General features: G+C 40.2%; 1 protein-coding gene across 2 annotated transcripts; it reads right to left on the bottom strand.

Moving 5' to 3' along the window:
• Positions 1-22,098: 22,098 nt before the first annotated feature.
• Positions 22,099-71,845, bottom strand: Fam81a (family with sequence similarity 81 member A). Of its 2 annotated transcripts, none has more exons than XM_076848608.2 (9): positions 71,747-71,845; positions 54,189-54,285; positions 52,727-53,000; positions 40,246-40,364; positions 34,211-34,340; positions 32,465-32,571; positions 30,598-30,733; positions 28,711-28,906; positions 22,099-24,421 (listed from the first exon to the last, which is right to left on the bottom strand). In XM_076848608.2, exons 2-9 carry the CDS (start codon positions 54,206-54,208, stop codon positions 24,297-24,299), a joined length of 1,107 nt encoding a protein of 368 aa, XP_076704723.1. In that variant the 5' UTR covers positions 54,209-54,285; positions 71,747-71,845; the 3' UTR covers positions 22,099-24,296. The 2 variants fall into 2 exon arrangements, with proteins under 2 accessions (XP_076704723.1, XP_076704722.1); XM_076848607.2 differs by having other exon boundaries at positions 54,218-54,285.
• Between the last annotated feature and the right edge of the window lie 244 nt (positions 71,846-72,089).

The following is a 72,089-nucleotide window of genomic DNA, read 5'->3' as shown; positions in this document are numbered from 1 at the left end:
CCTCAGTGTCAGCCCTCAGGAGGGAAATGGAGGAACAGTCACATCACCAGTGAACACGGAATCAGTACAGGTATTAGAATAAATACAGATAGAAAGAGGATAAAAGAGGCAAGCTTAACTATTTACTCTTACTTACAATAAATTCATTAGCAGAACACAGAGATTGAGAAGACACTCAACATTCTGCTGTGTAGATGGAGTTGGGTTGGAAATGTTACAGCTCCTCTGATAATGCCACTGGGCTCTCTCTCTCTCTAGCTTCAGGATGGCTTTCAGGCTCACAACTGCATTCACCTAGCTCTTGACTGAACACGAGATTATATTTGTCCTGACCAAAAAAAAAAAAATTTTTTTTTTTGGTTTGACCCTGGGATTGAACCTAGGGGCACTCATCCACTGAGCTATATCCCCAGCCCTTTTCTATATTTTATTTAGAGACAGAGTCTCACTAAATTGCTGAGGCTGGCTTTGAACTCGTGATCCTCCTTCCTCCACCTCCCAAGCAGCTGGGATTACAGGCATGTGCCACCATGCTCTGCTTTTACCAAGGATTTGAAGTCCCTAAGATATGAACAATGGGAGTAACTGAGGTTTTATAGGAGTCATTAATAAGTGTCTTCTTATTGCTGCCTTACAATTATACATAATGGTGGGATTCATTGTCACATATTTGTACATGAACACAGTATAGTTTTATCAATTTCGTTCCCCTAAGGAGTGCCTTTCTTACTAGGATAGTAGAGTCAATAGGTCGGTGCTGGGCAGGACCCCCCACACTCATGTGTATCATAAGAAAAGGAACCATTAAACACCCTCAACAAACCAAATAGGACAAGCTTTTCACTTTACCTCACTGTGTACACAGCACCTGTAGTCAGACAGATCTCTGTGGGAAAGTTTTTTTGTACTAGTTGGAATCTGATCTTCTCTAAAGAGGAATGGAATCGACTCTTGGAGAAGAGATATTTCACTGTGCTTTGGGGGAAAAGACAAGTCATGCCCTTTCACCTTCTCATCATTTAATTCCTTCCACTTTGGCCTCTTCTATCATCTCTCCTTCTCCTGCTCCTGCAGATCTCAGATGTACTTCTCACCCATTTCTATTTTTATTTCAGTTTGCACTATCACAACACAGGACATCTGTAAGTTAAGTTAAAGAGTGTTAGTTAAAATAGAGTGTGAGTGAGAAAGAGGAAAGAAAAGAAAGGGAAAGAAAGATTTCTATTTCTTCTAGATGTTTCCCATTCTTGGAGTCCTTGGGCAAGTTAGTAGTCATTCATTTCATTTATTTATTTACTTTCATACCAGCTTATCTTAAAATGGGGATTTAATTGGAATACTCATAAAATATACTAAGGTAACAAAAATTAGAAGACAGATGAGACAAAGGAACAAAAGACAAAAATAGAATCAGGAATGTGGCTAATAAAAAATGCATGCCAAGTCTTATACCCTTAAGAAAGAAGGCCACAAATTCATCTCTGAAGTTTCTAGTGAAACAAAACTATAAGCACCATGAGTGTCTCCGATTCAAATAAATAAATTAAAAAAAAAAAAAAAACTGGGAAACACATTCTTGACCTGATATCTACATGAGAAAGAAATCTCTTCTTCAGGTGGAATGCAATGAACGATGTCTCAGTGATGCCTGTAGAATGGCAAAGTGATAGGTTTCTCAGAACTACTTCTGTAAGATCCCTCAAGGACACCATGAGCGTTTCTCCATAGAGCCATTTATTGTTGACAATTCCAGGGAAGTACGGACCCCAGATACTGTCATCTTGCCTGCTATCCACCGACGCACACTGGCAGCCCACAGAAGGACTTTGTTTAACTGTGATTGTTATTACTGTTGTTTTAAGGAGTGCTCTTAGGAGACACACATATGCCTCAGCACCCCACCTTCTACTGATTTTAGTCCAAGCACTTCATACAGGTATATTGTGTAAATAGTCCCTAAAGGCATCGCCTTGCTGAACACGTGGGCTGTTCACCTACTCATTAAACGGATTTTCTTGAGAACTTTTATTGCCTGATACCGTTCTTCACAAAGGAACAAATAGCATCTTACTTTGAGACACTTAAATTCTAGTGGAAAGGAACAGCAAGAGATAATTAAATAAAATTGTATGGTATATCTGATGGTATTACAGAAAATTAATCCAGAAGGTATAAAGAAGTGCCAAAAGGAGGAAATGTTAGAGTTTTAGTAGAAGGTGATGTTTGAGAAATGACCTGAAAAACATGAGGAAACTGTGTGGATATCTGAGAAACAGCAAGTACAAAGTCCCTAAGGTAGAGAGTGGCCTCCCTTGTTGGAAGAAAAGCACACGAGATAATGTGGCCAGAGCAAAGAGCAATGGGAGTCCATTAGAATGGCAAACATCAAGAATATAAATAACAATAATTACTGGCAAGGATGTAGGGGAAGTTACATTTAGGCACAGTTGGTTGGACTGCAAATTAATACAACCACCCTGGAAAGCAGTATGGAGATTCCTCAAAAGACAAGAAATGGAACCACCATGTGACCCAGCTATTCCACTCCTTGGTATTTTATGCAAAATCAGCAAACGATATTGATAGAGGTGCATCAATGTTTATAGCAGTGCAATTCACAATAGCCAAATTTCAGAATCAGCCTAAGTGCCCATCAATAAATGAATGGATAAGGAAAACATGGTAAGTATGCACAATGGAGTTCTACTCAGCCACAAAGAAGAATGAAATCATGGCACTTGCTGGTAAATGGGTGGAACTAGAGAACATCATGCCAAGTGAAATAAGCCAGACTCAGAAAGTCAAGGGTCCAGTGTTTTCTCTCATATATGGAAGCTAACCCCCCCCACAAAAAAAGGAATTAAAAAAGGCAATCTCACAAAAATAGAAGGGAGATCATTACAGCAGAAGTAGGGGATCAAGGGGAAGGGGGGAAGGAGAAGAGAGGGCAAAACTGAGAAATGAACTTGACCAAATTATACTAGTTGCATGTATGAATATACCACAGTATTCCAATTTCATATATAACTATAATACAGCATTTTTAAAAATACATAAATACAAGGAAGACCAACAGAGTAGAGGAAAGGGGTCAGGGGGAGGAAAGAAGAGAGGGAGGGAGTAGTACTGGGGGTTGAAATGGAGAAAACTTTGTTACATACATTTATGAATATATCCAAAATGGATCCACCTATTACAAATAACTATAATGTGCTAAAAAATGAAAAAGTACCTCTTTCAGAAGATAAATATAAAACAAATACAAACTTGGGAGGTTTGTAAAATTTTACTGGGAGAGGATACATGTAGTTGAAGAGAGCCAAAGGGACACACATGTGACTCTTCAGTCTTTAATCACAGTGCTTCTTATTCTTGCTTTCAAAACTCGGTCTTATTTATTTCTTTTGGAATCTATTTCAAAGTTTATTTTATTGTAATAACTATTAATATATTTTGTTTTTAAAGAAGCAATTAAAGGAATAACCTAAGTTGTTTTTTAAAAAAACTAAAAAGCAGTGGGAGTGGGCTGGGAATGTGGCTCAAGTGGTAATGCGCTCGCCTGGCATGCGACGGGTGCTGGATTCAATCCTCAGCACCACATAAAAATAAAATAAAGATGTTGTGTGCACCGAAAACTAAAAAATAAATATTAAAAAATTCTCTCTCTCTCTCTCTCTCTCTCTCTCTCTCTCTCTCTCTCTCTCTCTTTCTCTCTCTCTCTCTTAAAAAAAAAAAATTTAAAAAAAAAAGCAGTGGGAGTAAAGAAGCGCCACGGGACAAAAAAAAAAAAAAAAAAAATGGTAGAGGGCGGAGCAGATCACACTGGACCTGGTAGATTGTTTCAGGTACTGCAGAGGACACCATTGGAGGGTTTTGAGTGGAGAAATGGCCTCCATTATTTTAGGTATTAAAAGGACTGCTCTGGCTGCTGGGTGCAGTGTGAGGTCTGTGTGGCCATCATCTGTGCAGTGTGGCCATCATCTACTAATTTAGGATGATGGCCACAGTACATGAATATTCTTTTTTTTTTTTTCCTTTGGTACTGGGCATTGAATCCAGGGGTGCTTTGCCACTGAGCTATATCCCCAGTGCTTTTTATTTTGAGACAGAGTTGTGCTGTTGTTAAATCTCTGAGGCTGTCCTCAAACTTGTGGTCCTCCTACTTTAGCCTCCCAAGTCCCTGGGATTACAAGCATGCACCATCAGGCCTGGCTGAAGTCACTGATTTTTTTTTTTTTTTTGTACCAGGTATTGAACCCAGGGGTGCTTAACCACTGGGCCATATCCTCAGCCCCTTTTTAAAAAATATTTTATTTAGACACAGTTGCTTAGGGCCTCACCAAGTTGCTAAGTGGCTTTGAACTTGCGATTCTACTGTCTCAGCTTCCAGAGCTATGCCACCACACCCAGCCTGACTACTCTTTAAGAAGTTCTCTATAATCATGTTTTCTTGCAGATTTTGTGTTGGTGCTACTAGAAAATAGCAGTTGTGGAGGCAGCTCAGAGAGTGTCCTAGGGTTGAATTGTCCACAGAGCTGAGAGGATGAGCTGAGGGAGCTACCGAGTCCAGAGACCATGGAAACAACACACTCCCCTATGCAGAATGGAGCAGAGAAATCAGGTTCATAGTGCTCTAAAACATGGAAAGAGGATGAAGAACATCTCTGGGGTGGGGCTGCGGCGCCAGTTGCTGAAGGTATACACATAGCAAATATAAAAAAAAACTTTTATCTCAGTTTTTCCATTTCAGTTACTCATGGAACACATGGTTCTGAGCAAAGTTATTTCCTCATGAGCCCTCCAAGACAAACTAGCACCTGAAATCAAAAACTGGTTTCCTGAGATTATGATAATCAGCTTAAAAGAGATTAAAGGATAAGGAACTGTGAACGTGGTAAGGGCTTGGAGAATAATAGCTCTTTTCTTCTGTCCTGAAGCCAAATGTCTCCAAGTGTGCCAGCTGTTAAGGCAGCTGTATAGGAAGTGCCCCCCACAGGTGACAGGTGACCCAGGTTTCTGGGCACAGTGTGGAATGGAAGAGAGCCTCAACTCTGCTGCTCCCTGGGTGGCTAACCTGGGACAAGTCACTCCTCCTCCGAGGGACATACTCATCTCTAAAATGGGAGTTTTCTGAGGATTGGAGGAGATTAATAATGTAAGAAACACAACCAAGTTTACCATAGGAACTCCCTTATTCATAGTGGTTGCTTTGGCTTTGGGGCACAGAGATTAACTGGGACAAGGCCACATCAAGTCCCTCTCCATCTCCAGCACAATTGACTGCTTTGTTTTCTGACTCCTCTCTCCCCAGGGCTGGTTATGAAAGTCTGAATCACTTCTGAGAGCAAGGCCCATGAATCCCACTCCATGACTTCATCAGTTTGTGTCTAAGGCCGGTCAGGTGGGTCCCTGGCCCATTCCTCCTCTGACCAACACTCCTCCATGCACTGCCTTTTCCCACATATACCCCAACCAAGGAGAAAGCAGGCAGGCAGAAAAAGCTCCCAAGAGAGGTGTGGCCCCTCTGAGTTCTCAGGAAAACCCAGATGCCTGGAAACTTGAGTTTTTCTCTCTGAGTTTTTCTCTCTGCCAAATTGAAAAAAAAAAGTGCAGATTGCCTGAAAAGTTTCATGTTTCAAGTAAAATAGGAAATGGAAAATTCCTTTATGGAAGAAAAGGACTTTCCTGGGTATTTAATACACAAAATGAATCATTTTAGCCTGAAAGAATGTGACTTGCCTAATGTCTAGGAGCAAGGGGAATGAGGTCATCTCCTCCAGTGCAAAGAGACTCTACATGCTGGCCTCACTGTGCCAGCTGCAAAGAGGCTGTGGAGCCAACTGACAGAGAGAAGATGCAGAGGCACAGAGAGGAGCTGAGTCACAAGATGGACCCAAGAAGAAAGATGTGTTCATCATTTCTAGCAATCAGAAAAATGCAAATCAAAACTACTCTAAGATATCATCTCACTCCAGTCAGAGTGGCAGTTACCAAGAATACAAATAATTATAAGTGTTGGTGAGGATGTGGGTATAAGGTACACTCATGCATTGCTGGTGGGACTGCAAATTGATGCAACCACTCTGGAAAGCCATATGGAGATTCCTCAGAAAACTTGGAATGGAACCACCATTTGACCCAGCTCTCCCACTCCCCAGTTTATACCCAAAGACTTAAAAATCAGCATACTGCAGTGACGCAGCCACATCAATGTTTATAGCAGTTCAATTCACAATAGCTAAACTATGGAACCAACCTAGATGCCCTTCAACAGATGAATGGATAAAGAAAATGTGGTACATATAGACAATGTTATATTACTTATCCTTAAAGAAGAATGAAGTTATGGCATTTGTAGATAAATAGATGAAACTGGAGAATATCTAAGCTAAGTGAAATAAGTCAATCCCAAAAAATCAAAGGCCCAGTGTTTTCTCTGATAAGTGGATACTGATCCATAGTGAGGGAGTGAGTAGGGAAAAGTGAAGGAACTTTGGATTGTGCAGAGAGGAGTGAGGGGAGGTGCGTGGCTGTAGGAACGGGATGGACAGTGGAATGAGATGGACATTATTACCCTATACATATGTATGATTACACTACTGGAGTGACTCAGCACCATGTACAGCCGAGGATTGAGAAGTTATGCCCCATTTGTGTACAATATGTCAAAATGCATTCTATCGTCATGTATAACTAATTAGATCAAATTAAAAAAAAAAAGTCATGCTATTGACGTGTGAGCCCAGATCTCTCCTTGAAGTCTCGTCACAATGAACCTGTATTGCTTGAAATACTTTACTCTAATCCTTCCACCCCAGGAAGTCATGGCACTTCTGCTCACCTTCTCTATTCAGGTTTCTGTTCAAGGCACCATCACAGGCCACAGAACCAGAGCCCTCTGTTTGGTGCAGGAGAAAAGCTCTACCAAAGTTCTTGGCCTCCTGTCTCCTCCCTTGTCATTCATTACCTAAGATTCAGAATGCAGCAGGACAGGTAAGGGCCTTTGGGGTCACTTCTGCTAGATCTAGGGGTGTGCAGTCTCCTCCCACATACCTTTGAGTAAGGTACTTTGCTCTCCTCCTTGGACATCTCCCATGAGGTTGGTCTTCGCTGTTTCAGTCCTAAACACTGTACTTTCCGTGACCTCACACCCAATTCAAGCACATCTTACCTCATCCCTAATAGCACAGGCTGCATCTCCAGGTGACCTTCCAGCCTGTGCTTGAGAATTCAGAATAAGGAGGAAGCATAAAAGCCATAGAATCCTTGCAATGCAATCAGCAAATTTGGTCCTTTAGTACCGAGTATAGGTCTCACAGCACCAGGGAGGCCATCGCCACCACTGTGGGTGGGGTATGACAAGAAATCCTCCTGCCCTTCTGGTCCCCCCTGGGGTTGTTTGGACCTTAATGTCCCTCAAAGGTGTTGTGTTAAAGGCTTGGACCTTAGCTGATGGGGCTATTGGGAGGTGGTGGAACCTCTAGGAGGTGGGGCCTAGTGAGAGACAGCTAGGTCACTGCCGTGCACCCTTGAGGGATATTAGAACCTTGGCCTCCCCTCTCTTTTGGCTTCCCAGCCGCCATGTGGTGACTAGTTTCCTCTGCCATGTGCTCCCACCATGATGTACTCCCTTGCCATAGGCAATCGTTCCAAGTGACCACAGGTGGAAATCTCTGAAACTGGGAGCCAAAAGAAACCTTTCCTTCTTTAGGTTGATTTTTCAGAAATGTTATCACAGTGACGGAAAGCTGATCGACACCTTAGAAGCTACAAAGTCAGTCCCTCTTCCTTCCCCTCCTAGGGCTGAGGGATATTTGCATGCCTCCTTTGCTCTTTCTTCCCTCTGCTGAGCTGACCATCTTCAATCCTTCTATCCAGGCTCAGATGCTTCATTTTCAAGTCCTCTCACAGTCCTACTCCCTCTTCCTTAAAGGTGCCCTAAGCTCACAGTGCTTCTCACACTTCAAGGGGCACAAAGCCACCCAGCCTCTCGTTAGTGTTCATTTCTGGATCCCACAGGTCTGGGCTGGAGCCTATGCGTCTGAGTTTCTGATAAGCTCCCAGGGGATGTTGATGCCACTGGTCCACCACTCAAAGTAGTGACTTTCACTGGGGTCGCCTTTCCACCTGGAATCACCTGGAGTTTATTAGAAACAGGACTGTTGCACCCTAAAGCATATCTCCTGCATCAAATCTTGAATTTTTTTTTTAGTTGTAGTTGGATACATATCATTATTTTAATTATTTTTATGTGGTGCTGAGGATTGAACTCAGTGCCTCACACATTTTAGGCAAGCGCTCTACCACTGAGCCACAACCCCAGCCCCAATCTTGAATTTTAATAAGATTCTCAGATGCATAGGATGCCCCTTGAAGTTGGAAAAACTGGAGCAGGGGGTGGCAACAGGGACTGCCCATTAGAATAACCTAGGGCTCTAGGCGTGCTGGTGCACACCCATAATCCCAGTGGCTCAGGAGGCTGAGGCAGGAGAATTGCAAGTTCAAAGTCAGTCTCAGCAATTTAGCAAGGCCCTAAGCAACTCAGCAAGACCCTGTCTCTAAATACAGAATGGGACTGGGGATGTAGCTCAGTAGTTAAGTGCCCCTGGGTTCAATCCCCAGTGCCAAAAAATAAAACAAAACCCTCAGGAAACTGGAAAACAATTTCAATGTCCAGCAGCACCCCAGACACATCAGGATGTATGAGAAAGGCATCAACAGTTTTAAAAAACCCCTCCCCCAGTGATTTCAATGAGCTGAGTCTTAACATGCAGGCTTTACATTTGAGGGCACTGCCTTAAAGATAGTGACCTCTGACAGGCAGCTCTATGACCCTGAGAGCCATAGCCAAGTAGGAATGACGCATGGCAATTTCCTTGTCAGCCTACCCAATGTTGCTTAGAGGGAGGACTCTCCATTGTGGAAATGGGCTTGCCTTGGACCCAGGTCATTTGCAGTGACATTGCATGAATGTTTGAGAAAGGTGACCCTGCTCAAGGACCAGGGTGGATCCGGGTTTAGGGTGGATCCTGCTGGGAATAGGGAGTATCCTGCTGCCTCAGGCGACCGCTCCTCTTGGGATTCAGAGAGTATTTGGTATGCAGAGCCCGGTGGAATGTGTGGATTTTCCCCAGAACGTGCGTGTAGAGGGTCAGTGAAGAGTTCAGGAATAAAGAGTTGCTGTTTGAATCTACAAGGCTGTGTGGTGGCTCGGTTATTTTGTGCCCAGACAGACTGCGGCAAGTCATGGTCACAAGTCCCTTTCACTCTGGCATTGACCCACGCTGCTGGCTCCTCAGACAGGTCAGAATAGTAGTTGGGAGCTCTCTTCTGGAGTTCAGCAGAGCTGGATTTGAATCCTAATTCCTACATCTATTAGCTGCACCCTCTCAGAAAACATAGATTTCTCTATGCCTCAGTTCCCTGTGTGTAAAATGGAGGCAATGTATCTCTCTCTCCAAGTCTTCGGGGAGGGTTGAATTAAATGAGGAGAAACACAGGCAGTGTTTAGAATAGCGCCAGCCCTATGGAAGTGCTCAATGATGGTTAGTTACCGCTCATTAATATTGATGCTAAAGCTCCACGGGGTGTGGGTGGCTGCTGTCTGTGCTCTTGCTGAGCCACAAGGTCTCACTATCAGCTAAGGTTTACAAGCAATTCTTGTATAACCAGTCCTGGCTGACGATTCTAATACAATCTACAAGGTGGCCAAGTCATAGAAGGACCACTGAGAGTGGATTTTGTGATAATAACTAGTGTTCTATATAGTTTAATGTCACTTGCTGATTCACTAATTCTTCAAATAGAAACAATATCACCCGTTCTTGTTTCAGTGTATTTTCAGTAAAACAATCCCACCCTCATCCAAGGTTTTGTTTTCCCTGTCAGTTACTCAAAGTCAACCAGGTCTGAAAATATTAAGTGGAAAATTCCAGAAATAAACAAGTCTTAAGTTTGAAATCAATTTTATTCCAGTATGTTGTTGTAGTTGTTCCATTTTATTATTAGTTATTGCTGGTGATCTCTTACCATGTCTAACTTATAAATTAAACTTTATCGTATATTTGCACAGGAAAAACAACATAGTGTATGTGGGGCTCAGGCATTCTGTTAGGAGTCTTGGAATGTATCCCTCATGAGTTAATAATCATCTATTTGACAATGCTCATTAATTATCTATCTATCTCTTCTAGGTATTAGAATAGGATTTGTATTCTGAGAGGAATTCAGGGTACAGACAGGGAACTTCTTACCATCAAGGAACATTTTCAATGAGGGAAACCCAAGAATAAAGAACTGCCTGGCGGGTGCAGTGGCACAAGCCTATAATCCCAGCGACTAGGGAGGCTGAGGCAGGAGGATTGTGAGTACAAAGCCAGCCTCAGCAATGGCGAGGTGCTTAGCAACTCAGTAAGACCTATGTCCCAATAAAATACAAATAGGGCTGGGGAAGGGGCTCTGTGGTTGAGTGCCTCTGAGTTCAATCCCTGGTACCAAAAAAAAAAGAAAGAAAGAAAGAAAAAAGAAAAAAAAGAACAGTCTGGAGGCTTTCTTCAAAGAGCCAGCCACATAACTCCTTGCAGTGGACTCAGAGAACAACAAGGCAGTCTGAGAAAGGCATCTTAGGAGCAGGGTAGAGGACAGTGAGGTGAGAGGGATTTCTCAGGCTGGAACGAGGGAGTGTCACACAAGGATGCTCTTTTCTCATCCTCCCCCTTACTTTCTGCAGCTCTCAAATTTGGGAAAGGCAGACTTAAGAGGACCTGGCCACGTGGCAAGGTTCCCACACAGGCCTTCCCTCCTGGGAGCTTTGAGAATATCACAGGTATAGTAGGAAACCTGGCAGGCCTGGGGTCAAAGGAGCTGGGTACCCAAACTTGGTTTACCCATTCAATGGCCTGAACTAGATTTCCTTGAGATTTCTTTTTCCTATTTGTGAAATGGGAATGATAATATCTTACGCACTTGGCTGTTATCCAAATTAAATGAGATGCATACTTGAGAGTGTCTGACACAAAGAAGACGTCCCTCTAAAATTAGTAACTTTGCTTTCTTCCTCTGAGAATGAGGTTAAATAATACTATCACAGTGTTATAAAAGCTACTTATTTTAGGTAGAAGTGTTTTGTGAACTACAAAGTTCTGCACACATATCAGATCATCCTTATTTAAGATATTTAAAGGAGGGGCAGTGGACAGTAGGTTCTTAAAATTTTAGCTGATTGCTCCCTCTAGTGACAGATTCTGGGTGCATTTTAGAAAAAGCTGAGATGAAGTTCAACTGAAATGATTTCTGCTTATTGAGTCTTACAAACTAGGTAAGTCTACACTCTCTAGCTTTCAGAACACATGCATATGGGGGGGATATGGGGGCATTTCACCACCTGCATATGGTGGAATGAGATGGACATCATTCCCCTAGGTACATGTATGACTGCATATATGGTGCTTCTCTACATCTTGTACAACCAGAGAAAGAAAAAGTTGTGCTGCAGTTGTGTACAATAATCAAAATGCATTCTGATGTCATATATACCTAGTTAAAGTAAATTAATTAATTTTTTAAAAGAACACATGCATAAGAGAGACCTGTGAGAAAATTTATTTTTCATATCGCCCAGAAATAACGTGTAGATTGGGTGCAGTGGCACACACCTGTAATCCCAGCAGCTCAGGAGGCTGAGGCTGGAGGAGCATGAGTTCAAGGTGAACCTCAGCAACTTAGTGAGGCTGTAAATAACTCAGTGAGATGCTGTCTCTAAATAAAATATTTAAAAGGGGGCTGTGGCTCAGTGGTTAAGCGGCCCTGGGTTCAATTCCTGGTACCAAAAAAAAAAAAAAAAAAAAAGAAAAGAAAGAAAGAAAAGAAAAAGAAAGAAAAGAGGCAATGTGGATGTACACAAAAGCACTTTGCATGGATAAGTGCTCACTGAGGGATTTAGCGGTCCTTAAGATTTTTACCTTATTTTTTAGAAGATTAGTTAGTAAATTGTCTAGGTTAATTCATTTTATTTTATTCAAAGACCCTAACCCATTAATCAAAGATTTTAATCCATCCGGAACTACTGATTATAGCTTCTAATGAGTATGGGACAAAAAGTTTCAATACAAAGAGCCATCATGTGAGACGTTTAGGACACGTGAGATCTTAGTTGAGCTTCAAGTCTTTCAGTGGTGTATGTCTGACTTCTGTTAGACATTTCAAGATATTTGGGGAAATGTGGCCTCACCTTCAAGTAGATCAGTGTAGGGAGAGGACACGCGCATGCACACTCGTGTGTGTGTGTGTGTGTGTGTGTGTGTGTATGTGAAAAACAAGGATGATAGTTTTGAAATATATCGATTTGCTTGTGTTATTTGCCTTTTCTTTCCCAATTCAGTGAACACATTTGTTTGCCCAAAAGGAAACTAGGATTGCTATGGCAGGAATGCAAGGAGGAGACAGTCCACATTCAGTTGTGAAACCAGAACAGATATCCTGAAAGCACAGAAATCCATCAGGCTGAAACACCAGACTTCATAGGGTGGGGCGGAAGCTCAGTGGTAGAGCACTTGCCTAGCAACTGAGTCGCTCAGTTCTGTCCCCAGTCCTACAACAAAACAAAACAAAAATCAGGCTTTGTCATGAGAAAATTTTCTAAATTCCTTCATCTGTCAAGAACACAAACTCAGAGTTTAAACCAGTTCATACCCCCATGCCCATGAAAGAACACGCTCCCAGTGTGAAGGGGCCCAGGTCATCCTCACCCCAGGAAGGAGGAGGAGCAGAAGGCCATTCCAGAAAGGAAGCACAAACAGAATCCCAACTCTCTTCCACCACTGGAGAAGTGGGGAGGAGAGAGGATAATGGAAGAACATGTACCCCCTCTCCTTTCTCTTGAGGTGACTGAGGTAGAGAAACTGGCCCAAATGCCCAGATAGGCCTGAGGTAGTGAGGTGGGATGTGAGGAGTGGAAAGGCTGCAGATGTATTGGGTGTGCATTTGATAATCTGTGCATGGAGCTGTGATGTGGAAATCATTTCCCCTCAGGATTTTTGAGGCCTCATTTTATTTTATTTTATTTTATTTTATTTTTGTGTGTGTGTGTTTATGTTTCCACCTCCTTAACCTAGAGGTCGGGGTGCATATCATCACTAAGGGTGAGATTCCAGACATGGTGTATTTCCCCATCTGATGCAAACTGATGAGAATACTTAGTGCAGCCATTAGATGTAATTCTAGCTTGCAGGAGGAGCGAATTGCAAGATAACACAGAAAAGCAATCACACAAAGCCAGAAGGTGGGACACCAAGAGGACAAGTGCTCAAGGTTTTTAACATTCCAGATGGGGGGAAGAAGTGACAGACTTTTCTAGATCAAAAAAGACTTAAGAAACACAGTCACCAGATGCAACATCTGGCCCTTGATCATATCCTGGATGCAACAAACCAGCTCTACAAGACATTAGGGATGCCTGGTAGCATTAGACAATATTTTGTGAGAGACGTTAAGAGAAATATTTTGTCATAATAATTACAATTTACTTTAAAATATTTCAGCAAAATAAAAATAGATCAAAATGATGATAAAGGTTAAATCTAGGTGAGGGGTATATTGGTATTTATTGTACTAATCTCTTTAGGTTGTCTGTGTTTGACATGATCATGTAAACAACAGTTGTTTTAAAGGACTGAGAAGGAGGGAGCAGTGTGCCCTGTAAGGGACAGAATGTATCCATCTTGTCTGTCACAGAGAACAGCTCCTAGCACAGAGCCTGGCATACAAGAAGTTGCTCAACAACTATTGCTTAAGTGGTACATGGTGATTTGACCACAGGGAGATAGGGGGATGTTGGCAAGAACAATTTCACTGGAGTCGTGAGAGTGGAAAGCAGGTTGAGGTGGCTTGAAGGATTAGTGAGAAAGGAGGAGGAGGGAGAATAAACAAGATTGAGCATCGGCAAAAAGAAACATCCATGTCCATGTGCAGACATTGACATTAACTCTTAGGGGTATGAAAAAGGAGGAAAACTGGTTGGTTGCCAGGTTCAGGCCCCATCCTTCCCTCATTCTTCTTTGTGTATTTCTTTCATTGGGGGTGGGGGTGTTTGTGGCTTTATATGCCTGCATCTCTACCTAGAAAGGCAGTTTCTTAAGGATTTATCATTGTGCTCAGCACGTATCACAGTGTCAGGCACAAAGCAGGTGTACAGTAAGTTTAAGGCAAGCTGAGGATGACCCAGAGGGAGAATACGGGTTAGCAGGCATGAGGCACTGGGTTTGATCCCCAGCACACTAACACATACACTTCCAAAATAAGTTTGTGGCACAAATGAAGGAACAAGGTGAATAGTGACTACTTCATTTCTAAAGGAATTTGCTGGAATGCAGAGACTCTTTTAGATGTTAGAGGCTGTAAAACACAAAAACTGGACACAGTTCCCGGAGGTGAATAAAGAAAGCTGGTACGGTGCCTGGTGGAGAAGTAACATGCAGAACAGATCCTCTATGCCTCACTGCTCCAAAGAGGAGGAGAAAGTGAAGGAAAATTGGGTCCACACTTATCAGCAAAAACATCCTTTCACAGGCAGCCCAGCACCAATTTCCTTCTTATCCTTCTCTCTTTATTGTATCATTCTGAAGGGGGTAAAAATTGATCTGCAGACCAATTCACTCTTCCCATTAGCTTCCATCAGAGACAACTCCTACAGAAACTCTTCCACCCATTATCACATAGAAAGCACCCTTCAGAATATATTTATGGAAACTTTGGAGGCAGCCCAGTGGTGTGGCAGGGATATGGGTGCTGGGCCAGGCCTCCTCTCAGGGAAGTAAATAAGTAAAATCCTCCTCTGAGGAAGTAAATCCCTTCAGCTCCTCATCTGTAAAATGTAATTAATCAATCTTGCTCAGTTTTGTTGTTGTTGTTGTTTGGTTGTTAAATGAAATCATACTTTTCCCAGGGCCTTTGTCTTGTTCCTGCTGCCTGGAAGTATTTTCCAACAGATTCCTTCCTGGTTCCCCTTCCAAATTCACAGGTCTCTGCTTCCATGTCCCCTTCTCAGCAAGGACTTCCTGACCATCCTGTCTTGACTTCCACCTCCTCTCCTGGAACTCCTTCCCTCCTCTGCTTTGCTTTCCTCCAAAAGAGTGACCATCACCCACCACACCTGGGCTTCACTGCCCCTTTGTTTTCTCTCCTGCCCCAACTTCTGCCCTGGTGAAAACCCCATAAGGGCAGATTTTTTTGTCCTTTGGTTCAGATTTGTCTGTTTTGCTCAGATTTGTCTGTTTTGCAGATTTGGTACTGAGTCGGTATTATGGGTGCAGCCTGTTTCTCCTAAGATCCAGCCTTTCTGTTTCAAACTTCTCTGATACTTAGTTTCCTGTTCTAGAAAATGAGAGCTGAGCCCACTAATCTCCAAGCGCGCCGCACTGAGGCAGCCTGGTTCTTGCTTTTCTCAGTGAAACAGATTCCTTTGTAGTTCCCATTCTCTCCATGTGGGGGCAGCAAAGGCCAGTGAACACCAGAGAGCCTGGTGGGATTGGGGAGGTCGCATACTTCTCACGGTGGCCCGGTGTGAGTGATGAAATGAGCAAACATCTTCGCTCTCCTCCCTCTTTCCTCCACATCTTTCAAAGAGGAGTCGCACAGTTTAGAGTCAGATCTTTGCTCTATTTGTGGCCTAGCCTAATTTCAAGAAAAGTCACGAGTTTGAAAATTAAACAAAGCATAGCAATTAGGGATAAAAACAGACCAGAGACCATCTAAAGCAATCGGATAACCCCCCAAATAAGCTAATTACAATAACTGAGCCCTGAATTTAGCTTCAAATTTCTAGGCATCGTGGCAGGACCAGGATTAGAGAAAGGCAAGTAACGCATTCACCTCCAATGCAAAATGTAAGGAAGAGTCAGTCAGCCCAAATCCACAGTGATCAAGTTAAATAACAGTTCATTGTAATATTACTAAAAGCCAAAATCAACAACAATAAAATAATAAACAAAATGTTCAGTTTTTACATAAAATTGCATAAAAACATAATAGGGGCAGACATTTCTCTTATATCTCAATTCCAAAATGACACTACGCAGAAATTGTTGGATCTGGCCTTTAAATAAGATTTGATATTTTGCTCATGCATTTTTGGTGTTAATTTTGATCTTTAAAATATTGCATTAAAATATTAATCTTAATTATGGCATCTTTTTGGTGCACCTCTCAATTTTCCAAGATAAATGCCTCACTTTGCTTCACTCTAATCTCAGACCTACCAGGTAACATCAGAATCACTCAAGGGTCCCCCCAAAAAACACCCTTTTCCAACACACTTAGAATGTTTCTGGGGTAAAGTTGCAGACAGACTGTGGACAGGCAGGTGCCCTTCTGTCCCTCCAGGTGGCTGGTACACCTTGGATCCTACCCTACTTTGATGCCAGCCACCAGGTCCTTCTCAATGAAGTGCTCCAGGCACCTCTATCTACTGATCACAACTGACAGATGAGATAAAAAATCACTTTTTAAATTTTATTTTATTATGCTAAGAACCCAGAACATGAAATCTACCTTCTTAACAGATGTTTATGTGTACAATCCATGACTGTTGACTCTAGGTACCATGTCATATTGGAGATCTCTAGAGCTTATTCATCTGCTTAAATATAAATCTTACACATAAAGCCCTGCAAAATTATCTCTAAAGGGGAAAGTGAGCATCACATTTCAGGAATGAGGAGGCAACAAAGGCCAGTGGAAGTTCCAGGTCCAAAGCTCATTTTAGGCTGACAAAAGATGCAAAGTTGTGGGTAGGGCTATAAGTTGAAAGAACGAGAAACCAAAGCTCTAGACCAGGACTGTCTGATAGAACTTCCTGTGGTCATAGAAATGTTCCATATTTGCACAGGATGATACCGCAGCCTCTAACCATATATGACTAGTGAGAGCTTGACATGTGGCTAGTGCAACTGAATAATTGAATTTTCAAATTTATTTAACTCTGATTAATTTATATTTTAGTTTAAATGGCCATGTGTTTCCTTTTGGCCAGCACTGACATTTTATAGTGATTCACCAAAATGACTAACGTAAAAAACAGGAAAGGTTCTTGTTATATGTTCTCTGGGCCTTTTAGAGAGCAAATTGTTCCTTTGGCCACATGCATACAAATATACAAGAAAAGTGATATTGTAGACATTCAGGGAATGGGTAATTTTTTTTTAAAGGAATGCCTCACAAATGTTTCATGGCAAAACTGGAGTCTGCAATGGTATCCCTCATGCTGTTAGCATTGTAAACAAACACAGTAAGGGCAAGATTTCTGCCAAGAGGACTAGAGTGCATATTGAGAATATTAAGCACTCTAAGAGCTAACTTCCTAAAATCTGTGAAGGAAAATTATCAGGGGTGGGGGAGGAAGCCAGAGAAATGGATCCTTGCTTCACACAGAGAAGCACACTTCATGAGAACCAATGGAAAGGAGCCCAAACTGATGGAACCTATTCCCTATGAGTTCATCGCATTATAAGTATAAAAATAAATAAATAGCCTCTGGATTAGGGAGGAAAAATAAAGGCCACCCGTGACTACTGTCTGTAGACAGGGTAGCCCTAGATCAGCAATGCTCAAATTGTACCTAATGTTGGGATCATCTGCCAGACTTGTTGAAACAGACTGCTGAGTCCTTCCTCAGAGCCTCTCTCTGTCTAGGAGGTCTGGGCTGGCACTGAGAGTTTACATTTCTAACAAGCTCCCAGGTGATCATGGCACTACTGCTGGTCTTGGGACACTTGGAGAACCATTCATCTAGACACTCTTCTGACACCAAAGAGCAGTGGGACATTGGACAAATCACTTTATGTTTCAGGTGCTGGTTTTCTTATCTTGAAACTAAATGGCTTCAGAGACATAGATATGGATTCAAATCTCTTCTCCACCATTAATTGTTTGTCCTTGAATAACTGTTTAACCTCTCTCTCTATTCTAGCTGCAAATTGAAAATAACAGTATATACCAAATAGGCTAAATGCAAACATTAAATGTGATTACATGCCACTTAATGTGTTTGTGAAGGTCATTTCCTGCCTCAAAAGTGTATTGAATGAGATTGTAAATGTGAACATATGGGCTAGGGATATAGCTCAGTTGATAGAATACTTGCCTTGCATGCACAAGGCCCTCGGTTCAAACCCCAGCATCCCACCCCAAAAGAGTGAAAATGTAACTTGCAATACATCTAGAAATAGATATTTTTACAACAAATTCTATCAAGTTTCCCCAGTGCCAGCAAATTGGTTATTGTTGTGATGACAAATTACCCCAAAATTGAGTGACTTAAAACAAATATTTATTATCTCAGTGTATGTGGGTCAGAAATGTGGTCAGAATGTGCACAGAATCTGTGACTCAGTTTCCCCCATCATAGTGAAAGTCCTGGATCTGCAGCTCATCAGAAGGGGCAGGAGGCCCACTGCTTTTCCCTTTTTTTCTTTTTAAAAATTTTTTACTTGTTCTTTTTAGTTACACATGACAGTAGAATATATTCTGATATATTATACATACATAGAGTATAGCTTCCCATTCTTACAGTTGAACATGATGTGGAGTTACAATGTTCATGTATTCATATATGAACATAGGAAAATTATATTTGATTCATTCTACTGTCTCCCTTTTTCTTTTGTTTTTTAATTTGGGTAACATATACATGAAATTACCACGTTGGCTATTTTTGAGTGTACAGTTAAGTGACATTGAGTACATGCACATTGTTGTAAAACCACACCCATCTCAGAATGCTTTCATCTTCCCCACTCGAAACTCCAACCTCATTAAACACTAACTCCCCATATCTCCCTTCCCATCCCCTAGAAACTGCCACAGTCCTCTCTGCCTCTTCAAATTTTGCTACCCTAGGTACTTCATATAAGTAGAATCACAATATTTGTCCTTTTGTGATGGACTTCTTTCATGTAGCATAATGGCCACAAAGTTTTCCATGTTGTACCCAGATCAAAATTCCCTTCCCCTCCCCCCCCACAGTATGAGGATTGAACCCAGGGGTACTTAACCACTGAGCCACTTCCTCAGCCCTTTTTATTATTTTTTTGAGACAGGTCTCTCTAAGTTGCTCCACTGGCCTCAAACTCACCTTCCTCCTGCTTCAGCCTCCTGAGTACTTGTGACTACAGACATACGCATGGTGCCCAGGTAGAATGCCTTCCTTTTTAATGATCTTGTATGTACATACCACATTTTATTTATCTGTTCACCAGTTAATGAACCTTTGACTATTGCAAATAATGGTGTTATGAACATGTGTGTACATATATGTTTGAGTCCCTGCTTTCAATTCCTTTTGTGGGTAGAGATCCATTTCTAAGCTCACTCACGTAATTGTTGGAAAGTGTCAATTCCTCTTGGGCTGTTGAACCAAGGGCTTCAGTCCCTTGCCACAGCATATGCCCCCCCCCCTAGAGATTGCTTACAAAATGGCAATTTGCATCCATTAATGCCAGGAATGACAAAAAGTGAAAACAAGAATCAAGCCACTATCTTTGTATAACCTAGTCACAGAAGTGACACACCATCACTTCTGCCATTTTCTCCATGAGAAGCAAATCTAGCACATCCTCCAGATTACACAGAGGATGAATAGCAGGAGGGAGCCCATTGGGAGACATTCTAGAGATTGCCAGGATCCTGACTGTAATAGTTAGGTGGGTCTGTGGCATAGGGTCTATATAAAAGGATATCTAGAAAGGCCCTTGAATTTTGGATTCAAAGTAATATGTATGACAAAATTCTGAAACTAACTGCACCAAAAATCCAGAATGAAAATATAATCTACCATACATTTTAATAGGTATAATTCTGCACAGGTAATGCCACTATTCAGTGAGACTGCCAGTTTTTTTTTAAGGGCTGATGTAGCTACAAGCTGACAACACACACACCTGTCAGTCCAACAAGGCCCTACAGCCTCCTCCAGTTTGTATTGGCTGGCCATTTGAGCCTCAGTACCACCTGTTCTGGCTGTCATTTCCCAAATTGAGCTCTGGGTTCTACACCCCTACCTCTATCCATATGAGCCCTTGCCCCTCCTGATTGGGGTCTACCTTTACCCCACAGCTGACCCCACTGGATGCTCTACTTATGAGACTAACTAGCCCAGCTCTTTCCCATATTCAGGGATTGCTACAATCTGGTCCAGACTGTTTCTCTTCATCCAGGCCCTACTGCTTTCCTATGTCTCAGATGGGGATATCACTTTCTTGGAGATAAGATCACTTCTCAGATGTGGTTCCAGCAGATAATGGAATATTTTGGACCAAAATATGGACCCCATATACTTTTTATGTCACATCACTGATATCTCCCCTCCCACACTCCACTTTTCACTATTTGATGCTAACATTGCATAAACTAGCATTTTGAAAAATCACAAATCAGTTCTCTCTTTTTTCATATTCCAGTGCCCCGTGCATGCCATGTGAGCGTGCTACCGCTTGAGCAACATCCCCAGCCCAAAAGACTTGTAATTACTTTTTTTTTTTTTTTTCCATGCTGGGGATTGAACCCAGGACCATGCACATGCAAGGCAAGCAATTTACAACTGAGCTACATTCCCAGCAAAAGGGACTCTTTTTGGGGGCAGTGCTGGGGATTGAACCCAGAGGCTTATGCATGCAAGGCAAGCACTGTACCAACTGAGCTACATCCCCAGCCCAGCCCTCTCTCTTTTAATTACATTCTCCATTGTGCAGATGATTAAGACTCACAGAGATTTAGATTTTTTTTTTTTTTTTTTTTTTTTGGTATTGGGGATTGAACTCAGGGGCACTCTGTCACTGAGCCACATCCCCAGCCCTATTTTGTATTTTATTTAAAGACAGGGTCTCACTGAGTTGCTTAGTGCCTTGCCATTGCTGAGGCTGGCTTTGAACTCAAGATCCTCCTGCCTCAGCCTTCCGAGCCACTGGGATTACAAGCGCCATGGCACCAGGCTAAGACTCACATTTAGAGAATCACCCAAGTTACACAGCTAGAAGAGGACTGTGTCAGAAAAACTTTATATACTTACTATTGATGTCATGAATGGTGTGTGTGTGTGTGTGTGTGTGTGTGTGTGTGTGTTTCCAATTTGAAATCCTAATGGGATAATCACAAATTTGAATGGAGGCTTCTTTCCTGTTCTACCCAATACCACCATGTCCCAAAGGATGGAGCCACAGTCCACTCCCTCCCTAGCTTAGTCTAAGCACAGGAGATGAAATGTCTATGATGATTCTACAGTCTGTGGCACCATCTTACCCCACTTCCTGTGTTCCCATAAATACAACAAAAGAACTCAGACCCAAGGAAAGCTAGAAAGATTGCCAATCTCTTTATTTGGATTTGGGGCATTAAAAAGCTAAGGTAGGGCTGGGGTTGTGGCTCAGTGGTAAAGCACTTGCCTAGCATGTGTGAGCACTGGGTTCCATTCTTGGCAGCGCATATAAATAAATGAATAAAATAAAGGTCCATCAACATTTTTTTTTTAAATGGGGAAAAAAAAGCAAGGAAGTCAGAAGCTGACTGTAAAGGTAACAGAGAAGGAGCTGGAGTTGGTGGCCTGGCAAGTCGGTCATGGGGACATTAGCAGGTATCTTTTGATAGTGTGGTACACTGGTTAAAAGTGCAGGCTGTGGAAGTAGGTGCCTGGTTTGACTTGTGGCTCCCACTTATTAGCTCTAGGATTAGGGGCAAACTGTTTAGTTAGGTAACTCAGTTTTTCTGTCAGTAAAACAGGTAAATGACCAGTATGAAACCCAACTAGTTGTTAAAATGCAATGAACTAGTACACATGGGACGCTGCACAAGCACAAGGCGTATGCACAACATCTGGGGTGTGAATGAGTCAGGGAGACTCCAGAGGCCAGAAGGCAGCAGAGAAGCCCCCTTGTCCTGGGACCCACAGGTGGAGCAGGTCCAGTCCCCATAGGGCCTGCCAGGGCTTCAGCACTTTTAACCATCAAAGGTTTTCCAAAGAAAGCACAGAGGGATACTTCCTAAAACATTTTACCTAATTTTTTCACCTCAAACTAAAAGACTTTTTTAAATTTAAAAGTCATACACACCACATTTATTTGGAAATTTTATTCTTTTTATTGCAAATTTCGGGTAAAGGAAAGAACACGGAAGCTGATTCTCATTTAAACTTTGGTGAGAAAAGTACTCTGCTGTCACCGGTGGCTCATCATCCCTGACGCCACTGAATAACCAGGGGGTTTGATACACACTGATGCCTGCATCGTGCCTCCCAGAGGTGCTGACTTTACTCGGTCTGGGGCACAGCTCAGCATCAATAGCTTTTTAAACTCCCTCAGGTGAGTCCAACAAGCAGCCAAGGTGGAGGGTTCCTGTGATACTTCATCTTTTGGGGCTGCCAACATCGGAAGCACCTGAGAAAATTCAGCTGACAGCCAGAAATCACCTGCTTACATCAGCCCCTCAACCAGAGTGGAACTGGATGTCCCCCGCCCCCGCCCTTCCCAAGTGTCAGATGTGCCTACCCTCTCTCTTGAGAGACCCTAGGGGGGGATGCTGGAGAGGGCGGTGGCTCACTGTCCTGTGGCTTGTGCTTAATCATGGAGAACTCCATGAAACATGGCTACTCTATTACAAAAAGAAAGTAATTTTCTGATTGCAAAAGAATATTGATCTTATTTTTAAGTGGAATTAGTCTTCCTATATAGATATGAAAAGACTTGTGGCAAAAAAAGAAAAAGGAAATATATTGTTGAATGACAGATTCCTTATATAATCTCTCATGTCCGAATTAAAAAAAAAAAAAATTTTGTCAAGCCATTGAGAGTAGAATATCATGTACTTTAGCAGCATATTTTATATGGGTAAACAGTAATAGCCAGTTTGATATTTCATTTGTGACTTATTCTAAAAATAGAAAATGTTTTTATTTTCCTGAGTCCTTGGTGAACGGAAAAAAAGGGGGGGATGGTGAAAAATCTTTTTAAGTATTCCTATTCTTTTTCCTAGGGCACCCTCACAGTTTAGATCGGTGTGTCTCGCTGTCAGTTTTTACATATACAGGTGAACAAACGGCACTCATTTGAATTTTCAACGATTAATCAAATATGGCGATTGAAAATAAAACACCCGTCATCTACAAAGTTGCTCAAGATGAAAGTTTCTTGACCATATTATAAATGCAATATCAATTTGATTATTTGTCCATACAAAAGTATGAATTTCTATCCCATTAATAATACTGAATGATTCATGTCTTAACAGTGATAAAATTTTTAGAACATTTAAAAAATACATAGGATCCCATTTTTACATCATAATTCTGATGTATTATCATGCCTTCTATTTTGTTGGCAAAACTTTTATAGGGTACAGTGCATTGACATGATAAAACCAAGGCACAAGATTACAGTTACAATATGTATATATAAACCTTAGCACTTTGTGCCAATTTTGGAAACATTTAGAGAGACCATAAAGGCTGAAATATTCTCACATCTTATTATGATTAATGAGCAATTAATTGTGCAATAAACAGACTGCTAACCACTATTCCATTATTATATGGCTATCGCTATACAAGTTATGGATAATTCAAAAAGTTTTAAATATTAAAACCTGATATATCTAGGTGGATATAAATATTGTGCCTTGTATTATCTAGATAATTGTCTTATGTTTCCATTTAATTTGCAAATTGTATGGCAGTTATCAGTTCTTAGCTATTTTCATTACATAAATAAAGAGTTAGGTATTTTCAAAATGTTAGATTTCTTCCCCCTACAAAAGACAGAGATTTACAGGAAACAACCAATATAAGAAATGTACAGACAACATAATAAAATCCAAATATGGACTCAAAGGTTGATTTCTAATCTATTGGGACATTCTCTTACTTTAGGATGAGGAGCAACACATTCTTGTGAGAATTCAGTTTCTTAATTTAAAAAAATCACCATGACATTTTTCAGAATAGTAAGTAGTGTTGGTAGAGCATCAAGCATTGGGGAAAATCTAAGTCTTTTCATTCATAAAATGGAGAAAAGCATTTCAAAATCTTGGGGGGTAGGTTTCCACTGAATTTAGAGAAGTGGTAAAAACTGTATTTTTCATATTTTTAAAGAGTGTTTTCAAGACTCAAGGTAAACATTTAGACCCATGAAAACACATTTCTTGGCACATGCACGCCATAGATAGAACAATCCAGAATGCAGCACTGGCCTGGCTACAGAGGTATCTAGCTCCCAGTCCCACTGGCAAGACCTTCTTTCAGGTCCTTGTCCCAGCTCCCTTCACACGGGAGCTTCTGCCTTCTGCATTTGTTGGATCTGCTTCTGCAGCTGGTCCTTGTCCAGCTTCATCTTGGCCTCGAGAACTTGCCTGAGGGATCCTATGCTTTCATAGATGGCCGTAAACCCTTTAAGAAGAGGTAAATTTCAAAAGTTAACATTTTAAAAAATTATACTGTATCAGATTCTATAGTATATGCAATAGTTACTTCTGACAAACATAAATATATGATTAAACTCTGGGGGTAACAGTTGGATGGGGAACATGAGTTACATAGTTACCTAGTATCACCCTAGATATTACTCCTTAATTACAAAGGGGGAAAAGGACCAATTACAATGGACCAATCTGCCAGATAACACTTTAACCAAGTGATACAGTAACACTGGGAGAAACCAATGTCATGTACCTCTGATAAGATGCCCCTGCAGAACACAACATTCCCTCCTGAGGCATTTCTGTCCCAAATCATATCACAAGGAAGCAAAAAACAAGTAAAGGACTTTCTACAAAACACTGGCCTACATTCTTTTGAAATCTCAAGATTGCTGAGGAACTGCTCTAGCTTAAAAAGACTAAGAAACATGGTAACTACATATGATATATATAATTCTGGATCAGAACCCAAATGGTATATGAAAAGGTGCTCAACATCACTAATCATCAGGGAAATACAATCAAAACCACAATGAAATATCACCCCTTACTTGTTAGGATGGCTACTATTAAAAAGACAAGAGATGGCCAGTTGAAGAAAAGAGAACCTTATATACTGTTGTTGGGAGTACAAAATGGTGCAGCCCTAGTGGAAAAGAACTTAGAGGAGCCTGGAGAAATTAAAAAATAGAATTACCAGATGACCCAGCAACCCACTACTGGGTATCTAACCCAAAGAAAGGAAATCATCATCTCATAGACATCTGCACTCCCACTATCATTGCAGCATTATTCTCAATAGACACCATACGGAAACAACCAAAGTGTCTGTCAGACTGTAGGACACAATAAGTGAAATAAGCCAGACATAGAAAGAAAAATACTGCATGATTTCCTATGTGGGATCAAAAAGAAAAGAAAGTCAAATACACAAAGAATAAAATGGTAGTTACCAGGGGCATGGAGTCAACAAATAGGGAGGATAAGGAGATGCAGGTCAAAAGATACAGACTTCAAATATGTAGGATAACAAGTCTAGAGATCTAATATACAATATAGAAGGAACATAATAATATTGTATAGACTTCAGGATTTTTGCCAAAGGTGTGGATTTTAGGTGCCCTTCACACACACACATACACACACACACACACCTATGGGAGATGATGGTTTGAATATGGAAACCATCATTAAATTTGCTTGAATATAAAAAACGATTTCACTATGTATGTATGCATTAAAACATCATACACATCTTAAATATGTATAGCTAATTTTTTTATTTAAAGAAACATTTGAGGAGCCCAGGTTGTGTCTCAGTGGTAGAGTGCTTGCCTAGCATGCATGAGACACTGGGTTTGATCCCCAGCACCACATAAAAATAAAAGTGAATAAAATAAAAGTATTGTGTCCATCTACAACTAAATATATATTTATCTATTTAGTTGTAGATGGACACAATACTTTTATTTTATATATATAACATATATATATAAAATAGTATATATAATAAAAGTATTGTGTCCATCTGCATATATATATATATGAAACATTTGATTAGAAAAATAAAATCAAAGAAAGAACCTGACTGGTGAAGGTTTGTTGTAAAGGAAACAATGGTGAAATCTGAATATTGAAAACACCTCAACAATATTGTGTGGTACTATAGTCATGTAGGAGAATGTCCTTGTTTTTAGGACATATATATTGAAACAATAAAGGGATAAAAAAGAAATAGCATGACTACTGCAATGCCCAGATGATTCAGAGAAGAAAGTTATAGTCATACACAGAGATATTAAGTATATTTCCAAAATGTCAACAATTGTTAAGTGTAGGACTTATAGAATTTTGGGATTACTCTTATAGTTTTCCTAAATTTGAAATTATCTCTTTTTGAAATGAAAAACTTTTTAAAGAAAAAAAATCACCATTGGAAGCATTTCAAGCCAGGTACAGTGACACACACTTATAAACCCAGCTACTCAGGAAACTAAGGCAGGAAGATTACAAGTTCAAGATCAGCCTCAACAGTTTAGGGAGAGTCTGTTCCAAAATAAAAAATTAAAAGGGGCTGTGACTATAGTCAGTGGTAAAGTGCTCCTGTGTTCAATTCTTGTACCACAAAAAAATCCTATTATTCTATATTCCTATTGGTTTTTACATTTTTAAAATTTAAATTTTAACTTCATTAGTAAATTTAAAATTTTCTCCCAAAAATTTTATGTAAAAATTCATAAAAATTATCATTAAAAATATTTTTGACATGAAAAGACAGAACATATAACTAACTAAATAAAATGGCAAGTTATAAACCAGCATGTGTAGTATGTGCTTTTATTTGGAAAAGAGCACATAAATGTCCTACATGTATAGAAATATATACATAAGAAATAACCTCTGGGTGAGAAAAGGTCTGAGTATTTTAAAAATATCTTGTGCTTTATAATTTTCCATTAAGAAATGTATCATATGGAGCTGGGATTGTGTCTCAGTGGTAGAGTGCTTGCCTACCATGCGTGAGGCACTGGATTCAATCCTCAGCACCACATAAATGTAAGATAAAGATATTGTGTCCAGGGCTGGGGATGTGGCTCAAGTGGTAGCGCGCCATTCCTGGCATGCATGCGGCCCGGGTTCGATCCTCAGCACCACATACAAAGATGTTGTGTCCGCGGAAAACTAGAAATAAATATTAAAAAATTCTCTCTCTACCTCTCTCTTAAAAAAAAAAAATTATTAAAAAAAAAAAAGATATTGTGTCCACCTAAAACTAAAAAATAATTATTTGAAAAAAAGAATCCTTGTTATTACATTAAAAAAAGAAACATAATTAAAATTAAAAATATTTTTTTAATTTAAAAAAACATATGTTTCTTGTTAGGAACCAAATATTAACAACCTCAATGGTAGGGTAAATAGATGGCAATAAATTCATTCTGGAAATGATACAAAGTTAAACATTCAGTTTAACTGAAAGAAATATTCAATTGCCATGTTCTAATAGCCCAAAGCCTAACAATAAAATTAATTTTTATCTGCATAAATTCTCCCATTCATAAGTTTAATTGTACTTTCTACTTAAATAAAATAATAAACTTTTGGTGGAAACAAAATCATTTTTGAAATAACTATTTTTATTTCCATGTGGCCAAAACAGAACAATTCCAGAAAAGAAAATATAGAGTCACAGAACTAGAAGGAGCTAGGAGATAAATTAGTCCCACTCTTACACACGACTTGTCCTAACCAGGGTCCACCAGCCTCTGCTTGACAATTTCAATAACAAAATGCTCTCAAACTCATAAAGCCACCAGTGTCTTTAGGACCATGAATTCCAAAACAGTGTTGCCTCATATTGAGTTAAAATCTGTCCTTGACTTATTGGTCCCAGTTCTGTATTCCTGAGTTTAGAGTGTAAATCTAACCACTCTGCTGATTTGAATGTCCTCTCCAAAACGCATATTGAAATTTAATTGCCATTGTGACAGTATTAAGAGGTGAGACCTTTAAGACGTGATTGGATTAAGGCCATGATCATGGGAATAGGTTCCTGCTATAAGGATGAACTCAGCCTCATTTTTCTCTCTGTCTTGTGTGTGTGCTTCCCCATCATGTGATGACCTCCACTATGATATGATACAGCAGAAAGACCCTCGCCTCATGCTAGCACCATGCTCTTGGACTTCCTGGCCTCCAGAACTGTAAGAAATAAACTTCTGTTCTTTAGAAATTATGCAATCTCAGGTGTTCTGTTGTGCCAGTGGAAAATGAACTGACACCTCCCTTTACATAGCAGCACTAGGACCTTGAAACCAGCTCTGAGAGTCACCTGTAAACTAGGTGTATTCATGGGCCTTGTTGACTTCTGAGTGGAGGGAAGTCATTACCGAGTTAGTATATGGTCAGCAGTATAAAATAAACCCTCATAAGCCTCTCAAAGATATATGCTTATTTCTGAGATATGTTGAACTTGATTAGAAACAGAAAAGAGTCAGCAGACGGCATTGAAGAAAACATCTCAGCTGCAAGCTAAGCATGTACAGTTTTGTTTGCCTGTGCCTCAGGGTGGCTCTTCATATTTGGAGTTTGAATAGCACTTTAGTTCAATACAGTACAGCTACTCAGAAAAGCAACCAAGAACATCTCACCGTTATTACATTTAGCAAGGTTCATAAGTAGTTGTAAGGAATTACTAATTAAAAGATTTTCAGATAAAATGGAAAATAAGCCATGTGAGCTGTTTTGGTTTTGGCCTACCAGCATTAACTTCTGCTTTCATTTCCTTCATGTCCTCATTCATCTGCAACTCCAGCTTGCTGATTCGCCCGTGCACCTTCTCTTCTTCTTGCTTTGTTCTCTGCCCTTCCATGTTCTTCTTTTGACTCTCTTCTATTTTGTCAAGTCTGGCTGACATCTGGCTGAGCTTCTTTTCCATGTCCCTTTCATTGGCTCCCTGAGATCCATGATAAGAATTGTACTTTATTACTCCAAAAAGAAAGTCTGCATTGCATTCATGTCAGTCATAATAATCTGCTGGGACAGAACTGCAGAGGCTACTTGCTGCCTATTCCAATATCCATTCTCAATTGTTTCTTCTTTAACAGACCCCCAGTTTTTAGTTCAGTACCAGGTCATCCAGAACACAAACTACATCTTCCTCCATCTCCTGACTTTGTGATTAAGTCTCAGCTAATGCAATGTAACTATGTGTGATAGTTTCCAGACAAGGTTACAAGGCAGCTGATACTTATCCTTATTTCTTCCTTTCTCCTCTGTTTTTATATTCAGACAATTCCTGGAGCTCTAACAGATCTCTTGAATTATAAAAATGAGGATCATTTTCTGGGATTGGCAGAAAGTTAGTATAAAAGGATCCTGAGTATCAATAAGTAACAAGCCATAACATCAGTATGGCCTAGCCTACATCCATATGTCTTTTGTAAAAGAGAAATAAGCCTCTATCTTAATAGAGTCACCATTATTCCAGAGTTTACTGTTAGTTATTAAATCAATCCACATGTAAAAATAATAATAAAAGTAATCCAAAGACCCAGAAACCTACAAATGCATTAGAATGAATCTAAGTAAAACATTCAGTAGATCTGATGAAAATACGAGAAAATACTAAAAGAATATATTTGAAATATTAAATATTTTCTTTCCTTTCCTTTCCACCATGCTTGGATTTGGGAGGAATCTTTGTCTGCTTGTGAGCTTTGGAGGCCCAGACTACAAAGACCAAGCTGTAAGTTGCTACAGCATGACAAAGCTCTCTTGATGTTACTCAGTGCAAAAGTCTGCAATTCAGCAGCTGTGCAACTGGAAAGAGCACAGTCAGAGATGCAAACTGTGCTCACTGTTTCTGGCCAGTTAAAGCCCAACAGGAGGAGGAAGTGCAAGAAAAGAGAAGGGAAAAGGAAATGGTCATGCTAACTAAAACCAACAAAAATTTGCTTGTCAAGCACTGGTTTCAGAGTCTACTGGTTTTGAACACCATGTATACAACACTTTCTTGATATGGTTTTGGAGCAGTTCTGCAAACCTCAGCTCTGTGAGAGACTGGGGCAGAAGGAGGAGATAGCAAAGACAATGATGGATACAGTTACATGTTGCACTGAAATGCCTCACACTGTGGTTGCAGTGTATTGAGGGGTCTGCAGAGAGAAATCTATTGGACACTGGTAAAATGCAAAACCAGGTTATGAAATTAAAATCAATAAAGATTAAGCTGGGAATTGTTAGTTTTATTCAGAAAGACAGACAGGCAAACTAAATCATTAAGATCTTGACTTAAATTTATCTTAACTGGAAATACTGAAATTTTCTTTCCAGCTTGTGTTAACCAAAACAAGTCAAAATGCTCCACCACCTCTTTACAAAGGATACAAAAACAGGAGCTACATGCATAGCTTACTGGTAGAACATGGGCCAAGTATCTGAGAGACCTTGGGTTTAGTCCCCAGAACCAAAAAAGAAGAAAGAATATGTACCACCAGAATGTGATCAAAGGCAAGAAACAACGGAACAGCTTTAAGTGGTACCAAATTCATCAATAATAAGTCAGTAGGCATTATATTAGTCAAACTTTGTAGCCCCCACCCTCTCTGAATAACTGCTAAATTATTGCTAACCATTAATACCTACACTGTTTTCCTTAACAACCAAGGAAAGCTGATCAATTTTCTGTAAAAGTTCTTTTTCTATTCGTTCTTGCTCCTGTTGTAACCAACTCCGTGCAGATAAAATCTGGTTACTGAGTTCTTCAACTGTACCTTTAAATCTAAAAAAAAAAAAAAAAAGATGTATATAAAACAATTTTTAAATGATATTAAGCAACCTCTGACTATCAGATTTCTGATAAATTTGCCAGCATTAAACTCAGCTTGACCAAATTACATGCTCCCCTTTTCTTAGGATTACACTCAGCACCATGTTGGGAAAGCAGGGAAGGCAGGAAGATACAATAGAAAAGCATCTGATGCTGCTGCTACCTGTAAGGAGATGGCAGTGTGGGCACTGAGGTGACATGGTGACCCCAAGCTGTGCCAGGTGCTAAGTTCTGCAGTTCCCAGGGTTTGTGGTGCTCTTGGAGAACACAGCGTCCCTGATCTACCCTTCCAGGCTCCCTGCTTTTCTGGGCTCTTCTTATTCCTTTTATCTCCCAGGACTGGAACCTGGCTCCCTTTCCCTGAATTGTTCCCCAAATTACTCTTGCCCCATATGGACACATCCTAATTTAAATCAGAAGTAAAATTAAAAGGGGGAAAAAATCCTCCCAACCTTCCACTCCTTTAGTCTTCTCCCTTTCCAAATTCCTAAAAGTAACTGTTATACATGCTACCTCCCTTAGTTACTTTTTATTGTGATATGAAATAAAAGTACAGACTAATACATGTGATGTAGATATGTGATTTAAATAATAACAACACCCACTGGGGCACAGTTTCTAATTGTCCTGCAATGTCTGTTCTCTTATTTCCTTTAAGAAGACTTCTTCTAGGGTATAAGGCTGTCTAGCCACAGACCACACTTCTCAGCCTCCCTTGCAGATGGATGTGGCCACATAATTAAGTTAGGCAATGGGAAATACCTGGAAGTGATAAGTTCATATATCTGGTCATATCTTTAAAAACAAAACTTTTGCCCTGGATTCTCTCCCTATCCAGATGACTGGGGAGGGAAGAGGTCTGGAGCAGTGGAGACACCACACAGTAGGGTGCTGTCCCTCCTGACGTGGGACACTGATCTTGGAACTGTTATGTGGGAGCCATGGCACTGAAGCTAGCCTGTCCCTACACTAATGCAGCTGTACACCCCCAGTCTGCTTAAAACATACAACACCACCAGGACACAGAAGCCCCAAGTATGCTCTGTAATTGTCCTACTCACCAAGAAATAAGCATTATATGGAATTTTACTGTTCTTTATAAGAGTCTTCTCCTTTATGGACTTTATTCATTATATCAGGCTTCCCTGGATAACCCAAGATAACCTATCCACCTCAATTAAGATCCTTAACTTAATCACATCTGCAAAGACCCTTTTGCCACATAAGGTAATGTTAAAAATTCTAGAATTAGGATATGGAGATATTTGGGAACCATTACTCAGCCTACCACAATCATGTAACTTTCCTTCAAAATACTTATTAATAATAATATAGCATAGGTTTATTTAAGTTCCTTCTTGATTAAAAGTCATCAGCTCCCTAGATTATAAACTCTACAAGGATAAGAATAGAGTCCATTTTTCTGTTCATTACTGGATTCTTGGCCCCTAGGCCAGTACTCAACAAATGTTAGCTGAATAAATATTTCAGTTATTATCCAACAACTAAGAACAATAATTACGAAGGAAAACTGGACACATACTACATGTAAACTTTCTCTTTTAACTTCCATTACTAATTTCATTATGTGCAATAAGTAAAAATCAAGAGGAAAAAATTCTAGTAGCACCTAAATTCAGAAAGAGCTTCAACCAAAACCTTTTTTGATAAATTCATGCTTACTTAGTATCTAAAAGCTGAAGCTGGTGGTTACTGTCTCTATGGGACATCTTCAATTTGGTGCTTTGCTCTGATATTGACAAGTCCACTCTGTTCAAAAGCTGAGAAATCTGGAAAAGAAGAGACTTGCTTATAAATATCACACTTCATCAGATATAATTTCAGAAATCATCTCATTAGCTATAATCTAACCAGCATCATTTTCAGTCTAATAAATTCACTTAGGAGTTCACCTCATCTTTTCACCTCTGTTTTTTTTCTTACACAGCCATCAGAAATCGAGACTAGTAGCATTAACAAAATACTCATCCTACACTGAGCATGAACCTTTTCCATTTTCTGATAAGCAAACCCAGCTTCTGCCCATGATAAGCATTTCCACCAGCTGGCACAAAATATAGGCATCTTTACCTTGGAATTTCAAGTGGCTGTTAGGCATAGGAAATGGAATTCCTATTGCTTATAAAATCCATCAAGGACCCAGAGGGGACTATAGAGTCAAGTCACCAGCAAATACAATTTTAGACTATCTCCTTCTTGGTCATTTTTCTCACTACCTATCCATTTCCCTTATATTTTTACTGAAATGTAACCTAAAACTTGTCCTGTGTGAAGTGTTCACATTTTCCAGAAAGAAAGAAAGAGAAGAAGGAAATTGTGTTCAATTGTTCAACATTCTTTACTAAAAGATTCATGGTATCTATCAGATCTGGAACCAAAATTTTTTTTAAAAAAGTATGCCTTTATTTATTCATTTTAAAATTTTTATTTATTTACTTTTCAGTACTAGGGATTGAACCCAGGGCCTTGCACATGCTAGGCAAATGCTCTACCACTGAGCTACAGCCCCAGCCCTAGTATGCTTCTTTTGATGGGTTTCTGTAAGTGTTTTACTTGGCCTGGCTACCAGACAGCTTAAGATTTATTTTGCATCTATTGTCTGACATAATAATTCCATCCTCAGTTATTCTTCAAAAAAAAAAAAGTGGACTTGTCTTTATTCTTTTTTTTTCACAGTTTAATAAAGTCTGTGTCACTCACATCAGTACTTCAGATTCTTACTGGAGGTAGTTAGGAGATAAATATTTTTAATCCAATAAATTAACCAGATACCCCTATTTTTCTAGAACAGCCTCTCTATGAGTGAAGAATAATAAATAGAGCAGATACTATGAGAAAAGTTCTAGAAGACAGGTCCTATTATTATGACAAAACAGACAAAAAAACCCTGAAATGCCAAGAGTTTTGCTTTGTGAAATTAATCTGTCAATTTCAAGCTAGAACAGCCTAACATTCTGAGCAAGTCTCTCTTCTAGCTTAGTTCTGATTGTGTCCTACATACAGACCATGTAATGAGGAAGCACATGTAATGAGTCCAAGTGCAACACCTGAATCAAAAACTGAGGTGAGTGGCATGTTAAAAAAAAAAAAAAAAAAATCTCTGGATCACTTACCTGTGCAAGAGGTAGTTTTGAAGACAAAATTTGAAATTATTGGGTTACATGAATTGTTTTAGGATTGAAGGGGACGAATCTTTGCAATTAGGAACATATTGAAAAACCTTGGTGGTTTGCTTACCAGACTCATCAAGAGCCACTCCAGTGAAAAAGAGAAGAAAGTAGTAGAGAAAAGACATGCTTATTTGCATAAATCTAAGCTAGTTGCTCCTAAAAGAAATAATCAATACCATGTTATTCTTAGCTAAGAACAAATTACCTGCTTTTAAAAGCTACCTGAAACAGGTCATACCTGTCCTTCTGCATCTTTGATTTTCGTTTCCAAGATCAGTTTGGCAGCTTGCTGTTCTTTGTTTAAGTGCTGGAGTCCCTCATAGGTTGTTTTGTGCTCTGCAGAGAGTCTGGCTATGCTGGCATCACATCTGCCCAGGCAAACAACAAAGCTACTTCTTATTAAATTTTAAAAACATGTGCAAAAGCTTCCTTACATACTATAAAATGCAAAGCCCTGCTCACAGAAACTGCACAGTCAATCATGTTTTTTAAGGGATTCAAGTGGACTCAGAAAGCTGCCCTCAATTACATATCATGACTGAGAGAATCATTCCAAGAATGCAAGTTTAATTCAACAACAGAAAAGCAGTTAATTGTATATACCATATCAACAGGGTAAAGGATCATCTCAATAGGTGAAGAAAAAAAGATTTGACGAAATTCAACACTCTTCATGATAAAAACAATCAACAAACTAGGAATAGAAAGGAATTTCTTCAACCTGATAAAAAGAATATACAGGGCTGGGGTTGTAGCTCAGTGGTAGAGAGTTTGCCTAGCATGAGTGAGGCACTGGGTTTGATTCTCAGCACCACATTTAAATCAATAAAGTCTACTGACAACTGAAATAAAATTTAAAAAAAAAAAGAGAATATACAAAATATCCACACCTAGCCAGGTCCAGTGGTACATGCCTTTAATCCCATGATTTGGGAGGCTGAGGCAGGAGTGTTGGAAGTTCAAGGCCAGACTCAGTAACGTAGTGAGGCCCTAAGTGATAGTGAGACCCTGTCTCAAAAAGGGTTGGGAAATTAGCTCCATGGCAAAGTGCCCCTGGGTTCAATACATAGGACTAAAAAAACAAACAAACAACAACAACAACAAAAAGAAAACACCAAGAATCATCCTTAATGGTGAGAGACTGGATGCTTTCCTCTAAGATCAGGAACAAGACAAGGATCTCTGCTCTCGCCACTCCTATTCCACATCCTACTGGGGGTTCTAGTGACAAAATTAGGCAAGAAAATGAAATAAGTGTCACTCAGGTTGGAAAGTAAGAGGTTAAACTGTATATGCAGATGCCATGAAAATCCCAATAATTCCACCAAAAATTATTAAAAGTAATAAATGAGTTCAGCAAAATTGCAGGATAAAAGACCAAAATACAAAAAAATCAATATTTATTGATATATAATATTTCTATATAGTAGTGATGAAATCGAAATTAAGAAAACAAAAATAAAATGCTCAGGAATAATTTAAAGAAGTATAAAAGTTATACTCTGAAAGCCATATTTTTGAAAGATGTTAAAGATAACCTTAACAAATGGAGTGATATCCACATTAATAAATCTAAGACAATATTTATAGAATCATGATATTCTCCAAATTGAGATACAGATTCAACACAGGCCCTATCAAAATTCCAAGTTAACTTCTTTGCAGAAATTGATAAGCTGGTCCTAAATTTCATATGGAAATATAAGGGACTCTGAAGTACTAAAAGAATCTTGAAAAAGAACAAAATTAGAGGACTCACATTCCTGGATTTCAAAACTTACCACAAAGCTGCAGTAATCAAGAAAGTGTGGTACTGGCATAAGAACAGACTAACAGATTAATGGAATAGAATTGAGAGTCTATAAATTATCCTACATATCTATGGCCAAATGGTTTTCAGCTAGGATTAAAGCCAATGCAATTGGGGGGGGGGGGAAACAGACTTTTCAATAAATGATTCTGAAACAACTAAATATCCACAAGCAAAAGAAAGTATTTGGAATCTTACCCCACATCATATATAAAAAGTTAAGTCAAAATAGATCAAAGACTCAAATCTAAGAGGTGAATCTATAAATCGTAGAAAAAAAAATGTAATTATAAGTTTTCATGGCCTGGATTAGGCAATGGTTTCTAAAATATGAAACCAAAAATACAACCAAAGAAAAATAAATATATAAGTTGATATAATCAAGATTAATTTTTTGTGTGTGTTTCAAAGGACACAATCAAGAAAGTGATGTAATCCCAGCTACTCAGGCAGGAGGACTGAAAGTTCAAGGGCAGCCTCAGCAACTTAGCAAGACATTGTCTCAAAAATAAAAAAGGGCTGGGGATGTAGCTCAGTGGTAGAGCACACCTGGGTGGTTCAATCTCCAGTCCCCCCAAAAAAGAAAAAGAAAGTGAGAAGATGACTCGATAACTCTTAGGAAAAAAATGAAATCAGATATGATAAGGAAATTGTAGCTAGGATCTATAAACAACTCTTATAACTCAATAATAAAAAGACAATCCAACTCAAAAATGAGCATGCATACTGAAAAAAACATTTCTTCAAAGAAGCTATACAAATGACCAATATACATATTAAATCATGTTCAACATCACTGGTCATTAGGGGAATGCGAATCAAAACCACCATGAGATACTACTCTAAACCCAACAGAATGTCTATAATCAAAAAGACAGATAGGTGTTAGGATGTGGAAAATCTGAACCTTCATACACTTCTGGTGCCAGTGTAAAATGGTGTAGCCACTTTGGAAAATGGTTTAGCTGTTCTGTTCCTTGAAAAGTTGCATATAGTTACCATGGTACTCAACAATTCCTCTCTAGGTGCATATCCAAGAGAAAAGAAACATAATCTCACACACAAAAAAAATTGTACACAAATGTTCACAGCAGCACTCTTTATAACAGCCAAAAAGTAGAAATAATCTAAACATCCAATTGATGAAAAGATAAGACATCCGGGCTGGGGATATGGCTCAGTGGTAGAACACTTGCCTGGCATGTATGAGGCCTGGGGTTTAATCCCTAACATGGCAAAAAAAAGGAATGAAGTGTTCATACATGCTACAATATGGATGAACCCTGAAAATACATGCTCAGCCTAAGAAGGCAGTCTCACAGGACCACAAATGGTTCCATTCATGTGACATGTCCAGAAGAAACCGAAAATATTCAGTGGTTGCCATGGACTAGGGGGTGAAACAGGAGGAATGGAGGAATAGGGATTGGAGGGTAAAGATGGGAATGACAGCTAATGAGTGTGGGTTTCTTCTTGAATGATACAAATATTATAAAATAAATTATGATAGTTACACAACTCTATAAATATACTAAAAACCATGCACCTGTAACCCTAGCTACTCAGGAGCATAAGGCAGGAGAATCACAAGTTTGTGGCCAGCCTGGGCAATGTAGCAAGACCTCCCGCCTTAAAAAACAAGAAAGAAAGAAAAAAAGAAATCTACTGAACCGTATATTTTAAATAGGTGATTTCTATGGTGTGTGAATTATATTACACAAAGCTCTTCATAAAGAGCAAGAGAGAAGAAAAAGAGAGAGAGAGAGAGAGGTCATCATGCATCTCTGCTGTGCCATTCCTGAGGGGCTGGCTCCTGGTATTATCCTACTCCAATTCCCGCTAAGCACATAGGAAGAAACTCAGGCACCTGCCTCAGCATGCGGACATTTGTCCTGTAAAGCTCTCTGACCATGCCAACCAACCTCACAGAGGAAAGTGGAAGAAGCCATTGAATCTTGGAAAAGTAAAAACAATGTACCAGATGATGGTCCAAATGTTCTAGTAGGAATTGGAAAGCTAAACTCCTGGAGCTCTGCTAATTAGGAGAAATGGGAAAATCTTGCACCAAGTCCTGTTTAGGATATGTTATGCTCACTGGGATAAATGTGTCCCTCACCTCTAATGAGAATTTACCTGTGCTCTTCTGACTTTAATTTAACAGGGAAAAATCAGGGTCTGTTTGCTATTCATGATATCACCAATGTACCATAAAACTATAAAATTAAATACTAACACTGCAATCTAGTCACTTAATATCACAGCCAGGTGTGGTGGTGCACACCTGTAATCCCAGCTACTCAAGAGGCTGAGGCAGAAGTATCATAAGCTCAAGGTTAGCCTGAGCAACTTAGCAAGACCCTGTTTCAAAATAAAATTTCAAAAGGGCTAGGGATGTAGCTCAGAGGTAGAGCACCCCTGAGTTCAATCCCCAGTATGAAAAAAAAAAAGGAATATGACTTATAAATTTCATACCCCTTCAATACAATTACATAATAAATGAAAGAAAGTAAAAGCTTTGCCAAAGAATTTTTATTTCTCATGAATTCATTTCAACAATCAAACTCTCATTAGCATTCCAAGGGAAAGACAAATATAGCCACAAAACAAAGCAAAAATATCTGGTGCTTATAACAAATGTTTTTGACAATTTTAGAAGTATTTTTGCTACAGGGAAGGAACAAGTTGGGTAGAGAAATTGATAGGAAACTGAAGAAAATGTAAGATTTCTAAAAGTATCTCAAAATGATTTTTCTACTTGGTGTTAGATCTAGTATTGTGAGGATAATTTCAATTTTCACTACTGCCCCTGAGGTGACAGCTACCATTCATTGCAAGCTCACTCCATCCCATGTTGTGCCTGAGGCCTCTTACATATATTGCTTCACTTAATCTTCAAGAACCTGCAACTAGAGGGGCTAGGAAGACCCTCAAGGTTCTCCTGAAATCCCTATTCTGCCCTGTTGCTCTAAGGTTCTTCCAACTCCTTGCCATTCTGAGAGGTAGGACAGAACTAGGGCTTCTTTTAAGCCACTCAGCAAGTAAGGATGCAAGGGTTTTTAGTCCTATAAGCAGTGATTTTTTCTAGATCATTCACTCATCCAAACAAACATTTATTGAGTACCTACTGCTTTCCAGAGACTGTCCCAGGAACTGGGCTACAGAAGTAAAAGACATGGAACCACACTCCAGGATGGTGATTGCAGGAGTGAGAAGGAAACAGAGACTCAGTGGAATGTGCATGCGAGGGGAGCCTGGTGAGAGGCGGTGTCAGGAGAGACTCCCAGAGGAGTGCATCTGAGCAGAAGCTAAAGACCAACAAGAAGTCAGAAAAGGAGGAGGACAGGCAAGCTAGGTACAAGGACAGCAAGGGCAAAGGGGCAGCAGGAGGAGCTCCAGGGTAGAGCTCGTGAAGAGGTCAGCAGGCTGTCCACCACCAAGGCCCATACTAAGGAAACAGGTGTTCATCCTGATGAGGATAGAAAGCCACAGGAAAGTGGTCAAGTAGTCCTTCATTCAATCCATGCAGCCCTCTGCTACTAAAGTGATATTTAGCAAACCCAAGCACACATAGCCAGCATTCAAAGCCCTAAGTGTGGTTTCTACACAAATGCACTCCAACACTACCACTCACTATTCCCAAGAGGCCCTGGATCCTGGGGGGTTGCTATTCTTTCTTCCACCCCCTACTTACAGATCACCCTCATTGTCATCACAGGCTGACATTCACTCCAAAGCTCCTGTGTAGAAGCACATTCATGTGCTTGGCTCTTAATAGCAGCAGAGGGCAGAAGAGGAGCATAAATAATTTGGAAAACTTCATCCCAGCTAGATAAAAATAATCCTAGACACAGTCATGTGCAGTGCTTCTCAAACACTGGCATGCACGTGAATTCAAGGATCTTGTTAAAATGTAGATTCTAATTCAGTAGTTGTGGGGTGGACCCAAGATTGTACATTGCTAACAAGGTCCCAGGTAATGCTGGTGCTGCTGGTTCATGGAGCACACATCAAGCAGAGAGAGCAGCACTTTTCACATTATCTTAGATGAATCTCTTTTTAAAATTTCAAGTCTATCAAAACCCAATACTTTCAGAAAACAAAAACAAGTTATAAGAAAAATTAAAAAAAAATTAAAAGGCATACAAAATGTAAGTCCCAACATTGTATTAATTATGTTCATTTGGTTAAAATGAACATGTTACCTTACCAAATGCCACAGGTCAGTGGAGGGAGCTCTTTGCTCATTTCTTCCCATGAAGACCATGCTGATTTCAGAAACACAAGAAATCATGGCATGCTCACAACCAGGCTTGACTTGGATCACTAATTTTATGGGCAAAGCAAGGAGGGGATATGTAAAGACATGCAAGGAAGTTGGGGCTTCACAAATATATTGCTCACTAAAGTGGAGTTTATGAAACACAGCTTTTGACGAGCACAGACCCCAACATTTGAACACCTACCTTGCCACTCTTCCTCGGAGATCTCCCAAACCAGAGAGCTGACGCATCTCCAGGGTCTTTAAGGCAGAATTAGTTCCATAGCTAATGTTGTCCCTGGCACGGATCTGCTCCTGGAGTACCTGCAGTACACAGAGACCACTCAAGGTCATTTGCAAATTTACATGCAGCCACAAAAGTATTTTGTATTTTGGGAAAGAAAATAAAAATGTTTAACAACTTATTATTATTATTATTATTATATTTCACAAGAAGCTTCTTTTTAACAGTCACCTGATAGAAAGAGGTGGGTTAGGAGGAAATCAGGAGGCTTAGGAAGAAAGCAAGAGACCTTAGTGACCCCTCTGGGTTAAGTCCCTAAATTCACCAATAACAACTAAATTCCTTTATATTAATTTTTTTTTAATAATGAAGGCATTTTAGGTATAATATTGCTGTGCCCAGAGGTCAAGTATGAAGTGGGTTTGTTTGTTTTTTTGTGTGTGTTTGTTGTGGTAGTTGTTTTCTTTTTTTATTGTTTTAATTTCAGTTTTGGATTCCTCTTTGACATAAGAATATCTAGATATCTAAGGATTACTTAGAATTAGAATTGCAGTCAACATAATGAGGCCCTATCTCAAAAAAGAAAACAAATTAGAATTGACATCTTCTTTTTCAAGCAGTTATGTTTTTGTGGTCATTTTTATCATTTAATTCTCATCATAATGGTTTATGATAAATATAGTATAATTTTGAAATATGTTAAGACTTGCTTTGTGGCACAATTGATTTTTTTTAACATTCCATAGACATGCAAGACTACATATTTACTCCTGGGTACGGTGGCCCATGCCTATAATCCCAGCGGCTTGGGAGGCTGAGGCAGGAGGATCATGAGTTCAAAGCCAGCCTCAGCAACTGCGAGGCACTAAGCAACTAAGACCCTGTGTCTAAATAAAATACAAAATAGCTGGGGATGTGGCTCAGTGGTTGAGTGCCCCTTAGTTCAATCCCTGGTACCAAAAAAAAAAAAAAAAAGTATATATTTACTACTTGAGGAATGTAAGGTTTGAATTTGTCTACTCTGAGTTTACTGATTTCATTATTCATTTCCCTTAGATCTTATTTACTTGTTTTTTAATCTTATTTGTTTTTACTTCATTTTTTCATCTGTGAAAGAATAACTATGAATTCTCCCACAGTAAAATATATTCATCAAGTTCTCCATTTAGCTGCCATTTTATTTGGTCCACATGGATTTAAGATAAAAGCATTTATTACCATCCTCTAATAACCTTCTTTAGTACCTTTAATATTAAGTTTCATCTTACCTGATATTGCTAGTATTTTTCAGAAACAATGAAGCAAACAGTAGCTTTGTGTTAACTGCTTGGTTTGATTGTATACCAGGCACTGTTCTAAATACATCAGGCATGTTAACTGAATCTTCAGAGAGTCCCAAGAAGAAGGTACTATCACTATCCCCATTTCACAGATGGGGAAATCTCTAGGCAACTTGCTTAAGTCCACACAGACACCAAGTGTCAGAACTGGGATTCAAACCCAGGGAGTCTGGCTCCATAGTATATTCTCGACCATGACACCACACTGCTTTGGTTGTCTGCATTTTCATCTCACTGTATGTATTCAATATATGTCACTGTGTTGTTCTTTATCCTTTTCTTTATTTATTTCATATTTTTATCTTTTTAATATTTTTAGATTAATATTGTGTCTATTGTAGATAGACACAATACTTTTATTTAGTTTTTTTTATGTGGTGCTAGGGATCAAAACCAGTGCCCCATGCATGCTAGGCAAGTGCTCTACCACTGGGCCACAACCCCAGCCCCATCCTTTTCCTTATCTAAACTGATTTAATCAGGTTACATCCACACTTTCATCTTGCCTGTTAATGGGGGAATATTCCAGACATAGCCATTCCATGAGTAGTTACTTTCCATTCCCCATGTTCACACTACACGCATGTCTATTTCGGGCTCTGCTCTTGCATGGCTGTCCTGATATGGACACTCAGCACATCTGCATGGCTACCTCCTTCGCTCTTCAAACCCAGATGTCTTATTTGGAAAAAATTTACTTTGTTTCCCTCCTGCCCTTTCCCCTACTCCCAATAGGCTTTGCTAAAATATCTTGATACTTTGGATTGGGCTATCATTAGAATTTTGCTTGCAGAATCTCTCTAGCATTTTTATTTTTTTTATTTTTTAATGCCTTCTTTACATGGTCCTAGGCATTTATCAATATATATTTGCCTGAAATTATATGGATATTTTTTTAAGGATCATAGATCATCTTTGTGCTTTTCCTCTGCCCTACCTCAGGTTCTCTGCTCATGTGTACTATACTTGCTGTATTCAGTTGGAGTCCTTTCTCTGACATTTTCATCAGATCAGGCACCTGAGGAAAGACTCTTGAACCCAGCCATATGGATTACCATCCTCCCCCACCCTGGGTGATCTGCAGATGGGTTACAGAACTCTTGGGCCTTTCTTCTGGGACCTTTGAGGGTGCCAGAGTGCCAGTGCTTCTTTCTCTGCAAGTATCTTGGCTCCTGGTACCCAGAAGTAGGTACCAGGAAATTTTACCAGAATGTACCTGATTCCTGATTGTGGGACTTTTTTTTCTTTTCTTTTCTTAAATTCAATTCTACCTGGACCTCAGTGAACATTTTAATCTACAGTCTCTGATTTTTCTTTAACTTGGGTAAAATTTCTTCTCCTATGGAACTAATATTTCTTCTCCATCTGTTTATTTTCTCCTTTTGGAACCCTTGTCATTCACATTCTGGATGTCCTACATCTGCCCACCAACGCCTCTCTCTTTCTCTCCTGGTTCCTCCCTCTTTACATTTGGCTCTGATGTCTCATGGAATTCTTCTACTTTGTCTTGTTTGACAACTAATTGCTTCCAATTCATCTGCTCACTTTAAAAAGTTTGAATTTAAGGAACAAATTTTATGTTGCACTAGGGTCTCTTAAATGGGTGAATTGTTTTTTATTCATAGTCCATCTGCTTGCAATGTTTTAGAGGCTGTTCTTACTCTTCCTTCCTCTGGCTGCTGGGCCCCTTGAGTGTGATATGTCCTTCCTTTTCCTGCTCATTGGAGTGCCTTAAGTAGGTGCTCCTGAGTGTAGGAGGAGCTTTGGGCTGGAAGTGCAGCCTGGAAAGGCACAGGGCAAGGCTCCAAGTAAGGCATAGGAGGAAGGCTCTCTGCTTCCTGCCCCAGTCAGGAGACATTGGGGACACAGCCTACCTCCACAGGCCCTCCAGGTCTCCAAGGGCAGGAGACTGGCTCAAGTACATAGAGTGAGGCCATGAGATGGACCCTCTCCTCCACGGACTCCTGGCTATGGGTTCTAGATCCTGGATCCAAGGCTCTCCCAAGCTAGGTCTCTGCTGGGTCCCCAGGGTCTTCAGCCTGTTTAGCACAGCCATTTTTAGGAAGGTGGCACTAGGATGGAGAAGTAGACACTAACCCACCACCTCCTCTCACCCTTCTGTACCAATATAAAGATTTCCTAAGGATATAGTCCTGGGTATCTACATGCTGCTGTTTATTTCTAGAAATTTGATGATTTCTGATATACTGACAAATTTGTCGTCCCACTTGCAAATGAATAGGGAAATCCCATTCAAGACGATGCAATTACACTTACAAAATCATTTTTGTGCACCTTTTCTCAACTCTTTTATCTTTTCTCTCTCTCTTTGTCATAATGTACACACAGAAAAGTGTATTTAATGTACATTTTTAGATTTTCAAACTTCCTAGCAAAAAGCAGAAATTAGGAATGAGAGTGTTCTGTTTTCCTTATTGGAAATCTGATAGGGTCATTTTGGATGGAGTGACAATGAGGATAAAGAAATATTTCACTGAAAGGAATCTGTAATTGTCAGATCCATCTGTTATTTCTGTAGTTTCCAACTTTTTTTCTGAATGAATTTGCTCTATGAAGAAGAATGCAAACTAGTTACAATCACCTGTGAATGACAAAACATTAGTCATCTGAACATATTCCTGCAAGAACACTTCAGATCTGACTAATCAGGTCCTGGCACTCTCCCACTGAATGGAAGGCTGGTAAGCATTCTCTCTTTCTTAATGGGAAGTAACACCTATTAGTTACAGTTAATAGAAACTAATACTTACGCTTTCTGTGTGGAATGTTTCAAACCTTTATTATAAAGCATAAGACTAGTCCTTCTCAAAGGTCTTTGGGGTGTATAAGTATCACTCAGGTGGCTTATTCCACATGCAAAGTCCCAGGCTCCATCCCCCAGAAAACCAAAGTTAAGGAATGGACCCAGGAGTGTGGCTGTTCAGGGTCATGAACTGCTCCTGGAGATGTAACATCGCATTAGACATCATAGAAGCAGCAAAGGCTATAGCCGGTCGTACTTCATTTGGGTTGATTTTCAATCAGTAAGCAAAGAAAATGGAAAGTGATTTCATAAAAGAGAAGCTAAAAATAATTAAACAACATATTTTTTTAAAGATTCAACCTTTCTAGTAAGCAAAGAGTCAGGAAATAAGATCACACCATTATCATGTACCACTCTGGGGCAGGATGTAGATGGTGGAGGCGGCTGTGCATGTGTGGGAGTAGGGGCTAGATGGGAACTCTCTGTACTTTCCGCTCAGTTCTTGCAAACCTAAAACTGCTCAAAAAAGATCAAGTCTACTTTTTATTTTTATTTATTTTTTTTTTGTTTTATATACTTACTTTAAATAAGTAAATAAGTGAGTTGGGAAACAAACCCAGGGCTTTGTGCATACAAAGTATGTGCTGTTACTCAGCTACATCCCCAGCTCAAAGTGTATTTTTTAAAAAATCAAAATATCATATCATCTTTATTGGTTGAAGAAGCATATATTTTTAGGTCAGGCAGTGGCGCATGTCTGTAATCCCAGGGATTTGGAGAGGCTGAGGCCGGAAAATCATAAGTTCCAGGCCAACCTGGGGAACTTACTGAGGCCCTGTCTCAAATAAAAAACAAAAGGGGCTGATGACATAGATTAGTTGTAGAACATACTGGGTTCAATTCCCAGGAGAGAGAGAGAGAGAGAGAGAGAGAGAGAGAGAGAGAGAGAGAGGGAGAGGGAGAGGGAGGGAGAGAAGCAGTAGCAAGTAGTATTAACTTATAATACTAAAAATGTATATCAAAAATCAAAAAAGGCACAGTTGGTCCTTCCTGAAACAACTTTTCTGAAGAGTGATGCAGCAAAATACATTCAAAATGATCATGACTTTGACTCTGGTTCTGATTCATGACTCTGGTTCTTAGAATTAATATTAAAGGAAATATTAAGAAAAATAAAAATGTTTTCATAGTGTGACACACATGAAGTCTTTCACAAGGAGTGTCATTATACAAGCACTAGGAGGTTCATAGAGGGTTTTTTTTTAAACAAAGCAAAATGTGTATAATCTAATATTAATCAAAAAGAAAGGGCACAAAATAACCACAGCATGATTCCAGCTATGCGTTGAAATCCTCATAAAGTACTAGAATGTTCAAGTTTTGTTGATTTCTAGTGGGATTATGGGTGATTCCTTTTTTGTGTATTGCCCACAATGGACATACATTACTTTATAACCAGTATAAAATAATGCATTTTGTTTAATGCTTAGAAATAAGAAAAAAGACCATTTATCTTTCAGAATTCTTATACAGGTGAATAAGGTATTGTAATAGAAGTACTTTGAAGAACACAGAAAAGAATTCTATCTGAACTTAACACAGTATGCATATTACTGAAAAGCTACATGAAAACAGAAGGCACTGCAGAGCTTACTATTTAACAGAATTTGAGAATAAAGCCTTAGAAAAACAATCCCTCTGTAAAATCAGTAATGTGCCCTAATTTGTCATTTTGGAGAAATTTATCATCATGATGCATTTACTTTAAAAAGGTTATCCTTAAGTAAATCATCAATTCTCCATTACTGTCAGTTCAAGAAATTTTTTGTCTGCCTACTACATTCAGAGCACCAGGCATAATTTCAGGGAGCTCATTTGCAGCAGAAAAGCCTACAGAGTGGGTAAGTTCACAACCAAGTCCATCCAGTAAACATGAGTCGCACACATACAGAGAAGAGGCCAGGCACCTTGGAAGAGGGACCTTCTGTTGTTGTTGTTGTTGTTTTTAAGTTATGGCCTATCATTACAGAACCTCCCTTCCCAAAGACAGCATGGAACAGGACTCCTGTGTCAGGCTCTATAAGCCTGTCTATACAGAGGGTTGACAACCCATGCCCTGGGATCTCCAAGCCATTAGCCAGGCTGGCGCTGCCTAGGAACAACCAAGAAACAAAGAGCTCTCCATATTTCTCCTTTTCCAGCTCTACCTAGATTGATAAGGATTTGGAAATAAAAGTATAACTCCAACATCACTAGAGAAAGACCCAACTGCTCAGGGCAGAGCCTTGCAAAGTAGGACCTCCCTCCCTGGCTCCTCATCTCCACACTGAGGCTTGCAACTCCCCAGAATTCCAGCCCCTGTACCAAATGGCCTTCTTGGTATTCATTTCCACTTGGGTATTCAGTGGGCCCCTAAAAGATGCCAAGTCCCAAATAGACTCAAATGTGCAGGAAGTCCTGCCATTTCTACCTCCAAAATAAGTCCAGAATCCACCCACTTCTCTCCACATCTACAGTGACTCTCCTAATTCAAGCTGCCATCACATGTTCCTTGAACTTCTGCAGGAGACACAATCCAACTCCCTGCTTCTGTCTTGCTCCCAGACGACCCCTTCATCTCACAGTAGCCAGAGTGCTCCTTCCTGAAACATTAATCAGTCTGTAAGTCCCACAAGGGCAAGGGCTTTTATCTGTTTTGTTTACTAATGTATTGCCAGCACCATGTGTGTGAGTGAATTATTTAAAGTCCTTGGCTTAACACTAAATAATAAAGCCAGGCACAGTGGCATGTGCCTGTAATCACAGTTACTTGGAAGGCTGAGGCACAAGAATTGGGGTTTCAAAGTCAGCCTGGGCAACTTAAAAGACCCCCATCTAGAAAGAAGGAAAGAAGGAAACTTAACATCTTCCCACATCCAAATCCCAAACTTCTTATTAAGAGCCTTCAAGCCTTCTGACTGGCCCTTTCCCTCCACTCACGGTACTCAAGTCCCTTGGTCCTCTCTGCTCAAACACACCAAGTTCTTCCCTGCCTATGGCCTTCTTTCTCTCTGAAATGATCTCCCCATTGTCTCTTCCACCTTTGCTGGCCTGACCCCTTTGCCATTCCAGTCTCAGTTCATGTCACCTTACCATCCTTCCGTCCTTTCTAAACAGCCCACAATTGCCCACCATTATATTATCTTATCAGACCATTGACATGAGCTGATGTTACCTTGGTTCCTCAGTTTTTACTCCCTGTACACACACTAGAATGTGGAGTAGGGCTAAGGGCAAGGACCTTGCATGCTTGGGTAAGTATGTAGTCCCTGTCACCTTTAACAGTGCCTAACTCACCCTGGGTAACTGAGAAATTTAGCAATTAATTTAATGCCATGATATAGAATCTGGCCTTTCAAGTTGAAGGCTCAGAGACTATCTCTAGCTTGTACCAGAGGTGACCACATACCCTCAAAGATGAACTCAGACAAGCTAAGATGTACTAGAGATGAGGCAGATACCAAATACCAACTTATTTACACTGGAAAATTTCCATCACCAGAACTGAATGAATATTCAAAGTCCACTCAATTCATTGTCTTCTTTCCCTTGACTCAAGTCAAATCTAGTGGGTAGAGTTAAAATGAATTTGGATGATAATCAAAATCACCAAAATCCCTCTGTTGAATACAGGGGCCAGATCTCAGCAGCATGCTTTCCAAATATCCTTTCTAGATTCCATATTTAGGTACAATACATAAAATTCAGTAGTCAAAATTTCCTCCTCACTGGCAGTGCTGGGTATACACTGAGCCAAGCTCCTCTGCGGTCCAACTGCACAGTAGCATCATTTTTAGACCTCTACCTTGACATGTTAATGACATCCCACACTGCACTCGTCGCATGAGCTCAGAAAACTCTTCAGTAGTTCATCTGCAAATTGTTAAACTACCAAACATTACATGACCTGTTCAGTTAGAGGAGGGCTTGGTATAGTTTTCCATAACCCCACTAGGTCAAAGCCAGAAAGCCAAGCCAGCAGGACACCATGAGGTCTGAGCACATGAAAACCAGGGGTAGGTCTCCAGATTCTAACCACAAGGCCCCACTGCCTGGTTCCCCAACGACCAAAGATACAACTAAACCTCTAAGGGGACACAGGGGGATACAAACTACTTCCCAAGCCATCAAGTTGGCACAGAAGGGAAAGCTTACCACCCAAAAAGGGACTATAGACTTCTTACCAGAACCTGGCTTCTGGGGATGATGGTGCTTAAACCAAAGACAGTACAGATAATCCAGACATGTATAATTCATAGTGACTACATTACCTCTTCTAAATTTATAATGACAATGATAATTTGTGGAAAGTCTTGGGGGAATAAATAATTGATGACATACAATTATGTACAAGGCAAATGCTAATGGAGATCATGGGCGGGGATGTATTAAAACAATAGAGTCTTCCACCCAGCACTTATTAAGCACCGACTATGATCTAGTGTACAAGAGTCATCTGTTTTCACATTGGAATCTGCACATGGAATATGAGCAATGATTATGGGGTTCTAGAAGGGCAAAAGACCCTGGAACCTTTAATTGTGAAACACTGATTGAGCTCTTACTGTGTGTTGAACACCATGGTATATGCTAAAAATGGAAAAATTAAGACTCTGTTCTAGCTCTTGAAGATCATGCAGGCTAGTGGTTTGACAACATATTTTACTCTTTTTCTAGTGTACAACTGTATTCAGAGCCATGTGATAGAAAAATCTTAAAGACTTATCTGGGTACATTTACCCGGATGCAGATTTAATATCTCTCAATTTGATCAGCCCTGTCAAGTGAGCTCTGTATATTAAGAATGGTTTTTACTTTAATTTTGTATTGCAAAATCACCTGCAGGATGATTCTTAGAAAACAAATGCCCAGTAAAATTTTACTGAGTGAACTGAAAAACAAGTAGAAGCCAGTAATAAAAACAACAAAATGCCAGGCAATTTTCAGAAGAAATTCAGAATCTATAGATAAAAAAGACACTTTTCACATCACTGAAATATAATTTAAAGCTGGTCATGGTGACACATGCCTGTGATTCCAGCTACTCAAGAGGCTGAGTCAGTAGGATTGCAAGTTCAAGGGCAGACTGGGCAACTCTGTGAAATACTATTTCAAAATAAAGCATAAAAAGGGCTGGGAATGTGGTTCAGTGTAGAACCCCTGGGTTCAATTCCCAGTACCCTCGCCCCACCCAAACACACAAAAGAATGAAATACAGTTGGAATATTGTCACATTTACAGTTTTAAAAATTCAACTATCATCTTTTGTATAATACCCACCCTCCCAATTTTTATACTACTTATATATAAGGACTTCTTAAAATTTTTACCCTATATTAGTTATGGACTATGATTATGGATACAATTTGTATCCCCAAAATGCATACATTGAAATCCCCACTACTATAATGGTATTAGGAGGTGGGATTTGGGAGACTTTGGGGAGTACTTGGGTAATAAGGGTGGAGCCCTCATGTGTAGGATTAGTGCCCTTAAAAAAGGAGACCCAAAATCTTGCTTCTGTTCTTGCTCTCTGCCTCATGAGGACACAAGAAAAGAGCCACCCACAAACCAGGAAACAGGGTCTCAGATCTTTGGCTTCCTAGTCTCTAAAACTACAGGAGATATAGTTCTGTCATTTAAGCCACCCAGACTAATTTGTCATGATTTCATTTTGATGAAGTTTGGCTACAGTATAGCAATTCTTATGTTTCATGGAGCATTCTAATTTTGGTTATGTTTGGGTAGACATGCCTAAGTTCATAATATACACAAGTACATATAATTAGTGCTTCATAGCAGTCTTACATTTCTAAACTTTCTTGCTGTTACTTTACTATGATATGTAGTTATTGCCAGTTATAAAAAAAGTAAACACTCACATGGCCAAAGTAAATTTTTTGTCAGAATTAGGTTTTACTCAGTTTTCCCTCTCTACAACAGAAATCATATTTTCATTTGCAAAATTTGCATACTCTAAAAATAAATGGAAATGGAAAAAAGTGCTGTCTGGGTGAGGAAGGCATAATCAGTATATAAAATGTGTTTCAGATGTTGGAAAAACAGCAAAATTGCAATTACTTTAAAACTCAGTGCATTGTAAATGGTTCAAAAAATTGTCTTAAAGAAATATGTTTTGGTGAGAAATAATTAGCAAAGCATAAAATGATTGATGATATATCTGCTACTGATCCCAGTTCAAGTGAACTCTCATCAACAGAATGATGAGGCCAGGGAGAACTAGTGAGAACCACAGCTGGAATTACCTAGTTTCATGAACAACTCTCTGGAGGGTCAGAAATCCTCGGAAAGCAGAGAATGGCTACAGCGGCCATCCTGTCACATTTGAGAGTTGGTTACATAAGATCAGGGTTCCAGAACAGCTCTCAAGAGAAAAAGAAGAAAAGGGAAAGGAACATATTTTTGGAGCTTTGAATCCCCTGGGTTTAGTCCCAGAACTGCCACTAAATGGTTTTGAGACTTGAGGCCACTTCAACTGGGCCTATCCTGAAAAGGATGCACTTTGTAGAAATGATCTAAGAGTCTCTACTAGGAAATCTACAACTGCCTTCACTCTCATTTGGGTGTTTATTCACTAATACTCATCTGCTATGATTTAAATTATGGTGTCCCCTCCAAAATTCATGTTGAAACTCTGTCCCCACTGTGGTAGCATTAAGAGGTAGGAATGCACCATGGCATACACCTATAATCTCAGAGACTCAGAAGGCTGGATAATTGCAAGTTCAAAGCCAGCCTAGGGAACTCAGCAAGATCATCTCAAAATGAAATTTTTAAAGGGCTGGGGTGTACCATGCTTGAGGTCCTGGGTTCAATCCCCAGAACTGAAAAAAACAACAACAACAACAAAAAACATACACACACAATATGGGTGAGGCTATGTAGAAACTGGAACACCCATACATTACTAGTGGGATTATAAATGGTACAGTCACTTTAGAAAATTGTTTGGCTATGCTTTGAAAAGTTAAACATATATCTTATAGTGATAAAAGATCCATCAATTCTACTCTTAGTAATTTACCCAAAAGAAATGAAAACTTTTCCATATCAAAGACTTATACACAAATACTTACAGCAACTTTACTGGTAGTAACTAAAAATTGGAAACAATCCAAATGTCTATCAATTAATGAATGGATACACAGAAAGTGGTACATCTATACAATAGAATACTACTCTGACATCAAAAAGAACATGACACATGTGAGGATATGTGTGAACTTCAAAAGTATTATGCTCAGTGAAAGAAGGCAGATGCAAAAGACTTCATATGGTATAATTTCATTTATATAAAATGTACAGAAAAGACACATTTATAATTATAGAAAGTGGATAAGCCCTGAGCTGGGGTAGAAGTAGGGCTTGTATGAATTGTGGTAGGTGAGGGTAATGTTATAAAACAGAACTGTGCTGACAGTTGCACATTTCAATAACATACTAAAAGTTATTTAATTGTACACCTACAATGGGTGTTTTTTGTGGTATTTAAATTATACCTCAATAAAACTGTTTAATAACAACACAAATCTGACAATGGAAAAAAGGTGGAGGCTTAATTTCAGAAAACACCATTAATGTACAATCCCTATGAGAAGAAACAAAGATTCTCCTTAATTTAGCCATATACATTTATTCCTATATTTAATAATTACATGTGAAGTCTATTACCATTATGTAGCGATAGAAACCCAGGCCCTAAATGATCTAAGTTTTCTGAACTAAATTGTAAGGTCTCTGTGACTGCCCAAAAAATAGCAGTAAACCTTTAAATTCTACAAATAGACAATATTGGCTTTTTATGGGGCCCATTTCAGAGCAAAATAGAGCAATAAAGGAGAGTCTGAGAAGCAATCCAAATACCTAAGCTCTCTGAATAATAAATTGCATAATATATAATCATTATGGCCTAGAAACATCTAATCTGGAGTAGCAAAGGCTGACCTAGTAATTGATTTAATAGCTATCTTCACAGGTATGAGGGTTTTACAAGGAAACTTTTTGACTAGTTCTCTCTACCCATTGAAAGCCAAACAAAATTAAGTGATTTAATAAACAGCAAGGCAATTTTGGAATAAACACAAATAACACTGACAGAAACTGCTATCAAATACTGAAATAACTTTAATTAGGATATTTGTGCAAGCTGTTTCCTTGTCATTACAGTCAAGACAGACAGCTTAGGCCTACGTGCACACTGCCTGAGAGGTGGGAATTAGAGTTGGGTGACGATAAGGATCAATTGGGACACAGGCCACATGACTTGCACACACCTTACCTCAATGTCCCGATTAAGTTGTTTTACTATGGCAGTTATGTTCCTGATGTGCTCCTCCAAGAAAAGCCTGGCCAGGCGGTCACCACCCCCTTTGTTTTGCATTTTCTGCAAACTGCTGACAATATCGTCTTTAATCCGGAAAGCATGCTCCACCAGGGCAGCGGTGGTTTTCTCATGGCAGAGGATCCTGTCTTCTAGTTGTTCCACGAGGCTTACAGAGGAGTAGGGTGCCATGGTCAGGGACTGGCTGTGTCGGGGCATGGTTCTCACTCGCCTGCAGAAGGAAACCACAGGATGGGGGTGGCTCATTGGGAAAATATAATTCTTAAAGCCAGATTCAAGACTTCACAGAGAAAGAAATACATACTGTCTACCCCTACAAGGTAAATAGGGTTTGAGGCAAGGTTTCTGCCCCAAAGAGTTTCCTCCATTAACCAGACAGGATCTTGAGATAATTGTGCTCACAGGCTTAGGGTCTATGACCTCTAAGATCAAGAGGCTGGCAGAACCGGGCAGAGTGGTATCCCCAGCTCAAATTGTGAAATCAAGATCCAGCTGACTAACACAGTCTCCTGACAGGATCTCCTCCCCAGCCCTCCCCCTGAAGCAATGGTTACAAAGTCAAATGCCTACAGGGGTCAGGCAGGTGACATAAATGAGTGAAGCATGCCATGCACGGTGCAATAGGGAGTGATGGGGACTTTGGAGAACTCGACAGGGCATTTCCCAGCTAAAAGGGAGCCACAATTCTGCTCCTCCTATAAATGATCATCTGGGAACGCAGGTCCATCTTTTCAGATTATTTGGTATTTTCAAATGAGCCAGAAAACTCAGACTTGTATATGAAATTGCCCTATTTTTAAAAGTTGACAACTCATTTAAAAAGCATTTAAGTCATGCAGTCCATGCAATGTATTTCCAAGAGCCAATTTTGTCATGTAGGCCCCCAATATTTTATTTAAAAAGGTAAAAAGGACCAGGCTTGGTGGCATACACCTATGAGTCTAGTGACTTAGGAGGCAGGAGAATGTCAAGTTCGAGGGCAGCCTTGGCAACTGAGTGAAACCCTGTCTTAAAGTAAATAATAAAAAGTATTGAGGACATAGCTCAGTGGTAGAGCATCCCTAGGCTCAATCCCCAGTATGTATAAATTAATCATCAATCAATCAAATTAATTAATTAAATAACAGAGACATTAACCTCAAGCCTCCAGAGTTATATTTCACTATTGATAGAAAGTTTAATCCTACTATAGGGAAACTATGAAATCTCCACCTCTTGGGGTCATGGAGTGGTCCATGGTATCCAATAAACTGGAAACCAGGAGTGGGGACACTATAATACTTCTCTTGCCCTTGGACAAAACTATTCTTGGATAATGCAACAGCCACAAAGCTTCACTTATAAAGACCATCACACCCACTAGCAGCCCTCATGGGATTGGTGTAAAGGAAAAGTATACCTTAGATGCATATTTTCCATATATTATACCTTTCCTCGGTGACAAGATTAGGAAATACAGTGTTCCGTTGGGCCATTTTCTTTTTAATAATTCACATCTGTTGAAAAAACAAGCACTAAATTATTTAACAGTTTATATCTGGAACTTTCAGTGACCTCAAAGCTTATTATGAAATTAGTACTAAGTGGCTCATAAATTATGCTGACACACTGATCAGTTCTATTATTGGATGGCTGTATCTCATAAATGAAATAAACAGTAAATGTTTCCAAATAAGGAGAAAAGAACTTAGCAAAATCAACATGCTTCTGAAGTTAATACTACAAAACTTTGCTGAACCAATCAACACAGACTGTCAAATGGAGTTTCCTGAAGTTTCCTAATCCCACACCTATATCTCAAGTTGAAAAACCAGGATCTCACTAAATTGTTGAGGCTGATTTCAAACTTGTGTCCTCCAAGCCAGGCACAGTGGCACACGCCTATCATCCCAGTAACTGAAGATGCTGAAGCTGGAGGACACAAGTTTGAAATCAGCCTCAACAATTTAGTGAGATCCTGTCAAAATAAAAAGATACAAAGAGGTGGGATATATTTCAGTGGTACAGCACCCCTGAGTTCAATCCCCAGTACCACAAACATACAAACAAAAAGCCACTTTTCAGAAATAAGAAAGAAGAAGGCAGTCTCTTTTTTCTTTTCCTTTTTTTTTTTTTTTTTTTTTTTTTTTTGGTGTGTGTGTACTAGGGATTGAACCTAAGGGAACTCTGCCACTGGGATTTATCCCCGGCTCTTTTTGAGACAGGGTCTCACTAAATTGCCATGGTTGGTCTCAAATTTGTGATTCTCCTGCCTCAGTCTCCAGAGTCACAGGGATTATATACCATGCCTGCTGGCAAGGTAATTTCTTTAATAGATTTTTTTTTCAATCTTATACTTCCCTGTAGAAATTTGCAGGAAACTATCTTAGTAAATTTGATCTCAGTAAGTTTCATGGCAATTAAGAATGCTTGTTTCTAAATAAAAAATAAAATAACTCATGATCAATGTGATATGATTTGGGAGAACTTAGCTATCCACTAACAGAATGAGAATAATATTCTTAATTAAAGCTGTAAAACTATAAGGTGTAATCATACAGATTGCATCTAACACATAAGGAACATTTGATCATCACAACTCATTAGAAAATAGAGAGTTTTTAAAAGATTTCATTACTTCGGTTTCTTAGCTGTTAATTGGTTTAAAACAATGAATGCCTAGTAACTGGGATCTGACTCAGTCATTGTTCTCAGACACTGAATTCAGAAGGCATTTCTGATTGACACCATTGTTTTGGCATCATCTCTCTGGTGTTTTATTTTTAGGGTTTCAGAATGTGAACATTTTACTTTCATAGACAAAGAACTTCAAAATTTAAACAATTGTCATTTAAGAAGAAAAGTAATTCATTCCAAACAAGCTATGATGCCCAGGAGTTCTTAAGTGTCAAAGATAAGAATTGCTGCCATTTAGACTAAATAAAATTAGACTGGTATAAAGAATGCTATTATTCAGAACCACAGAATCGTTTACTTTTAAAATTATAAGACACCTTAGCTGAAATTTTCATTTACAGAGTAGCACCACTTAAGAAACATTTATGGGCCAGGCACAGTGGAGCATGCCTATAATCCCAGTGACTCGGGAGGCCGAGGCAGCAGGATGGCAAGTTCAAAGCCAGGCTCAGCAACTTAAGGAGACTATAAGTAACTTAGTGAGACCCTGCCTCAGAATAAAAAATTAAAAGGGGGGGGGGATGTAGCTCTGTGGTTAAATGCCCATGGTTTCAATCCATGGTACAAAAAAGAAGAAGAAGAGATACATTCATTAGCATCTGTTAAGTAGACCAGCTAAGGCAACCATAAAGCTGGGAGATAAATAATAACATGAACAAAAACACATGAGGAGGACAAAAAGAGGGGTGTATTTTTTCCTGGGGAGCAGCCAGGTCAGGGAAGAACTGATGCAAATGAGCAGGATTTCCCAGAGTAGGGAACAGAGAGATGATCCCAAGCGTCTCTCCTTGGCTTCCTAACACTGGCTCTCCTCCTCCACTCTCAGCTATGGTCAAACTGTTCTTCCAGCCTCACATCTGGCCACACCTTACCACAGACACCTGCTCCTGTCAACATCCCCTCTGCCACCCCATCTGCAATTGTGCTTGCAACAGTCCTGTGCTCTGCAGGCATCACAGGTTCCTGTGCTCTCTGGAAAAGCCTTCCCATCCCTGTTTGCCTCAAGAACTCTTCTTCATTCTTTAAGAGCCTCCAGACCCTCGTTGTAGAAAGTGTCTCTTGTGTATTTCTCCAGCTCTCTATTTGTGTGTTCTACACTAATTATTGTACACCATTGGTTTTTAGCTGTTTAATAGGCTGCCTCTTCTATTAAACTGCACACATTTCAAACCTTAATAGGCATAGAACTGACCTAGAATATGCCAGATATGTTTGTTAATAAGCAAATGGCTACTGTTCCTGCATCAGAAATAGCAGCAATAAAGGCATCTGAAAATATGGTTTAGTTAAAAAGTAGAGTTCTTTACGGAGATGGGATTTCAACAGTTAGAAACCCAGAAAGGATCTGTGAGTGAATGGACACTTTTGCCACTCCCCATCCCTTGAAATTCTTTTCATCCATTTGGAATTACCTGGCCTGTGCCACAGAAGCCCACCCAGATCAACTTTCTGAAAAAGCAGTGTATACACCACTACTTGTTGGAAACAGGTTTTCAGTAGCAAACCTTCCTTATAACCAGTGCTATGGCTCTAGCTCTATGACAGGAAGTTTCATGTGACACTGCTGTCTACTCGGAATTGTGCCTTTCGTGAACATGGTGAGGATCTGTTCATCTGTTAGGTCACTTAATCGGTTAGCATCCTGATATTTTGCCAGAACAATGGGATCTATATTGCAGAGGAATAAGGGTTGATGATAAATATATCACTGAATCCAGTGACAAAGTCTCCATTTAATCCAATTTAATCAATACCTCCTCGAGCAGCATTTCCTCACCTTCCCCGTTGTCAACTCTGGGTTATCTGCTGAGGTTATCATCTCCTGTGCATTTATAAACCTGATCACTGATACTGTGAGTGGTCCACAGCCTTACCAAGCAGGTCTATGTAGTGTGCTGTGCTGATTGTATCAGGTTCACTATTACAATAAATGATCTCCACTTATGATTTGGGGGAAATTAGGGGATGGGACAGGTAGGTAAAGCAAAAAGAGAAGAAACGAAAAGCATAAGAAAGGCAAACTCATAATGCCCCAAATATGCAATCCATTCATAGAATTTGGAGGCTCACACAACAGTAAAGGGAAACGCTACTACCTAAATCAAAAATTTTTTGTCAATATGAGGATTCTGTGAAAGAAGATGCATAAAGGCAGCATGTGTGTGTGTACATACTTATGAATATTTAATACCTCAATGACCAAAGAAGACATTATTGCCAACTACTATATTTTTACAAGTAATGTGACACTGGATAGAAATGCTATGGAAATATTCTAATGTAAAACAAGAATGAATTTAACCAATTAAAATGACAACTTGTACTGAAAACCTGAATATCAATCATGTAAAAATGTCGTTTTTCACTTCACTATTAAAATATAGTGCTGATATGCTATGCCAAGTGTCAGATTTTAAAAAATCGGCAATGAATTTATGAATAAAATGATCATAATTTGGTAGTAGGAAAAAAAAAAGCCCATTTCCTTATAGTTAAAAATAGAGTGAGAGAGGGTGGGAGCAGCTGAAGGTGTGTGCAAGACAGGTGGGAGCCGCTCTAACTCTGTCTGAGGTGCCTCTAGCCTGGGCTCCCCGGGGGAGGGTCCTGGGGAAGTGTAAGAACAGGGTGGGGAGGGCAAGCTAGGGAGCATCCAGGCGGGCAGAAGTCGGAGGAGGGCAGCACAGGAGCCAGGCCAGGAATCCAGGCACCCGGGATGGGATCCTGCTGGAGCAGGACTGGTCCCCGGAGCTGCTGCTTCCACTCTCCTCCTGCCCCCTCCAGCCCACCCCAGCTCCCTCCATCTCTCCTCCTGCCTCCTCTCTGTCCTTTCTTACTCTTTTCCTCCACTCCCCTTTGCCCTCTCCCTTGCCTTCACTTCCATCTCCCTTCCTTCCACCACCACTTTTCCCTCCTCTCACTTGCCCTTTTCCTCACTACAGTCCTGCCTAGCTTTCAGTGGTGGAAAACACAGACAGTGTGCAGGGAAAGGCCCTGTGATCTGAGCAGGCTGGCCATGCACACTCACCTAAGGCTTGACCTAGGTCAGGCACTCACGAAGTGTGTTTCCGAGCATTAGTCTAATTCATTCTCACAATCATTTATTCTATTTGACAGAAGGAAACAGCCCAACAAATGTTCAGCAACTGTCCAACATCCAGGCCAGGGAGGAGGAAGGCAGAGATTCGAACCCAGAGCCTTGACCTCCTCATCAGAGGGAAGCTGTGTGGGCCTCTAAGATAGTGTCTGGCCTTGCACTACTGGATAAGCTTCCCAAAAAAGGCTGGTTCCTTCCCTGGCTAATGTCTCTTCATGCACATCTGATAGAAAACATTTCTAATAAACTAGATGTGTTTCTACTAAAACTTTTTAAATAAAACTTTATAAACCAGATTCTAGGAAACAGCATTCATTGGTATATTTAAAGAACTATTATACTGTTTTCTGTTTGGGGCTAATGGAAAATTGTTAAGTACCTACTATATAGCCTCTTTGTGGCCAAATTTGTCTTTCCTGGGTCGCAGTGTGCTGGGGTTACAGCTGGACTGAAGCAATGGTGTGTTATTTGGTGGTTGGGGAACCAAAGCACATAAATGAAAAGAACAAACATGTATTTTGTTTTGAAGAAATTTGGAACATTTTGGGAAACACATCTTCTTAAACTAAAAAAACGGGGTTTTTCAGTGATTAATAAAATAATATATTATTAAGATTCAGGTCCTACATACACACATAAAGAATAAAGTGAAAGCTGACACTCAGAAATTGCTAATATTGGGGCTGGGGATATAGCTCAGCAGTAGAGCATTTGCCTGGCATGCCTGAGGCTCTGGGTTCAATTCCTAGTACCAATAAAGAAAAAAAAGAGAAATTGCTGATGTTATAACAATTTACTTTTTTAAAAAAAATCTCTCAGGTACATATGATTTTCCTCTTAAAATAATGAAAGCATACTATATGTGTAGTCTGCATTTCCTAACTTGTACTGTTATGCCCATCTCTCGATGTTGATATAAAAAATATGGATCACTTTTTTTGGGAGGTGGGGGTGCTGGGTATTAAACCCAGGGACTCAGGCATGCTAAGCAATCACTCTACTACTGAGTTACTTCCCCAGCCCTGTATCACTATTTCTAACAATGGCAAAATAGTCCCCCAAACAAATATATCATAATTGTTAGCCAGCTCCTTACTGATGGACATTTACACTGAAATACTGTTTATAATCATGATTTAGTTCAGCTTTTTGGCATGTTGTTTTCCTTCCCTTTGTTCTACAAAATGATTCAGGTATGTGGAAATAAATGGAGCAAAGTACAAGCTACATGCAAAATTCAAGTTAAGATGAGATGCTGCTAATGAAATCTGAAGAATCAAGAAGTGATAAGCCAGCTGATCTGTAAAAATGACATGGGAGACTGAAACAAGGCAAACACTCATGCTGGTTTCAATGTCAGTATCAGGCTCTGTTCTGTTTGCTCAAAGAGGAGCTATATTGTCCAGAGTCATATCCCCAAAACCTGGCACATAGTAGCTGACCAACAAATGTTTGCTGGATGAGTGAATCTCAGGGACACGTGTCTAAACTGAAGTAATTTAATAATGCTGAGTGTGATCAACTAAATTATACTTTGACTAGCAAATGAATATACAACAAGAAAGGGGATTGGGGGATGGGGTTGTGGCTCAGTGGTAGAGTGCTTGCCTAGCATGCATGAGGCACTGGATTCAATCTCCCGTACCACATAAAAATAAACAAATAAAGTACAGCTAATGTGTCTGTCTACAACTAAAAAATTTAAAAAAAAAAGAAAAAGAAAAGGGATTGGTACATACAGCATATCTAGTCAAAATAATTTTTCTTCTTCTTTTAATTTTTAATTTTTAATTTTTTTTTTTTTTTTACTTTGAGATAGGGTCTTGCTATACTACCTAGACTAATCTCAAAGTTCTGGATGTAAATGATCCTCCTGCATCAGTCTCTCAGGTAGCTAGACTATAGCATGCTACAGTGCACTGGGTAATTTGAAGAGATAAAATGTTTCCAAGAACCTAAGAGTTCAGAGCAGCAGGAAGAACAGTGGGCAGCTGTAGTTAGCTGCAATTCTGATACCAAATCACCTAGGATGTAGTTTTGTTCACTAGAAATAGAATGGCTATTTTATAATTTAATTTTTAAGTCATTTCACAAATTTCAAATGGATATCTTGATTAAAATATATTAAAAGAAGACTGAAAAAAACAACAAGAATTTTAACAAGTTTTTTTCGTACCATTCATACATACCTCTGTTCTGGCAGTGAAAGTAAATTACAAAATGAATCTAATTTACCACCAGAGAAAAATCACAAGAGATACCATTTCATTCCACTGCACTGGCAAAAATCATGTCTGATAAGATTAAATACTTAAAAGAATCTACATGGAACAACAGCAACACCAGATGAAAATGAGAATTGGTACCACTCCTTTAGAAAGCAATGCTCTATATCTACTAAAGCTGAAGATGCAGAAATCCCATGACCCCAAAATTCTACTGCTGAGAACTACTCAAAAAACTTTACAAATATGTTCATAAGGAGACATTTACAAGGATACTTAAGATAGTGTTGTTTCTTTAACAATTATTTTATTTCTGATTAACATACATAAATTTTACATAGTAATGTGGTTCAGTGTGATATTTCCATACATGTATATAGTGCTCTCTAGTCAAATCCAACCTCTTTTCCCAGCCTGCCCCCTGAAATAGTGTTGTTTCTAACAGCAAAAAATGCATTTGGGAGCCAGAAACCCATCATTAGGCCCCTGGTGAACCTACTGACATATTCACGCAATGAAATAATAAAATAATAAACAGTATTGAAAATTAACTAATTATATTTACAAGCCAAATTTGAAAGAATCTCACAAATACATGAAGTGAAAAAGGCAAATTAAAGAACGATATGGACACTACGATGCCATCTTAAAATACATAAAATAATATGCCAAATCTATAACATGTAAAGAAGGTGAACATAGAAACAATCAGTACCAAACCAGGGTTATGTTTTTTTCTGAGTTGGAGCTAGAGGGAATCAGCAGAATACTGAGAGAGTCAGATAAACAGTCAGATGTTTTACTTCTTTTTTTTTCAATATTTATTTTCTAGTTGTAGTTGAACACAATAAATTTATTTTATTTACTTATTTTATGTGGTGCTAAGGATTGAACCCAGGGCCTTGCACATGCTAGGCAAGTGCTCTACCACCAAGTCACAACCCCAGTCCCAGATGTTTTACTTCTTAAGCTCAATTTTCTACTCTATCATTTAAAAAGAAAGGAAATTACTTTTTCCATTTCCCACTTTGAAAAATGACAAAATATGTAAATTTTTGTCACACTATTAGACTCTCCAGGACATGCCCAGAACTCAATCTTGCCCTACACATTCTAGGCCCATAAAAGGAATTTCATGGCAATGGTAACTACTCTGCACTAAATGTCTACCCTTAAAGCATTTTATCCATACTTAATAAGATGATATTAACTAGATGTTAATATTTCTATAAGTGGCTACAGGCTAAGTGTCTAGTAATAGAAGAGGAGCTAATTAGAGCATCAACGGCTATTTATCAAAGACATCTACAGCTATTTATCAATAGAATATCAATAGCTAATTAAAATTATGGTTATACAGACTATGAAGTAACATAGGAAATATTTATGTGCTAGTTATAATGCCAAGGTTTAAGACCAAAACAAATTGAATTTACAGTATTATACACAACCATAATCAGGGTCTGGAATCCCAAGCTTTGCTCCTTGGCATTGCAATTTAGGTGGTACAAATATTTTAACTTATGTTTAAAGAATCCTGCCAATTCTGTACCACCATTACCAATGCCACTATTGCCATACCCCACTTTCTTCTTCCCCTTCCCTTCCTTCTCCCCATGGTGAGAAGTCAACCAGATCCTAACCCACCAGAGGTGGTTGAAGCAGGAGATCCAAGGCCAGAGCCGAGCAGTCACTGTCCTACTGTGTGCACAGAACACCAGCTATCTGCCTTCCCCCACTCCCCACACCAGCTCCTGTCCCTTTTCCAAGCATGGATGCTTTCATGGACTCATGCTACTTTTAATGCTATTTCCTTTCCCCCCCCTCATACACCATTCCACTCTTCCCATGCCAAATTTCTGGAGTTTCCCCTGTGGTGTGGGTAGTCAGTAACGGGCTATATCATTTGTTTTTGGTGAGAGCAGGAGGAGGACTGTGCAATTGAAGCCTAGATACCTACTTTGCAAGGCCAGTGTACACAGCATGATGAAGCCAAGGGAAGGGCCACTGCTCACCACAGGAGCTTTAAGTACTCCAAATTGTGTGCCAAGCAAACAAAAATAGCAAGTAAACATAGCTACCTTCTTAACAGGCAGCTCATCTTCCCCCAACCCTGACTAGAAATTTGGAGAAAAAATGAGCAATCCTGGATGAAATATCCTGTGTTTGCATAATCAGAGATGTAGAACACATGATGGATGTGAGGTGGATCTAGGGAATTTTTTGGTAAGTCCTCAAGGCCATCCCTAGCCTCTAAGGTATTGGGTATCCTTACCAAAGGATCTATCTTCAAACAATACTAGACCAATGGCAGATGAAGCATCCCTTCATCTGTTATACACTGATGCTTTTTCAAACTTACATTACCCCAGCAACCCAGAAATCCCCCCACCATCTTGGAAAGGAAAGGGAGGAGTTCCACACTGGAAATTTATTATAGTAGTATCTTTGTAAATAGTGGAAAGAAATAAGTCAAAATGTTAATAGTGGCACAGAGTACATTTTTATTCTGCTCTTCCTTATTTTCAGAACTTTAATAAGTGGGGTACTTCTTGAGTAAAAGAATGGACCAATGAACAACAACAAATGCAGACAGTGCTCATTTAACGCTTTCAAACCCAAGAAACCAGCCCAATTGTGGGTCTGAAAGAGCTTACGGTTCAATTAAAACAACTATGCTGTCAATTTTTACCTTCACCTCATTCTCTTGTGGGCACATAATAGACTTGAGCCTGTCACCCTCAAAAAAAGTCATGATTGCAGCCTGGATTGCCTGTAGAAGAAGATCAGGCATGTGGCACGGATACAGTGGCTCTGGAGTGCCACCAGCCAGCATTCCAAAAACCTTAGTTCCAGGGAAAGTATGATCCCTCCACAGGGTCCCAGGCAGATATTCCCAATGTCCTTTGCAAAAATGACCTGATTCTACTTTGTAAGACTTGCTTTCTTTCCCCTCCACTCTGTTACATTCACAAAGGGAATTCCATTGGAGATAGAAAGATGAGAAGAGAATGTGTTTGATTCACAAAAATGGGTTTCAAAATGCTTAAAACATTTACAATGGTCTTCCAGCCAGACCAGTGGTCACTGCATAACTGAAGGGATCCAGTAATCCTGCAACATACATGTGGCCTCTGCCACCTACAGACAGACTCACAAATGAACCCCCGGAGCCCAAAGAACAGCCATTGATGTTGCCTTAAGCCACTCTCCACAGCTTAGAATAATATTAACATTTCTAGAAGAACCCCAGAAAAAACAGGCTGGTTTTTGTTCTAATCTATTAATAACAGCTATTTTGAAATACTATTTAAATCTTCTATTGTTATTTGAACTTTTCATGGATTATGTCTCCCCAACTGAGCTGCTTCAGGGCAGCAGGGACCACATCCTATGTAAGCCTGCATCCCCTGTGAAGCCTAGCAGAGTGCCTCTTCACAGATGCTCATAAATATGTGTTCATTTGCCTTTTTGTTTTTCTAATTTGGAAAGGCCCATCATTTTAATTATTGAGTTGCTCTGCTCAAATGACATATTGATGGCTGACTCAAGGTGTCCCTCCAGCTGTGAACTTGGCAGACTGCTTGAGGTCACCCTGCAACGGGCCCAGGCATACACACGTGCACACACCCACACCAAAAAAGAAATGTCTTAATATTACTTTTATCAACATCTATATTTGGCAACTTTTCTTTCTAGCATTACAGAAGACACATTACCAAATGTTAAAAAGGGAATCTGCCAAATGAAATAGCAAGAACAGAAAAAAATATTATTTAAAGCCGGCATAAACTCTCTACCTACTGAACTCTCTACCTACACCCCCAGATGCACCAGGGCTCACATGGGAGGGGAAGGCATGACTTTGTGTTCATGTGCAGGCAAAATGCTAGTTGTGGCTTTGTGGAATCGCTGAGGGAAAAGCCAAGGGTGTGGGCTTGAACGAGGACCCTGCCCCAGCCTGTGCCCTTTCCTCACATGCAGAGGGAGTGGTGGCACTGCTCTGCCCCACATGGGAGACTCCAGGAGACTCTTTTATTTGGAGTAACAACTGGAGCGCAGCATATTAATTTTATAACTATTTAGAGAGAGCAGGGGAGGACTCTTGAGCTCTTCCACAGATAATTAAAAATGCATGAAAAAAAAATAGAAATCTGAACTAAACAAAAAAACAAGCTGAAGACACCAGGGGTTTCTGAATAACATCTTCCCGGTTAAACAATTTTAAGAATTCCATAATGCGAAAGCAACCCCCACACATTCTCTCCCACACAAACACGCTCTTTATTGAAGCCACTCTGAGCTGCAGCAGCAGGATCTCTGCCTTCACCTCTGCGGTTCCTTGTCTAGGGAGGACGTCATCTCCATAGAAGCACTAGGGGTGGCGGAACCGACCACAGTCAGCAAGGGCAGACACACCCTGAGGAGGGACGTCAGCAGTTCCCCACAACCTCAACCACTCACCATCCTAAAATCTGATTTTTAACTTCAAGAACAAATGTTGCTTTAGCAGAGACTAAAAAATTCAGGTCTTTTGAAGCTTGTCAAACAGCAAATTCCCAGTAACTTTCCTGGTGTTCCAGAAAGAGCTGATTAGTTCTGAAACAACTATTTGATGATCACCAATAACTACATCTTTAAAATAGTAAAGGGGTTGGGTGGTGTATTTGCTTAGCATGCTGAAAGACCTGGGTTATCCCCTGCACTGTAAAAAGTCAATAAAATACCAAGAACCACTGAGCCATGGAAAAGAATCAACAAAAGACACACACACACACACACAATTGAATTTCCTATTTTTTCAAAAAAATACCTGCTTTTATATTAAAAATTATGGAACATAAAACCACATCTAATCAGACAAAAATGAAGTAACCAATGTAGGGAAAGGGAGGAAACAGAAGCATTATTGACCAGAAGAAACAGGCAGGAAAAGTGAAAATAAGGAGGAAGAGGGGATGAGCAAGGGGAAGGCTGAGGAGAAGAGGCAGCACTGAGGGAGCCTGAGGAGGGACAGCAGGAGGCCAGACAATGCAAAGAACAGGTGGCTGGGGCTCCAAAGGGAGGACGCCTGAGAAACTACTCCTCTCACATTCAGCTGCTCATTTGGGGTGTGAAGAACTAGATGGGCCATATTTAATATGCTCTGTGAGGTTTGTCTACTCATTTTCTTAATCAAATATGCTCTTTCTTTGTCTTGACATAAACACAAAATTAAGACATCATCGGGGAAATCATTTTTCCCACTTACAACATGGAAATACCTTCCCAAATTTTCCACCACTTTCCTAAAAGATCTTAGTTTGAACCAATGTTCATCTGACTCCAAGGGGAAGGCACGGGTCTCACATCCTCCATCAAGGACTGGATGGTAGTGGACAGCTCTACCGTCACTGTGTGCGCTCATTTCATGATTTAACCAAATACTTTAGTCAAGTCAACAAACATTCATTGACACTCTTCAGTGCTGAACAAGACACAGTCCCTGCACTGCAAGAGCTTTGACTCAATGGGGAAATAGTAGTAGCAGACCACCAAGCAAGACTGGAGAGGCTGCTAAGTGCTCCAGGAGCAAACCAGCCAAGGCTATGGGACAAAAGGATGGCTGGATCAGTTTGAACTATCAGGAAAAGCCTTTGAGGAGCAGGCATTTGAGTCGGATGTTCCATGGGGTGGGCTAAGTGAACTCAGGGCAGCAAGGGGAAAGATGAAAAGGGGACAAAGCAAAGGAAATACTGACTAGTGGAAATCAGCAGGTAAATAGTGGAGGTAAGGCTGGGAGAGTTGAGTGTGGCCCATGTGCAGAGGCCCTCACTCCATGATTGCTAGAAACAGGAGAGACAGCAGGAACAGAAGGAAGAAACAAGTTGAGACAGACTGCACCTCGCACTAGATGACAACTGGATGTGGGAGAGGAAAGAAGAGCAGAAAGCTTAACCCCAAGGGAAGAGAATGTCAGCTCTAAACCATCAGCAAGGGCACCACAGGACCACTCAGGAGAACACACAGGCAAGCCCAAGTCAGTGGCACCCTACAGCCAAGGGCACAGCACATGTCTATAATCCCAGGGACTTGAGAGGCTGAGGCAGGAGGATCACAAGTTTGAGGCCAGCCTTAGCAATCTAGCAAGACCCTGTCCCAAAATAAAAAATAAAAAGGGATAGGGAAGTAGGCCGGGGTAGAACACTCTTAAGTTTAACTCTCAATGCCTTTAAAAAAAAAAAAAAAAAGGAGGAAAAGGGCATCCTATAAAATAACCAGCCTGTGCCCTTCAAAAGTGTCAAGGTCAAGGTCACAAAAAACAGAACAACTTGGGAAATAGCCTAGATTAAAGGAAACAAGAGAGGCATAACAACTAATGTAACAAGGATCCTGGATGGACTCCTGGACAGAATCTTTTTGGTTTTGGTTTTGGTTTTTCAGTTTTGAGATCTTTCTTCCCCTCTTTTTGTATAAAGGATGTTATTAGGATAATTGGTGACACCTGAATAAGGTCTGTAGCTTAGATAACAGGACTGAATCAATCTTAATTTCCTGATTTTGACACTTATTATACAAAAAATGACCTTTTTTAAGAAAGAAATATTCCCTTATGTATTTAGGAGGGTAAAGGTATATAATGTCTACATTACCCTGAAATGGTTCAAGGAAAAATTGCGACATCTGTATGTGTGTATACGGACACATATGTGATGTATATAGATTCCGAGAATGAGAGAATATGATAGAGTAAGAAAAACTAAGCAAGTGTAGTACAAAGCTAATATTTATTGAATTTTGTTGACAGGTATATCAGAATTACTTAAATTATTCTTGAAATGTTCCTCTAAATCTCAATTTTTTTCAAAGTAAACAATTAAGAAACAGGAAAAATGCTTATGGAAGCCAGATGACAAAACAGTCAGGCTTGCTGGTATTAAATTCTGAATGGAATTTGAGAGAAGGGGTTGAGGAGCTGAGCAAATCAGGGCTGAAAGCAGGGCTCTAAGGTCAGACTGATGCCAGAGTTCCTTTCCCAGATCTGCTCCCCGAAAGCAGGGCCCCCCTTGGCTTATTCTATCCCCTCTACTCCAGTCTCCTCACTATATGACAGGACTAAGAAGAGCTGGCCGCACAGAGACGGATGGAGCACTAAAGGGTAACAAGGATGAACCAGGCTCCCAGAACAGCACAGGGAAAGTGCCCACTCCTCTTGGCAAACAGGGGCTGGCAGTGAGGTTGAAGGTGGGAGGCAGAAGGGAGGAGGCCAGGAAAGGAGGAGAAACAGACAAGGACAGAGTCTCACCGAATCCCCACTCCTAGAGGCCAGAAGAAGAAAGGAACAAAGGAGGTCTGAGTGGGACCTGGAGAGCCAGGCCTTAGAGACAGGGAAAAAGAGAAGCACAGAAGGAAGGCTGACACAGGCAGCAAAGGCAGGGGAGCAGGGCACCATCCAGGAGCTCTGGACAGCACAGGCTCAGATCTGCTGCCAAAACACCCCTGCTGGAGCCCTTCAGGGAGGAGATTCAACAGAAAGTAAGAGTGAAGCCAGAAGAGACAGTGGGCAATCAAAGGAGAGAAATTTGAAGAGAGTTGGACAGGGTAACAGAGTAGAGGACTGGGCTGTCCTAAATGCCAGCAAATAGCCCCATGTGACTACTCAAATTGTGTGGGGCAAGGGTGCTGGGGATTGAACACAGGGCCTCATACACTCTGAACATGTGAATCTATCCGTGAGCCCGACTCTCAGCCCTGTGAATGTAAATTTTCTTAAGTTTAACCGAAATTACAAAGCAAGACCCATTTTGCAAGTTCAATAGTCACATATGGGTCAATGACTACCATGTGGACAATCCAGTATTTTCCCTCACCACTGAAAGTTTTATTAGACAGAGTGGGGACTCTGGCAGGATTTGTTATACCAAAGATGTCCTGAATACATGGTGTAGTGAGGGCTGGAGCAGAGGAAGGAGGGACCAAAATAAAAACAGAGAAAGGGAATGACAACTGGAAAAAATTCCCAAAAGGGGCAAGAAGGAAGGAACAAAGTACAGAGAATGGACAGTGTGGTATATGTGGGTTAATCTTAGTGAAGGGACTTATAGACATTTTCTTCCATTGAGAAAGAGAAGATAAAGGACAGGGAGAAGCAGAGAAAAGTGTTCAGAGGTACTGAGGAGGGTGCCGTGGGAATTTACATTGAGGTAAAGACAGTAAACTAGAATGTAGACATCCTTAATCTTAACAGTAAAAAGGGGCTACTTCTTGAAACGGAAGTACCTCGAAGTTTAAGTAATGGAAAGATATGGCATTCAACCTCTAAATAGATGCAGACAGAGTTAATAAATGGTGCTTTTTTTTTTTTTTTTTTTTTTTGGTTTTGTTCATAGACAAGCAAGATCTCAGTGAAATTAGAACCAGCATAATTTGCAATGGTAACTAGTCTGAAGGTCTTTGTGATTTTTCTCCTGGATAATTTGGCAGGATGGGAGAAGAATATACAGATGACAAGGATGATTTTGGATTGAGGACTAGAATATGAGAAACCCAAAATGTTAAGACAAAGGATTCTTGATTCCAGACAGAACTGAAATGGCTGGCTACCTATACATTCCAAGTGGAAAAATGGAGCCATGAGGGGCTGAAGCTTTGGAACAGCAAGCGATTTAGGGACCAGAGTCCTAAGTGATGGTTAAAATAGGGCACAGTCAGTGGCAGAAGTCCAAGTTTCAGCTCTTGAAGGTAGAAAAATCCCCAAATCTATATAGGTCCAAGATATTAGCAGTTGAAGTAGAATGAAAACTGAAGCCATAGAAGTTAATGTTGAACAACTTCAAAGTCAATGAATTAAAAGAGCCTCAACGTATCCGCAAAGTCACTAGCAAGAGACAAGACAGAGAAGGGAAAGAAGCTAGCTGCTCACACTGTTTCTTACTTTTTTGTAGCATCAAGGGAAGTGATTCCCAAACCTAAGTGAATATCAGAACCATCCAGGAAACTCTGTTTTCGCTCTCCCTCCCCTATCACTCCTCCTTCTTTTGGGGTTTGTTATTAAAATAAGGACTCTTTTAGGTCTCACTCATCCTCATGATTCTAATATGGTATATTTAACAGAGTCTAACAAGCCAGGCTTTTCAAAATGTTCCAGGTAATTCTGAGGAGCCACCAGGTTTAAGACAAGAAAGAAGCCAGAAGATAAGAAGGAAGGTACTGGGAAAACAGTACTTTCTAAGAGAAGACTTGGCAGATCAGGAGCAAGGGGAAGAACATCCCCTTCTGGTGCAATGGAGAGGACAGTAGAGAGGATTCTTCTGAGTGGAGTTGTTCACTCAGGCTCTGATGTGAGGGGAGAGAGAAAAGATAGGCTCAGCAAGAAAATAAAGAAGTATGGCTGCAGGGTGCAAGAAAAAAGACACTGAAAGGCAGGCTGGAGTCATGCAGGTCAGTGTCCTGCAGAGAGAGGAAGACCAGTTTGCTATGAGGGTTCCAAGTACAATGAGATATAGTTCATTAAGAGTTTGTAGGGTTTAGTGGTTGAATTTCTGAACAGTAAGGATTTTCCTATTTGAATGCTATCAGATTTCTAAGATGCAAGCCGTTAAAGATTATTAAGCCCTCAGGTAAACAAGCTTGCAGAAGCTTATTTAATACTGACAACTTTATCTTCCTAACTCATATTTTTATACAGATGAAATCAAATTTGAATGACTATCAAGGGCATCCTTGAAGCAGAAAGTCAAAAGGGGCATGCATCCCAAGGGATCTGTGAGAAGAATCCAGAACACTTCTTCTTTCCCTCTCAGGAGAAGGTTTATGGAAGCAGAATATGGAAAGGGGCCTGAGTATCTTTTTTTAGTACTAACTAGTGCTAAAGTAAAAGAAGTACCACAGCCTATTTGGCAACCCCCTACACACACATACACACTTCATGACAGATACTATGCGCAAATCCTAGGAAAGGTTCTCAATAAAGAACATATTTACACTCACAGACCTCTTATCTAAAGAATAAGCTGCAAATGTTTGTCCCTGCTTCTGAGAGAGTTACAGCTCTGTGGATTCAAATAATTATTCTGATTACTCTTATGAAATAATTTCTAACACTGACATACAGATTTTAAGCTGAGGGTTTGCGCGTGCGCACTGTCACACACGCACACACACAAAACCTCATGCACATTGAAGAAATGACTCACTTAATTTGCTGCTGCCTGCCACTACTGGGATTGATTTTACCTGTTCAAACACAAAGTTTTCTATTAGATCAACTTCAGGAAAGAAGTACTCCGGGAGCATTAATCCTGATTTTGTTCACTATGTTAGGGCACCTTAGGGGTTTTAACCTGTGCATTTTAGTAAGCCACTCTCTAGACCACGACTGCTTTCTCCATTACTAACCTTCCACTAAGCAATAACATTTCTTTGCCGTTTGGGGAATCAATTAACAAAAACCCCTAGTAAAATTGATATGGTTAAGCCCTGTATATACAGTACCCGCAAAACCGTACTTTGGGGCCCTTTCTCAGCTCACAGTACAATGGTACAACAACCCCGTGAAACTGCAAAGAACCTGAGTCCTTCTTCTCGAAGATGAGAAAAAGAAAAGCCGCGAGGGAACAGAATGATTAACCTGCCCAAGGTCACTCAGCTCTGAGTAGTGGGACAGCTGACTCGCCCTTACCGGTAGCAATCTGTAGACCACCCCAGCGCCTCCAAACAGTCTCTCCCGGCCTGTTGGTTTGCTAGCATGCAACCCCCGCGAAAATGCAAGGCCAGTTGCGCTCTGTGCCCAACTTCTCCCCTTCGCGTCAGCATGCAGTTAACCCTCTCTCCCGCAGCATGTCACATGGGCCACGCGCAGCTCTCTTTCTTCCTCATGCCTATCTAATAAGCTGGGGCCCCAAGGTCACCGGCAGTCCCAGGGAGCGCCCGCTGCCCGGACCCGGAGCGTGGCCGGCCGGGGGCTCGGGGCGCTGCACTCACCGGCGCGGGGGGCGGGCGCGCCGCGGCTGCCCATATCCTCGCCGGCGCGGCTGGGTGCGGCGGCCACTGGCGCGGGCTGTGCAGGGCGCCCGGCTGCGGGCCCGCGCCGCGGGGAGCGCCGTCCAATCAGCGCGCGCCTGCCGCCTGGCCCCGCGCGCGGCCCGGCCGGGTTCGCGGCTCCCGAGGGGCGCGAGCCGCCGCGCGCAGCCCGAGCCGCTTCCGGGCGCGTTGCCTGGACGCGGTTGCCGTGGCAGCCCGAGCTGGAGGCTTTCCCCGCGCACCCGCGCCCAGCCCGGCGGCGCCGCCCCTCCTCCCTCCTCCTTCCCACACCCAAAATAGCCTC

Source organism: Callospermophilus lateralis, chromosome 3 (assembly GCF_048772815.1).
Source record: "Callospermophilus lateralis isolate mCalLat2 chromosome 3, mCalLat2.hap1, whole genome shotgun sequence".
NCBI classification, from domain to species: domain Eukaryota; kingdom Metazoa; phylum Chordata; class Mammalia; order Rodentia; family Sciuridae; genus Callospermophilus; species Callospermophilus lateralis.
Note: the sequence above shows the minus strand (reverse complement) of the source record. Positions and strands in the feature narration are given on the sequence as shown.

Coding starts and splice junctions, on each gene's coding strand:
- Fam81a (XM_076848607.2), bottom strand. CDS start 54,264: ATGGCCCAACGGAACACTGTATTTCCTAATCTTGTCACCGAGGAAAG. Junction 40,365..52,726: donor AACTTAATCGGGACATTGAG/GTAAGGTGTGTG, acceptor TGTGTACTGCAG/GTACTCCAGGAGCAGATCCG. Junction 34,341..40,245: donor CTCCGAGGAAGAGTGGCAAG/GTAGGTGTTCAA, acceptor TTGCCTGGGCAG/ATGTGATGCCAGCATAGCCA.